This window comes from Megascapheus bottae, chromosome 3 (genome assembly GCF_031878675.1).
Source record: "Megascapheus bottae isolate mThoBot1 chromosome 3, mThoBot2.hap1, whole genome shotgun sequence".
NCBI classification, from domain to species: domain Eukaryota; kingdom Metazoa; phylum Chordata; class Mammalia; order Rodentia; family Geomyidae; genus Megascapheus; species Megascapheus bottae.
The window spans coordinates 29,513,242-29,585,330 of NC_143511.1; the positions used below are offsets into that span (position 1 = coordinate 29,513,242).

General features: G+C 40.1%; 1 protein-coding gene, 1 long non-coding RNA gene and 1 pseudogene across 3 annotated transcripts in view; 1 reads left to right on the forward strand and 2 right to left on the reverse strand.

Moving 5' to 3' along the window:
• Positions 1-9,660: 9,660 nt before the first annotated feature.
• On the forward strand, positions 9,661-20,327 carry LOC150065129 (uncharacterized). 2 transcript variants are annotated; one of them, XR_016534908.1, is made up of 4 exons: positions 9,661-9,867; positions 10,403-10,460; positions 12,803-12,929; positions 18,604-20,327. It is a non-coding gene; the product is annotated as an uncharacterized LOC150065129 (long non-coding RNA). The 2 variants fall into 2 exon arrangements; XR_016534907.1 differs by lacking the exon at positions 18,604-20,327 and adding an exon at positions 16,516-16,610.
• Positions 20,328-32,925: 12,598 nt separating this feature from the next.
• On the reverse strand, positions 32,926-33,881 carry LOC150065130 (serine/threonine-protein kinase 31-like; annotated as a pseudogene).
• A 29,683-nt stretch (positions 33,882-63,564) lies between these two features.
• Positions 63,565-72,089, reverse strand: part of LOC150065131 (vomeronasal type-2 receptor 116-like) — a 9,772-nt gene continuing 1,247 nt past the window's right edge. Inside the window, exons 2-6 of the mRNA XM_090329298.1 lie at positions 70,651-70,939; positions 69,493-70,290; positions 68,297-68,524; positions 67,263-67,386; positions 63,565-64,493 (exon numbers count right to left, since the gene is read on the reverse strand). Coding sequence (XP_090185424.1) covers positions 63,565-64,493; positions 67,263-67,386; positions 68,297-68,524; positions 69,493-70,290; positions 70,651-70,939 — 2,368 coding nt within the window. The remainder of the gene's footprint in view (positions 64,494-67,262; positions 67,387-68,296; positions 68,525-69,492; positions 70,291-70,650; positions 70,940-72,089) is intronic.

Here is a 72,089-nt window from a genome sequence, read left to right on the forward strand (position 1 = left end):
CTGAAAAGTCTAGAGGTGAGAGACACCATTCATTGAATTACAGCTGTCATGCTGTTCAGCCCTAGGAGAGCTTTGGCCACAGAGAATGCTGGTCCTTGATTGTTTCCCTAAGTTTGAGGCATCTCCCTCCCCCACACCCAACATGGAAAGTTGACCCCTGAGCTTCTTCCAGGGAAGGAAAATTCTGCTGGTACCCGAGTATTTCCCTATACGGTCTATTTCTGTTGGATTTGGATCTCCACTCCAAACATGTAGTTCGTTTATTTCTTTATTCTTGCCAGTCCTGAGCTTGAATTCAAGGACTGGGCACTGTCTTTGGGTTCTTCTCAAGGCTAATGCTCTACCACTTAAGCCACAGCACCACTTCCGGCCTTCTCTGTGTATATGGTACCAAGAAATCGAACCCAGGGCTTCATGCATGCTAGGCAAGCACTCTTACCACTAGGCCACTCTCTTGTTTTTAGAAGCTTTGTGTCAGCTCTGTACTGTGCTGCAGGTCTTTGAGACAGGAGTCCACCTGCAGCTGATGGCTTTCTAATAAAGACTTTTCAAAATGTGCCTTCTCTGTTTTCTTGTTACTTGATTTCGGAGTAACACTCAAGCAGCTGAGATCAGGAGGAATTCAGTCTAAGGCTAACCCAAGCAGAAAACACAAGATTCTATCTGAAACCAACCGAAGAAAAAATAAACACAAAACAGAACAACAACCATAATCACAACCACCAAAAAGCAGAAAGAAAAGAAAAAAAAAAAGGCTGAAAGTATGGCTGACTCAGGAGAGCATTAGGCTAACAATTGGGAAACCCTGAATTCTAATCTCAGTCCTGCATTCAGGTGCTGTTGGCTCATGCCTGCAATCTTTATTCAAAAGCCTGGGATCTGAGAGTCAAAGTTCAAAATAAGCTCAGTCAGAAAAGTACCTAGTTCCCTGTTCTCCACACACACATACATGGAAAAATAAAATGAACATCCTTCTTATACCCTGTCCTTGATTTAAGAAAACATAACTTTTTAAAATTTCAGCAAAAACAAATTGTTAGGGCCAGGAGCGTGGTCTAGTGGTAGAGTGCATGGCTAGCATGCATGAAGCCCTGGATTCAATTCCTTGGTACCATATACATAGAAAAAGCTGGAAGTGGTAAGTGATTTTGTGGCTCAAGTGGCAGAAAAAGCCCAAGGACAGTGGCCTGGGCCCTGAGTTCACACTCTAGGACTGGCAAAAATAAACAAACCCAAGCAATAATAACAACCAAAAAAACAATTGAATTCTATGTTCCATTGCACATGCTTCCACAAGAATGTACCTAAATAATATAATATATATTTCAGAATAATTCCACTGATAGTTGAGAATACATGTAATATTGTTTCATTTCCTTATTATCAGTTTATATTTATGTTTCCCAATTTTTCCCAACATCTCTCACATCCAATCAAGATTTAAAAGAGGAGCCACACATTTGTGTTTAACAACAAACCTTAGGTTTTAACCCAACAATTTGGTCTGGGGGCTTTGAGAAAATCGAGGCAAGGGAGACAGACAATCAAGAACAATTTCCAGTCATCTACCTGGTAAAGGGGAAAATACTGCAAAATCAACGGAAGGCAAGGAGTTTTTTGGGGGAAATTAGCCTGGAATCTGCCAGGAAACATTTCTGGAATGGGCCTTCTGGGTCACCTCTGTGCATGAGTAGGCTTTTCTTTCCTTTCTTCGCCTCCTCCCCACCCCATTTCTGCCTACTGGGATCCTATGGGAAGGTGATTAGAGCTCCTATATGTACCTGGGGTAGGTGTGTGTGTGTGTGTGTGTGTGTGTGTGTGTGTGTGTGTGTGTGTGTGTGTGTGTGTGTGTGTGTTTGCTAGATAGGAATGAATATGTGACCCCAGAAAGTGAGAGCTTGGGCACTCCAGGCACAACTAGCCTAGGCACATTCACTGCAATTAGATTGGGCTGAAAAAGGTGCTTCCAGAACCCAGATTGGTGTTTGACAGATGTGTGGACCCTGATCCCAGCCTAACCTGAGGAAAGCTTTATAGGTAACATAAGGAAAATGTTTTTGTTTTTGGTTTTTTTTTGCCAGTCCTGGGGCTTGAACTCAGGGCCCATGCACACTGTCCCTGAGCTGCTTTTGCTTAAGGCTAGCACGTTACCACTTGGGGGCTACAGCAATCACTTCTGGCTTTTTCTTTTTCTGTGCTACTGAGGAATCAAACTCAGGACCTCATGAATGCTAGGCAAGTACTCTACAACTAAGCCGCATTCCCAGCTCCAGAAACCACTAATTTCTCAGGACCCATGGACAGAGTCTGTGTTGAAACCCTCTGAGCTCTGGGGCTGGAGAGACCTGGGCAAATGCCAATTCTGTCCTGAGTAAGTGTCAAATTTCTCATCTGAATGTAGAAGGGTTTAATGACATCATGGTGGTGTTTTGAAATTAGAGGCCAGCACTCTTAAAGCAAACAGCCCAGGGTAGGTTAGTAAGCCCTGGTTGAATGATAACTGCGCTTATGCTTAGAACACTTTGTTTCCAGCAGATGACTTACACAAACCTCACCTCGCTTTAGGAGACCTGCATAACCATCTGTGTTAAACATAACAAACCAAGGCTCACAATAATGGAGCCATGTGCTCAGGTCACAACCCGGGAAGGAAGGGAGCTATGATTCAAGAGCAGATGTGATTTGCTTCCGGTCTCAGACTTTGTCTAATTAATACCACACCTGCCTTCTCCACACTGAACAATGAACAACCTGTCTCCAGATACATAAGAGCTATATGGGCAGTGAATCTAAATGGCTTTTTACCATGGGTCAAATATTTTCTTGGAAACCTGTGGTGTCTCTTCAGATCCCTTGGGTTAAACAGATGCTCCTAAACTCTCATGTATTGTTTAGCAGTTTGGGTTTCCAGTCTGATACAGTATTCACTGTCAAGTTTCTGGTCCAAAAAATGAATTTCAGAAGGCCCAGATCAGAAAATGGATTCAGTTTAAAGCACTCAGCTCCAGTAAGAAAGAAGGAGATGCCTCTGGAGACAGAAATCTTACATGAAAAGAGACCTCTTCTGACTCTAGACCTTTGGAGCAGAGGCGAGAAAGCGTGGGTGAAGCCAGACCTGGTGATTGATTCATGATGTTTAAGTTATCCTGGCACTCAGTATGGCCATATGAGACCAGAACCTGACTTACAAAACAAGATTGAGGCCAACTTGGGCTATGAATGTCAAAAGAGGAAGAAGAGAGGCTGACTTGCTAGACAGCATGCCTTACAAGCAGGAAGCCCTGAGTTCAAGTCCCAGTACCACAAACAACAATAACCACAAAACTAGGGAGGCACAGGTAGGCACAGCCAGAAGCAATTCTTGATCTTTCCAGAATGAGCATGATTTGACAATGCTGTTACCTCTAGACAGCAACAAAGACTCTAATGGTAAATATTAGTCCAGTTTTCAAAAGATGTAGAGCTTGTGAGGACCAGGAATCGGGTAGGGAATGGTCAAGCAGGTGGTGGAAATTCTGTGTTCATTATCTGGATGCAGTCCACAGTTTCCTAAGTCTCTACTCTCTCTCTCTCTCTCTCTCTCTCTCTCTCTCTCTCTCTCTCTCTCTCTCTCTCTCTCTCTCTCTCTCTCTCTGTCTCTCTCTCTGTCTCTCTCTCTGTCTCTCTCTCTCTCTCTCTCTCTCTCTCTCTCTCTCTCTCTCTCTCTCTCTCTCTCTCTCTCTCTCTCTCCCCCTTCCTCCCTCCCTCCCTCCCTCTATTCCTTCCTTCTAATACGAGGCTTGAACTCAAGGTCTTGCCTAGTGTCTTTTTTGCTTTTTCACTCAAGGTTTATCCACTACCACATGAATTACATCTCTAATTCCATTGTTTTTTTTTTTCTTTTGCTGGTTCATTAGATAAGGTAAGAGTCACACAGACTTTTCTGCCCACACTGGCTTCAAACTGTGATTCTCACATGTCAGCTAAGATTGCAGAGATGTGCCACTGGCATCCCATGATAGTTACAAATGCTGCTGTGTTTTCACATGTGGTACTAGTCATGTCTCATTCTCCTGACCATGGGTGACCTTCCAGTCACCATTTCTTCCAAGGATATATATCCATTCAGCTTATGGCTTCATTCGATCATAATCACTTCCATAAATGCCCTCTTTCCCCCCAGTAGATTGGGGCTGGAAGTCATAGTAATTATTTCTGACTCATTGGATACTTTTAAGAATTTGCACTTAAGCATGAAAGAAAATTGCCTGGAGCTACATAGTTTGTGAGAGATCTAGGAATCAAAGAGTGTCCGTCAATTTGATCCTTGTAGGGTGTGTGTGTGTGTGTGTGTGTGTGTGTGTGTGTGTGTGTGTGTGTGTATTAGTGGTTAAACTCACTGCCTTGGAGCTGTCCCTTAGCTTTTCACTCAAGACTAATGCTGTACCACTTGAGTCACAGCTCCTCTTCTGGCTTTTTGATTGTTCACTGGAAGTAAGAGTCTTGCAGACTGGCTATTGAACCATGATCCTCAGATCTCAGCCACCTGAATAGTTAGATTACAAATGTGAGCTACTGGTACCTGACTATCTATCTATCTATCTATCTATCTATCTATCTATCTATCATCTATCTATCTCTCTATCTATGATGATAAATGTTCCATTTATCTTTTCTCTGGTTGATGTGTATACAGATGATTCCCATCAATAATAATTCATCTCATGTTTTTTGATGGGGACTATGTCTTTTTTTCTCTTGCGTTACTATCACAGAATAAGGAGAATCACCAGATCTTACAAAAAAAGAATATCATGAGAAACATCCAAATTGGCTATCCAAGTTGCTGTGTCATTTTGCATTCACTCTGCAGTTCAGTGCCTTTATTATTTATTGCACTTAACAGACATGAAGCCAGAGTGGGTCACCAGTATCTGGCTTAGTTTATGTTCTTTTAGTTTTGGAGAACAGAAGTCTTGCATTCAGATAGAACCTGAACTCACAAGATCCAAGAAGTACTCTGTACTTTCATAAGCATGGTTTCTCTCTGTGTGAGGCTGATCTAGCTTTGTTGATGTTCAGTGAAAGGAGAAATTGCAAAGATTTTATCCTAAGTGAAGAAAAATCCAGGCACAAACAATGATACACAATATTATTTTTGTATGATTTTTCTGTTCTACAAAACTACAAAACACTGGTGGAAGAAATTGAAGATGACAGCAGAATGGAAAACATTCTATGGTCATGGATTACAGGACTTCACATTGCTAAAAATTCCACACTATCGAAAGCAATTTGGAGGTCAACTCCATGTCTATCTAAACTCAAATATTTTTTGAACTTTTTTTTGCCAGTCCTGGGCTTGAGTTCAGGGCCTGAACACTGTCCTTGCATTTTCTCAAGGCTAGAACTCTATCACTTGAGCCTCAGCACCACTTCTGGCTTTTTTTCTACGTATGTGGTACTGAGGAATAGAACTCGGGTCTTCGTGCATGTTAGGCAAGCACTCTACCACTAGGCCAAACTCCCAGACCATTTTTTAAACTTTTTAAGGTGAGGAATTAGTTCTTAAATTCATGTAGAATCATACAGGATCCAAAATAGTCAAAACAATTGAGAGAAACAGAGCAAGCAGAAGATGTCATACTTTTTTTTTTTATCTCAAAACTCATTGTGAAGCTATAGTAACCAAAATAATTTAGTACCAGAATAAAGACAGACATATAGATCAGGGGAACAGAACTGAAAGCTATGGAAGAAATCCCTATCTATCTATTCAACCAATCTTCAAGACAGAAAACAACAAGCAAAAAAGACTGCTGCAAGGAAAACTGAATGCACAGGCGTGGAGTTGGATCTTTATCTTAGACCATAAAAAACTAATTAGATTAGAATTTAAACATCAAAGCATCTGAACCTGTAGAACTCCTGTAAGACAATATTGGATCTGGGTGCTAGGATTATGCTTATAACCCTAGCTACTCAAGAGGCTGAGATCTGAGGATTGAAGTTCAAAGCCAGCCTAGGCAGAGAAATTGAGTCTTATCTCCAATTAACCAGCAGAAAAAGCTAGAAGTAGAAGAGCTAGAAGCTACCTCAATGGTAGAGTGTCTGCTTTGATTGAAAAAGCCAACCAAGAGCCCAAGAGCAATGGACCCTGAGTGTTGGGGACCGACTGTGGGATCAATGACCTTGGACCTGACCTTGGACCTACGCAACTGTATACACAAGGAAGTAACTCTTATCATGATGACTTTAAGCAATGTCAATCAGTTCTTATCATGATGACTTTAAGCAATGTCAATCAGTTCTTATCATGATGACTTTAAGCAATGTTAATCCTTTCTCATTTATCCTATATGTGATTTGTTTACTATTTTGTATGAATGTAGCCTCTGGCAACTCCCTAGTTTTAAGAAGAGTATTTAAGGTCGGAACTTAAAATAAACGAGAGAGTCTCTTAGGCGGCAGTCTGGAGCTCACAGTCTTCTTGGACTGCTGACTTGGGCTGTAGTCCTCCCGAACTCCATCTGTTTGTCTCTCTTCTATTTTTTCCTAGTCCTTGCCCCTATTTCAGGAATCCCAATCCGCGAACCCTGGTTTGCTGCCGGCTGGCCCCGGCACCTGAGTTCAAGCCCCAGCACAGACAGACAGACACACACACACACACACACACACACACACACACACACACATACACACACACACCCTTGGAGAAAAGCTTCATGGCAATGAATTGATGAATATATCACTTCAAGCACAGATTAAAAAAAAATAAAAACAGTTCTCAATCATTTGGGTGATTCTCTTGCTTTACCTGAATAGGAATCATGGGAAGCAGGTAAGAGGCACAGCTCTTCCAAAACTGGTAATCCCAGGCCTTGGAATATGGAAGGCCTAGAGACAGGACAGGAAGTGCTGCTCTGGTCTTTAATTACCAGCAACTCTGGCTTTTAGCAACTATTGTAATCCTTGGCTTCCAGAAGCAGTGAGTAGCAGCTGTAAGGAGCACCTGCTAATGTTACAGCCTGAATGGGCTTTGGGTGTTGGAACTGGAATATTTTGGAACTAGCCATCAGCAGTGGCTAGTGGTATAGCTTTCAGCTCTGGACAGGCGACTTCCTTGACACCTAAGGCTTGTCAGCTCCTTGGAACTTTCCCCAAAGAAACTAGATTTCATGGTTTCTCACTTTCAGCTTTTCCCAGCCTTGTTCATCTCAACTCATGTCATGCACTAGCCATTCTCTGGAAGTCTTCAGCTATCCTCCTGCTGTTCACGCTGCTGTTGCTATTTTCTCTTGGTGTTTCCAGATTATCCCACGACTCTATTGTTCAACAGCTCTCAGTGAGATTTCCTCTGACATCATTATAACATGGTCACGGTATATTTGTTTTGTTTTGTTTTGTTTTTTCAGTCTATCATTGAAAGAGCCTTTTAGTGGGCTTGATGTGGAGACATTAGGGGGCAGTACACACTGGGTGTTTTTCCACTAGCCAAACAACCTACTTTTAGTCAGAAGGGAACATTCCCCGGGGGTTTGCCCTCTCATTCTTAGGACTGTAGATCCTACTGCAGGTGGCATTTTCTGTCTACTTCTGTAATAACTCACTGTCCTCACTATAGTCTTCCTATGACCTGCTACCATCCCTATTCACAGGATGCTTAGCCAGTCCTGCCTTTTCTTTTTTGAAACAACTATTGCCTTTTTTTTCCCCTCTAGTGTGCTATTATTTCTTATTTGTACCAAATAAACCTAATCCTAAATTTCCATGAGTATGGACTTCCATTTTTAATTTCATGCATAAGTATACATATGTATATGTATAATCACACATGTACACAGGGTATTATATACATGTCATTTATCTCAGCCCTTCCTATACAAGTCCATTTTATTTCACAAAAGCCATGGTGATTTTCCTTAACCTCTCCAAATTTAGTTTCCCCAACCATTTCCAAAAGTCCTGTGAGGGAACATGCAAGGCGCTCTTGTTTCATCAAGAGCAAATCAAAAAGGTTCCTCTGCACCATTCGGTGACAGAGGTCAGGTTTAATCCCCGACGCCTTCAAACTCCTAGAATCTGTAGACAATGACACTGAACAACCACATCTTCCAGCTTTCCAAGGCAGGGAAAATCTGAACCCCCAATTAACGTGGACGCAGAGGCTCTTGGGAAATGTAGTCTCGAGCGCGTTTCATTGCCACTGCATCCCGGGGCACGGATGTCACGCTGCTTTCTGCGCATGTGCACCCAGTAGCCACGCCTCCTCACTGGGCTACTAAGCCTGGGCCTTGGCTGGGAGGCCAATTCGGGGTGAGCTCGGGAAGAAGGGGTGCGCACTTGGAGTGAGAGCTCCGCGAGCAGTCCGAAGTGGGGTTTGGGGGGTTGGGGGGCTGCAGTTTCTTGTGAGTTTGCTCCTCTGCGCTCTTGAATGAGACAGACGGGCCCTTGGAGGGGGGAAGGCCTTTGAGGAAGCCCCCCCCCCCACCCCTGGGAATCCGGGGTGCGGGTCTAGGCCCGAGCAAGGCCTGGAGCTGGACCCAGACCTGTTTGTCTGGCTGATGACAGCACTGTTGGGTGCTGGGTCTGCAGTGAAGCCTCCAGCCCTGGGGAGCTGTCCTCCAAATGTGAGTGATCACGGACCTCTCCTGCTGTGGTTTCCAAGCTCAGATGTCATCACCCCTAAAGCAAACAGCCTAAGGTGAGGTTACTAAGCCCCAGGAACTGACAGCTGCTCTTGTGCTTAGGAAACCCTAACTTGGGGAAAAAAATACTGAGGCTTAGGTTGCTGGAGCTCTGTGCCAAGCACAAGCGAAAGGTGAAGAATCATTCCAAGGCAGGTGTCACAAGGCCTCTGGCTTTTGTTTATTTTTTACTACTCCTGGGGCTTGAACTCAGGGCCTGGGCTTCTTTTGCTCAAGGCTAACACTCTGCCACTGGAGGCACAGCACCACTTCCTGCTTTTCCTGTTTATGTGGTACTGAGGAATCGAACCCAGGACTTCATGCATGTTAGGTAAGCACCACTAAGCCATAGTCTCAATCCCTGTTTCAGGGCTTTCTGATAACACACCTGCTTCAAGCCAGCATTGTTACCTGCCACCCTGAGCATAGTTGACTTGTCCCCAAATACACAAGGATAGAATGGGAAGTGCATGCCAATGTGATCTTTCCATGTGTCCTATGTACTCTTAAGATTTTCAGTGTCACTTTGGTGTCAAGCTGACGCTCTTTGATATAATTTTGTTCCCAAAATTGTCTTGGGTAGGGTTCTTTGAAACACATTTTCACCCTTTGTGAAGTAGAAAGCAGGGGCCATGTGTATAGGAGCTTTGCCTGGAAAAAGAATACTTCTTTGCCCTTCTCTCCAGGGCTTCAGAGCAGAGACACTAACCCTGGAAGAAGCAGGTCCTAACCTTTGTGTCTCAAATGACTCAGGCTTAGTGACAGTTCTATTTCTGGAAGCCACTGCAGTCTGTCTGACAATAAGAGGTTTGAGTTAGCTTTAAAAGCATGAGCTGGGGAGGCCCAGGGGAGGTTGTATGGAAAAGGCCAATTAATTGCTTTAATTGTGAGGGGAAGTCTTCAGGTAAGGGGTATGAAATGCAGAAGTTGGAAATTCTGTTGATCTCCTTTTCCTAGACGACCCCAAATCCCTTTCTGTTTTCTTTGCAGATAATAGTCTGCTCACCTCGTGGGATACTCGTGATGTTATCTTGACTTTAGAAAATCCCAGAAGGAAGTTACTTTGTTGGGTTTTCAAAGCTACTATTTTGTTTTAAACCCTGGCAAACGTTAAAAACACCAAATATTAAAGGTTCAGTGACATTTCAGGGGATATTCAGTTGGTGACAGGAGGAAAAGAGTACAATTCACTGTCTCACAGGTGAGTCATTAAGAAGGCTACTTTGAGAAATACATACAGTTAGAACAAACAAAAATGTTAAAGCATCTCATCTCTTTGACTAGACTTGATTGGACTATTTTTCTGTACTAAGGAGTAAACAGCATTATGAAGAAAAATACATAAACGTGATAGAGAATATTTTACTGCCAAGTTAATATTAATGAAAACCTAGTGTTTGTACTGTTTCTTTTTTGGTGTGTGTTGACTGTACTGGTTGAACTCAGGGCCTGGGCCATGCCCTTGAGTTTTTTCTCTTTAAGGCTGGTGTTCTACCTCTTGGGCCATACCTCCACTTCCAGCTTTTTGGTGGTTAATTGGATATACGTGACTCATAGGCTTTCTTGCCCAGGCTGGTTTTGAACGCTGATTTTCAGTTCTCAGCTTTCTGAGTAGCTAGGGTTATAGATGCGAGCCACAAGCACCTGGCTGCAAGTGGAATTTGCTGGACTTGAGGAAGTGAATCTAGGGGCTTTAAGATGGGTCGATCTCATGACTGAGTCTTTTCTCTCCCTAGCTGAGCCCTCACTGTTTTCTGCATTCCCCAAGAGTCACAGAAAATGAATGCATCTCAGGTGAGCTCTTCCTTCATTCCTCACTTTGTAGTGTAGTGGATTTATAAGGTTTAGAAAGGTCCATGCGTAAACTGAAAAGGGAAACTAGAAAGAGAATTTAGGTTTGCTCTTCCCTCTTGATAAATAACCTCCCTTTGCTAAGGTGAGTAGGTCCCATTCACTTACCAGTTTGGCAAACTTGAATGTTCGTCCCGAGTGTGTGTTGAATTACATTGACTACTTCTACACCTGAGCCACCACTCCATTTCTTGCTTTTTTGATAGTTAATTAGAGCTAAGAGTCTTTTTTGCCTAGGCTGGCTTCGAACTGTGATCATCAGATCTCAGCTTCCTGAGTAAATATGATTATAGGTGTGAACCACTGATGCCTGGCTGGGATATATACATTTTTAATTAAAACCTGCTTCAAATCCAAGTATTATCTTTTTTATTTAGGTATTGATTTATTTTGCTTATTTTAGTTTAAAAAATTACTAGGGAGGGCCGGGAGTTTGGCCTAGTGGTTAAAGTGCTTGCCTAGCATGCATGAAGATCCGGGTTCGATTCCTTGGTACCACATACATAGAAAAAAGCTGGAAGTGGTGCTGAGGCTCAAGTGGTAGAGCTCTAGCCTTGAGAAAAAGTCCAAGGACAGTGCTCAGGCCCTGAGCTCAAGCCCAGGACTGGCAAAAAAAAAAAAAAAATTACTAGGGAAAACTAAGCATGAGCTCACAGATAGGAGATGTTGAAAGGCAATATTATAGGGCCCATTTACTGAATACTGAAGTCTTTGTAAGGCTTCAATAATTAAGCCAATATGGTCTTAATACATACAAAACATAAGAGGACATTATGAGTAGACAGAAATCTCTTCCTCTCTCTCCTTTCTCTCCTCTTTCTCCCTCTCTCCCTCCCTCCCTCCTTCTCTCTCCCTTTCCTTCTTCTCCTTTTCTACCTCTACACTATGGTATTGGTGTGTGAACTCAGAGTCTCCTGTTCTTGCTTAACATTTTTTTCCCTCTAGGCTGGCTGGTGCCCTACCACTTTTAGCTACACCTTGGCTTTGCTTCCCAGCAGGCTTTCAATCATGATCTTTAGATCTCAGCCTCCTGAGTAACTAGGATTATAGGTGTGAACCACTGCATCCTGGTTCATAAATATCTTATTTTGAAGATATGTAACATGTCAGCTGAATTTGGAAGGCTGAATACAAATGTCTAGGGTAAAGAGTTCTGCCAATGGCAGGGTGATGGGTGAAAAGACTAGGTATGTTCTATGTTCTTTCAGATGCCAGTCTTGAACTCCTGGGGCTTGAACTCAGGGACTAGGTGTTGTCCCTGAGCTTCTATTGCTCAATGCTACTGCTCTACCATTTGAGCCATTGCTCTACTTTCTTTTTATTTTATTTTTTGTTAATTGGAGACAAGAGTCTTATGGATTTTCTTTCCCAGGCTGGCATTGAATAGGTCTCAGCTTCCTGAGTAGCTAGGATTACAGGTGGGAGCCGGTGACACCGGCTCTATACATTCTTCAACAGTCAATTCAGGTTCTTGTTTTAGTTATATTTTCCAGCCTTATTTCCTGGTTCTGTTTCAGTTCCTGATTAGCTTCATTGGTATATTTTCTAGTTTCTCCATCATCATACTGTAGCTACTCTATCTCAGGATCATCTTTCTGGATCAGCTATCTTCTAAAGCATAAGTGTGGTTTTGTGTAATACCACTCTGCTTACCTGTATCCCTTCATTTGTTCCTCATTAATCCAGCTGGGATCCCCTAGGCTGGGTTATGGGTGTTATACAGAGTACTCTGCATAATGTGTTGGAAATGCATACAGGAATCCTATTTATAACTATTTTACCTAAAAATATAAGGCATGGAACTTCCTCAGTATGTGAAAAGGCAGTGTGTGAGCTGGGCATTGGTGGCTCACACCTATACTGCTATCTACTCAAGAGGCTGAGCTCTGGGGATCATAGTTCAAAGCCAGCCTGGGCAGGACAGCCTAAGAGACTCTTATCTCCATGTAACTAACAACAAGCTGAAAGTGGAGCCATGGTTCATTGGTAGAGTGCTATCCCTGAGCAAAAAAACTCAGGGACAGTGCCCAGGCCCCGAGTCAACTCTCTAGGACTGGCACCCAAAAAGGGAGGGAAAATAAGGCAATGTGTATAATTAAAAATGTTTTAAAATAAATACCAGTGGAACAGTATGAAAAATCAAACTTGTGCTTATTATGTATCCCTACATGTTGAGACAATTTTAGGGCCATGAGAGGTATCTGTGTTATTGCATTCACTTTGATCCCTTAGAGCAAAGTTCCTGATTCTTACCCATCATATTGACTAGAGCTGTGTCCTCACAGGCATGGGTGTCCTTCAGGGATGTGTGTGTGGACCTCACCCCAGAGGAGTGGCTGCTCCTGGGCCCAGCGCAGAGGACCCTGTACAGAGATGTGACATTGGAGATCTACAGCCATCTCGTCTCTGTGGGTGAGCATGCAATCTTCTGTATCTTCTGTGACTCCCACAATGCATTTCAGTTTCTTGTATTTTTTTTAAACACATTGAACGCCTTTGCTGAGGTATATTAAACAGAAAAATTGGATTGAATGATGGGAAATGTATGCAGTGAGTCACCATCATTATAATCAAGGCTTGGAATATTTCTGTCACCTCCTAGTAAAGATACCTTGTAGCTCTTTTGAGGGAGTCTTTTTTCTCAATCACTGGACTTGTATTCTTTGGCAATAATTTTTCTTTTTAATTTCATTTTTATATAAACAGAACATTATGTATACTCTTTTTACCCTCCCCTCCTTTTTTCCATTATTTTGTGCCAGTACTAGGACTTGAACTCAGGGCCTGGGTGTTGCTGGGATTTTTTTCTTTTTTTCTCTCAGGGCTAGCACTCTACTGCTTGGACAGCAGCTCTACTTCCAGTGTTTTGGTAGTTCATTGATTTTCTTGCTTGGACTGTCTTTGAATTGCAATCCTCAGATCTCAGCTCCTCAGATCTCAGAGGTGTAAAACACTGGTGCCTGGCTCAACTTCATGCTTTTGAGGCTCTGACATATTTTATGTGTATTAGCAGTTTATTCTTAATCTTTTGTGTACATCTATTACAATTCTTTATCAGTTGATAGACTTAGGAGCTTCTTTTAGTTTGGAGCTATTATGAAAAAAGCTATTATGAACTTTCATATCCAAATTGTGTGTGTGGAGAGAAAGAGGGGGGAGGAGAGAGAGAGAGAGAGAGAGAGAGAGAGAGAGAGAGAGAGAGAGAGAGAGAGAGAGAGAGAGAGAGAGAGAGAGAGAGAGAGAGAGAGAGAGAGAACGAGAGAACACACACGCACGAGAGAGACCCTGCTTGACCCCAGGGCTTCTGGCTTAGTTTTTCATGCAAGGCTGGCTGGCACTCTACCACTTGAGCCACACCTCCAATTCTCACTCTTTGCTTCTAAGTATCTCAGATTTACCTGCCAGGTCTGGCTTTATACACTGACTCTCACAGTCTTTAGTCTTCTGTGTGGCTACGATTACAGGCATGGGTCACTAGTGGTTGGCTCACACACAGATCCTATGTGAACATGTTTTGTTTATCTTTTCCTTGTTTCTTTCCTTCTTTTTCTTTATTAGTAATAAAAAGGAAAATGAATTTATAGTTTTGGGCAAGACTAGGAAAAGTTTTCAGTCTTCCTCAGCCATACCCTCAATAGTGTTAAAATTTACGAGAAAGATTAAAAAATAGTCAGGAAATATTTACTTGTAGATTTCGCTGTCTACCTAAGTCACTAGGACTGGGAGATAAACCTTTCCTGGCATCAGGAGGTAGGTCTTGGGATGGGCTGTTTTGAAGCCCTGCATGATTCTCTTCAGTGTTCGGAATTCTTGGGCCCCTGTTAATGTTCCCTACCATTCATACCCTTTTTCTTGCCCATTTCTTGATCTTGACCTGAATTGAATTAAGTGCACCTAAAACACAGAAGTAAAGCAGGGAGCCACAAAGCCGTGTCTGAAAGAAATGGGAGTGAGAGTACTAGGCGCCAAAGTCAGAAGATAGCTAATAGCTCCACCTAATGGACAGATGTGTAACATCCATAAGAACTGTTAAGGTTTTGGTGGTACCTTCTGAGCTTGACAGTTGATCCTCTTGTCTCTGAATGAATGTCACTTGTCCTCTTCAGGGGTGGGGGAGGGACAGATTTGGTGATTAGTCTGATCCCACATAGAAGACTATGTCGAGAAAAATCTCTTTGTAGGCAAATAGGAGTAACAAAAGAGGTTTAGAAAGATTGACATGTAAGCTAAGTTACCAGACCATTACTAGAGAAGTTGTGCTTCCTAGACATTGTGTGTGTGTGTGTGTGTGTGTGTGTGTGTGTGTGTGTGTCTGTCTGTCTGTCTGTGTCTGTGTGCCTATGCCGGTGTCTGCCTGTCTGTATTTAAAGCTTTTTTTTTTTTTTTTGCCAGTCCTGGGGCTTGAACTCAGGGTCCGAGCACTGTCCTTGGGCCTTTTCCTTAAGGCTAGTGCTCTGCCACTTGAGCTGCAGCACCACTTCTGGCTTTTCTATGTGTGCGGTACCGAGGAATCGAATGCGGGTATGCATGCATGCTAAGCAAGCACTCTTATCACTAGGCCAATCTCCTGGCCCTATTTAAAACTTAAAAAGTTTTTAAAAAAAACTTTTTTAGCTTCATGTAGTGTCATTTTTCAACTTATACATTTGTCCCCCTTTCTTTTGTGAACATGTGCAAAAATCCTTTGTCAGTCCAATGTCATGACCCTTTCTTGTTTTATAGTTTCCGATTTTACATATAATTCTGCATGTGTCAATGCATAATTTATTGAAAAGATTGCCCTTTTCTCATTGTAATTCTTTGTTGAATATCAGTGGCTGTAGATGATGTGGAATCATCTCTTTCATTGGTCTCTGAGTCTGTTTTTATTACTATACTATACTGATTTGATCATTACAGATCTGTACTATATTGTGATGTTACCAGATTTGTTGTTTTCACTAGACATTGCTGTGGTTATCCGGGATCTTTGTGGTTCCACAAGAATTTTAAGAATTTAGAACCCTATGCATGCTAGACATTGTATTCTACCACTGAGCTAACCTTAAAGCTAAGGTGTCTTTTCTTTATCTTTGCCACAAGTCAGAACTCAGGAGACCTTTCTGTAATTTCCAGGATTGTATCCATATAGCTGTTTCCTCTTGGATACTTTAATCTACAAATCTAGTTGTCATGACTCCTTAAACAGCCACTTCTGTTGCCGCACCTGACTGAATCTGTAAGCTGCTGTTTTGAAAGTTCTTTATGCATTGGGTTAGAAATTCAACAGTAACCTGTGATAATCATAAGCAATCCTCATTTGTTTCTCTGTCCACAAGAATCACTGCTTATTGTCTGAAGTCAGTAATATTTCATGTGTATGGTTATTTTATATGGTTATTTTAAAGATACCTGACACAGAGGGCTAAAATAAGTTTCTTTAACTCTGTTATGGCCAGTTAAGTTTGAGTCTTGTTTGAATTTCAAACATTTGACCATCTTAAATACAATGTTATATCAGCTAACAATTCAGAGATTTAAGGAGGCAGTTTATGAATGTTAATGAATGTGGGGCTTGGTGATTGTTGATATTTCCTTCATAGATAGTACATTGCAGCCAGGTACTGGTGGCTCATACCTAGAATCCCAGCTACTCAGGAGGCTGAGATCTGAGGATCACAGTTAGAAGCTGGCCCAGGCAGGAAAGTCCATAATACCCTTCTTTACAGTTAATTAGCAAAAAATTAGAAATGGTGCTGTGGCTCAAGTGGAAGAATAGTAACCTTCAGTAGAAAAAGCTAATGGATAGTGTCCAGGCCCTGAGTTCAAGCCCCAGTACCGGTATGTGCATAGGTACAAGTGCGTGCACACTCTTGTACGCGCATGCGCGCGCGCGTGCACACACACAATTATATTGAGTACTTGCAGTTGGTTACGTCTGAAGCTGAGCCTTCTTGCACACTTAGGAACAATGGAACTTTGCAGCTCACTGGAGCTCTGAATTATTTCATGTTTACAGGGTACTGCTCTTCAAAACCAGAACTGATCTTCAGGTTGGAACAGGAGACAATCTGTGGTCATTAAATAAGGAGCACGAACTTCTAAGCCCAAATTCTCCAGGTGGGTTGTTGAATATTGCCAGAAGGTTAACTGACTCATGAAGAGGACATACAGCTCAGCACACAGTCCTGTTCATGACTAAATTTAACAGGAAAGATACAAAGAAAAATCAGAGGAAAAGCACGGGACAAGTCCCTAGGAAATCAGACCCAAGATTTATGAGCTTTTAGAATATGATGTACATGATTCTCTCTGTGATGAATAAACTGAAAGGGCCACAGATAAGAGCAAGGAGATTTTTATTCATGGAAAAGACGATTGTGAAGTGAAATGTCATTTACTTGGAAAGTTGGTTGGAGACTAGATGGTCAAGATTATTTATTGTGCACTGCTCACATGGGCACCTTTGTTTTGGTGTCATGCTTGAAAGTACAAACTTTTAAATGGGAAACAGGTGTTCCGCCTGTTTCTATGTACAAGTAGTTTGAGCAAGCTATTTACTCAAACGACTAGCTTGAGTAAACTCTTCTGAGATATTTCTGTGAATCTTGGAAGTCCTTTAGAAATCTTAATTTTCTGGTTTCCCTCCAAGAGTGAACCTGGCAAGGAGGCCTTTGTGTACAAGTACTTAGGTTTTTTGGAACAACTCTTATCTACACCAAAGCTACACAGACTCTCAGTATAATATGAAGTAAGACAGATTTGCATGTCAAATAATGTAGGTGAGCCAGGTGCACATATAAAATCCTAGCTACTCAGGAGACTGGGATCTGGGGATTGTGGTTCCTAGCTCACCTGGGGAAGGAAAGTCCATGAGACTCTTGTCTCCAATAAACTACTCAGAAAAGGCTGGGAAGTGGCATTGTGGCTCAAATGGTAGAATGCTAGACTTGAGCTAAAGAAGCAGAGGCAGCGCCCAGGTTCTGAGTTCAGGCCTTCAGGTCCAGCACAAAAATGTAATGTGAGTGAGTTGCATTCACACTGTAGAAGATACCAGTTATCTGAAAGAGGTATACTTAAAAATTATCATCATCATCTTTATTATTATTATTTTCTACCAGTCTTGGGGATTGAACTGAGCACCTAAGCACTGTCCTTGGGCTTTCTCAAGGATAGAGCTCTATCACCCTGAGCCACAGCACCACTTCCGGCTTTTTCTATGTATGTGATACCCAAGAGTTGAACCTAGGTCTTCGTGCATGCTAAGCAAGCACTCTACTACAAGGCCAAACTTCTAGCCACTTTTGGCATTTTGGTGGTTAATTGGAGGTAAGCATCTTTCTTGCCTAGGCTGGCTTCAAACTGAAATCCTCAGACCATCAGCCTCCTGAGTAGCTTGGTTTACAGGTGTGAGTGACTGGTACCTGGTTGTATTCTGGGTTTGTCTAAGAAAAATCTAGATCCTCTAGTTGGTTGTTACTATTGTTACCTACTTAGTGCTGATAATCTTCATTATACTTATCATTGTCTGATTTTACTGTTCCCAAGATCCAGCAGCACACTTAATAAGCGTTCTTCTCAAATGTTCCTTTTATCTTTTTATCTTCTTTTCTGTACTCAGTTTTGAAAGTTGTATTATAAACTGCCAGATGTGTATGCACACCCTTATAGACATGTTATTTCTAGTTTACTTTTCTCTAGAATAGAACAGTTTATAAAAATCAAGGAGGAGGGCCAGGAGTTTGGCCTAGTGGTGGAGTGTTTGCTTAGCGTATACTAAGACCCAGGTTTGATCCTCAGTGCCACATACATAGAAAAAAAGCCAGAAGTGGTGCTGTGGCTCAACTAGTGGAGTTCTAGTCTTGAGAAAGTCCAAGGACAGTGTTCAGGCCTTGAGCTCAAGGCCCAGGGCTAGCAAAAAAAAAAAAAAATCAAGGAGGATATGAGAAGCACCATACTGCATTTTTTAAAACAAAGGATTATGTGTACCTGAAATTAATTTATGGTTGGGAAACAAGCCAGAAAATAAGAAATCAGTTATGTAATAGAACATATATATGTTTCATTAATAATTATATTAAGTATTATTTAATTTTCCCATTTTTAGAATCTTGCCATCCTGATAAACTCTCAGAGAAGAGACAAGAAAACCACAGAAAATACTTATCACAAATTTTATTTACCAACAAGGCATTGAAGACAGAGCCAGAAATCTGTGCAAGACCATGTGATCCGGACATAAACATTTTTCCTGCAAGAGCGAGGCCTTACAAATGTGACACCATAGGTCCTACATACCTGGATCTCAGCCCACTATTTTCACATTGTCAGTATTCCTGGGAAAAGACTAATGAGATGAGCTCAGATGAGAAATGGCTCCTCCATAGTGTGAATACTGGAACAAAATCTTTTGTGTATAGTAGATATAGGGAAGCCCTCAATCATATGGAGAGAGTTAATCAGCATCAGAAAATTCAGTCTGGGACAATCTTTTAACTATAATGAAAATGGAAAAGCTCTTCTTGAAAAGGTTCCCCTTGTTATGTCTCAGAGTACCCACCCAAAACTGAAATATTGTGGATTCAATATATCTGTGGAAACCCCCCAAAATAAATCAACCATTGTTGTATCTCAGGACATTCCTCCAGGGAGCAATAGCTGTTATGAGTTTAATGAAAGCAGGAATAGTTTCAGAAGGACCACTCAGAAAACACCAGGAGCATCTTTCATCCAGAAATCACACCAAAAACAGCAGAGAAATCATACCGAGGAGAGGCACTTGATATATGGACAATGCGGAAAAAACTTCAAGCATAATCCAGCTCTTCTGCTATATGAGAGAACTCATACCACCACTAAACCATCTGATCTTCACACATGTACAGACACATCCAGCTGCCAAGCAACTTGTATTGTACATCTCAGCTCTCACTTTAAGTTGATGCCTCATGGGGGCAACGAATGTGGACAACCCTGCTCTGTAGTTTTACTCCTGATTCAGCCTCAGAAGAGTCATACAGGGGAGAAACCTTATGAAAATTATGAGTCTCAGAAAGTCTGGTGAGAATTCATGCCTAAGCACCCTACAGACACCTTACATGTATAAATGTGATAGCTGTGAGAAAACTTTCAAAACAAGGTCAGGGCTAAAATGGCATCAAAGAAGTCACACTGGGGACAAACCATTTAACTGTAATGAATGTAGGAGATCCTTCATCTTTAAGTCAAACGTCATCATGCACCAGAGAACTCACACAGGGGAGAAACCCTTTAGATGTGATGAGTGTGGAAAATCTTTTGGCCACAGATCAGGCCTAAGGAGTCATCTGGGAACTCACACAGGGGAAAGACCCTATCAGTGTGATGTGTGTAAGAAGGCTTTCAAACTGAAATCAGACCTAAGCAATCACCATAGAACACATACAGGGGAGAAGCCCTTTGTAGGTGATGACTGTGGCAAAGCTCTTAGTAGTAAATCAGCCCTAAGAAAGCATCAGAAAATTCACAAACGGGAGAAGCCATATAAATGTGGGAAAAGGGCAGGTCAGAAATCAGCCCTTATTGAACATCAGAAAGTCTACACAAAGGATTAAATATATAAATATAAAGAATACAGAACTCAGCCAGAAATCAAACCTTACAATACATAAAAGACGAGAAAGCTTCTGGTATTCTGGTGGGTAACTGGAGATAAGAATCTCACAGACTTTAGTGCCCTGGCTGGCTTTAAACTGCCACCCTCAGATCTCAGCCTCCTGAGTAGCCAGGATTATGGGCGTGAGCCACTGCCTGGCTTAAATTGTAATATTTTTTTTAATTTTTATTTATTTATTTATTTATTTATTATTGTAATTAATAAAAGGGTTACATGATATTTGCCATATAGAAGATGCATTAATTCACATACATTGATACACTTTCACATGTTAAATTATAATCTTAACTACTATATTCTATTCATTTGTGGCCATACACAGAGTAACTTAAACATTTTAAATTAGATCTGGTACATCATACTTTATTCTATCAGTGTGTCAGTTTTATGAGATTCACTATGTACTCATATTAAACATATCACCTGTGCTCAGTGACTGTGTTGATGCATTCTTCCCAGTTCTTGCATCTTTTCTTTATTTCACTGTGCTATTCCTGCCAGTGTTCTAGCAGAAGTGTGCTTGCAGAAAGGGCAAAAGGATCATTCAGTACAAAACATACCCATTTAAGCTGGGCATGGTGGCTCACTCCTGTAATGCTAGCTACTCAGGAGGCTGAGATCTGAGGATTTTGGTTCAAAGCCAGCAGGGCACTACAAAGCCCTGTGAGACTCTTATCTCCAATTAATCAGCAGAAAATGGGAAGTGCTGTTGTGGCTCAAGGGGTAGGACTAGGTTGGTAGCCTTGAGCTGAAGAGCTCAGGGACAGGGCTAGGGAAGTAGCCTTGAGCTGAAGAGCTCAAGAGACAAACACTCAGGCCCAGAGTTCAAGTTCCCAGGACTTAAAAAAAAAGTTCAAGAAATACATACCATGTGTGTAATATTCTCCTTAGAATTCCAAGTCAGCACTTGGTTAGTCTTTAACATACAGCTGTATTTAGAAATTCCTTTTTATTTATTTATTTATTTTAGCAAACTCCAACATGTTCAATGGAACTCCACTTCTATTTTCTAGTATATGAATTCAATCCCTGGTGGCTAATGATGTAACCATGACATTTAAAATTTTATGCCTAGTAATTAGCCTTATAAAAGAACTCACTCATTGGCTTCTCATATATATATTATAAATGTTGTATTTCTATATGTATAAGTTGAAATAAATTGATGTGATACTCTCAAGCATATTCATTCTGAAGAGCTAAAAAAGCGCTCCCATTCTGAAGCAGCAACTGTCTTGTTGTTTATGTAAACTGAGTGACCCAAAAGTGCACCTAAATTAAAGAAACAGAATTGTGGTGCCATTAAGCCAGGAACTGACCTGTCTGTGTTAAAATTAACCAGAACTCGTGTAAATTCAAGGGATGGCATTTGTTTTCCAAAGCAGAACTCGCGCGTAAATTCAAGGATGGCATTTGTTTTCTAAAACCATAAAACTACCCTTAGACAGCTAATTAGGACTCTACTGGTACAGGAATCCCCCTTAGCTCCAACTGCCCTGAACTGTCATAACCCCTACCTTATCTCATTCCAATAGCTGATTGCTGTGTGAATGTAAATCTGTAGTCTTTGCCTTTAAAAGCCCTGTAGAAAAGCTGTTCGGGGCTTCCTCCTGGGCTCCCGCTGTATGGGAGTGTAGGACAGAGGCCCGGAGCTAGCCCGCCTGAATAAAGCCTTGCTTTTGCATTTCGGAACGTCTGATTCTCGGTGGTCTCTTGGTGGTCATCCTGAAACTTGGGCATAACAATTCTAGTCATCTTTCCTGTTATACTTCCATTTTAGTGAGAAAATTAGTTTCTGTTAGCCATAAACACTTTATTTTTGCTAATTTCTAGAAAGCTTATCACATGTTTCAAAGGGAAAGGTTATGTTAAAAAGGTGGGCCAGTCAACTGGCCATACCACCCTGAAGGCCTGATCTAGTCTGATCTCGGAAGCTAAGCAGGGTCGGGCCTGGTTAGTACTTGGATGGGAGAAAAAGGTGGGCCTTGATTGATTTTACCAGCCTGCAAAATATTGGATTGGATTATGGGGTGGGGTGGGTTCCTGTTGTGAAGGAGGAGATGAGATTAGTGGTTTCATCAACTGCATAAAAAGGAAGCTCAGCCACAGAACTATGCATTCATGGCAGAGACTTGGCTACCTTGTTGAGAACCATCCATAAAGAACTGGTCCTACACCATCCACAAACTAATTAGGTGAGTGCTGGTTATGTTCACTTGGAGAAACAAACTTCAGTCTTGTTAATATTTATTTATTTATTTGCTCATCCCGGGGGGGAGGGGGCTTGAGCTCAGGTCCTGGGCACTGTCCTTGAGCCTCACTGTATTCAAGGCTAAACACACTCTCCCACTTGAGCTACAGAATCACTTCTGTTTTTTTCTGTTTATGTGGTACTGAGGAATTGAGCTCAGGGATTCATGCATGCTAGGCAAGCAGTCTACCACTAAGCCACATTCCTAGTCCATTATTAATTTTTGCCGGGGCCTACCGGCAACAAATTGGGGTTCCCGAAATAGGGGGCAGGGACTGGAAAAAATAGAAGAGAGACAAACACATGGGGTCCGGGAGGTAAAGATTGCAGCCCCGTTTATTTTCAACTCAAGGCTTATATCCCTTCTTGAAACCAGGGAACTTCCAGGTGTTACAGTCATATGGTAAATCTCAGGTCCTTTAAACAGAATAAGGCCAGAAAATAATAAGACAATAAAGCAATTGTCTGATGCAAATCAAGGTACAGTTTGATTCCACTCTAGCTCCCAACAAATTTTAACTTGAAGATGATTTAAAAATATTTGCTCAACATATTCTTTGTATTTTTGTTTGTTTGTTTTCCAGTCCTGGGGCTGAACTCTGGCAACTGTGTGCTCTTCTTCAGGCTCTTTGTGTTCAAGGCTAGAGCTCTACCACTTGACCTACAGTGCCACTTCCAGCTTTTCTGAGTAGTTTTTTTTTATTTTTTGCCAGTCCTGGGCTTGAGCTCAGGGCCTGAGCACTGTCCTTGGACTTTCTCAAGGCTACAGCTCTACCACTTGAGCTTCAGCACCACTTCCAGCCATTTTCTATGTATGTGGTACCGAGGAATCGAACCTGGGTCTTTGTGCATGCTAGGCAAGCACTCTACCACTAGGCCAAACTCCCTGGCTCTGAGTAGTTTATTGGAGGAAAGAGGTTCACAGACTTACTGTCTGGACTGGCTTTGAACCACAAGCCTCAGATTTCAGACTCCTCAGTAGCTAGGATTAAGGCGTGACCCACCAGTGCCCAGCTTTGTTCACCATATTCTATGTCAGAACTTCCTAGGTTAGCAAAGGCTGTTGTGAGAATATAGAATTTTCCTATATTATAAGTAGGATTGTATGTTAATTTCCCTACTTGTAGTACTTAAGTAGTGGTTTTCAGCCATTTGACAAGTGGAGGAAGACATTTGATCAGTTGAGTTTGGTTAGACTGATGATTTGATCAGTATAAGGAAATAAAAAGATGTATCATAAATAATATGAGTGGGATGAAGGAATAACACTGCGAATAAGGGCAAAACAGGTAGAAGAAGAGTGGGAGACTCAGAGAAGTTGGTTGTGTGAATACACATTACATTTGGTCTGAGGAAAATGAGATCTGAGAGCGACCTCCATGGGTCTGAAGGAGGATAATGATACTCAATGCAGAGAGGAAAGGAATGCTGTTTGCCACAGGGATTGCTCAGGACAATGGGGGAGCCCCCAGTGTCCTCTTTGAGTTGTTCCTTGAGGATGATGAGTAGCAGTGACTATGAGATATCCAAAATCAGAAGCTGGTTCAAGCCTGGTACTTGCTGGTGGCTCAAACTTGTAATCCTCGCTATGCAGGAGGTTGATACTGAGAATCATGGTTTAAATACATTTTGGGTAGGCAGATCTGTGAGAGTCTTATTCTCAATGAACCAGTAAAGAGCCAAAAGCGGAGTCATGTCACATGTAAGCCATAGCTTTGAATGAACAAGTTAACTCAGGTGTGAGGCCCTGAGTCCAAACGCCAGTATCAGTTAACAAAAAGAGAAAAGAGAAAAAAGTCATTCAAAAGGAATAGGGTCAACTTTATTTTTGTTTCAAGTGAAAGATGACAGAGACCTATAGGTATTTGCAGGAAAAAAATGGTGCTAGGGAAATACTGGAAGAGTTTTTGTGATCTTTATGAATCCTAAAAGAGTTTATAATGAAATGGAAATTTCCCTTTGGACTTTCAGTTTAGCTGGGAAGAAGGGGACAGCAAAGCAGAACAAGAGGTTCATGTAAGTATTTCCTTCCCAATGGTAGACAGTATTTTATAATGAATCTATAGACTCAGAAATATGGTTGAGGCTGATTAATGAATAATCAATGCTAACATGCCCAAGGAAGCAATAAAATATGTGACTTAATTGGAGAACAGGACTTACGGAGACCAGAGACCAGAGAAGGCCTTCGTAGATAAGTGTCTGTAAGTAGATTAGTGAATGTAGTTGGGTAGGAAGAGAAGAGTGATCCATGGTAGATTTCTGACATATAGCTTCCTTCCCTCATCCTCCCTCACACATTCAAACACTTCCAGATAACTTACAGCAGAAATGGCATGTAAATAGTTGTTATACTGTATATTATTTGAGGACTAGGGAAGAAGAGAAAAACAGCCCATATATGCCATGTTTTTCAAATACTCTCTGAAGGTGGTGTGTTGAGATGAGGATTCCAAAGTTACTGAAATAGAGGTTCAAATACATATGACATAAAAGGCATGAAGGTGCTTTGAGGAAGAAAAAAGGGATTTCATTAGCAAGTTACACGAGGCTTGCTACAAGTTTGGAAGTCATCATGGATTTGGGTATCTGTACTCAGACAAAAGATTGAAATCTGTCAGACTCCACCATGGAGGAAAACTTTTTTAAGTATTCAGAGTTGGCATTGATCAATACGTGCACTAAAATACTAGGCAGACGTGAATGAGCATTGTTGAGCCTGTGTCAATTCTTTGGAGTTGAGCAACTGGGGACTAATAAAGGCAATAAATAAAATGCCATTCGAGTGTTGATGGAGGCAAAGAGCATTCAACAAAGAGTAAATTCCTTGGGTTGGAGAATGTAAACCTGGAAAATCTCTTTCTTTTTCTTTCTTCCTTTCTTCCTTCCTTCCTTTCTTTCTTTCTTTCTTTCTTTCTTTCTTTCTTTCTTTCTTTCTTTCTTTCTTTTTCTTTCTTTCTTTCTTTCTTTCTTGCTTGCTTGCTTGTTTGCTTGCTTGCTTTTTTCTGTCTGTCTGTCTTTCTTTCTTTCTTTTTTTTTTAATCGGTCATGAGGCTGGAACTCTGGGCCTAGGCCCTGTCCCTGAGCTCTTCAGCTCAAGACTACCTCTCTACCCCTGGAGCCACACCCCAACTTCCAGTTTTCTACTGGTTAATTGGAGATAAGAGTCTCAAGGTTTTTAGTGTCAGTGCTGGCTGGCTTTGAACTGTGATCCTCAGACCTCAGTCTCCTGAGTAGCTAGGATTACAGGCATGAGCCATCCCCACCCTGGCTTAGAAATCTTTTCTATCATTTAATTAGAGGAGGGAAGAAAGTTATAAAAACTGGAGTGAGGATCTGATTTATATCTGAAATCAACATTCATTATTAGCCTAGTTAAGATCACATGTGTAGAAATAGAAATGGGATTATAATTAGAGTAGAATTAAAATCACATTCAAGCTGGGACTAGTGGCTCATGTCTATAATCTTAGCTACTTAGGAGCCTGAGATCACAGGACTGTGGTTCAAAGTCAGCTCAGGCAGGGAAATTTGTGAGACTCTTCCGATGAGTCACCAAAAAAAGCCACATGTGGAGCCATGACCAAATCAAACCACCAACTCAGAGACAGTGCTCAGACCTTGAGTCCAAGTCCCAGGAACTCACACATATACAACAGAACACACACACACACACACACGATTCCATTGGCTATACTTTGAGTCATGTAATTTTACCATGGTACTAGAACAATAGTTATTCACTGTTAATGTACTAGAATCAGAAGTATTGTGAAGATTATGTAGACAAACGTGTAATTATCCAAGTAGTGGGTCAGATTTTATTAAACATTTACTTGTGTACTATATATATGTTTATTAGGATCCCTGAAGACAATCAGAAGTACACAGATTCTCCCACAGTCTCAAGAGATGGGGAATTTCATAGGAATCCAAAGGTGGACCCAAAGGTGGATTAGACTAGCACGACTGATTCGTTATCTACACCATGTGCCTGAAGAAGTTTTAAAGCTGGAAACGGAGGCTGACGAAGAAGGGTGTGTGATCTGCTTGGAAGACCTTGTCAATGGAGACATCATTCGACAACTGCCATGCCAGCACTTCTTCCATTCAGAATGCATAGAAAAGTGGCTGATGAAATCCCTCTCCTGCCCCTGTTGCAGGAGAAAGGTCTCACGAATCAGATAGCAGACAAATACTAATGATGGTACAGAATTATGAACAAGAGTTTTTGAAACATTCCTCAGTGAAAACAGGTATTGGGATACAGCAAGTGACATCTGACAAACTTATTGAGGAATGTAAGATGCTGTCCTGTTATTTTTGGCAATACTTGTGACTGAAGTCAAGGCCTCATGCTTTCCAAGCAAACCTTGTATCATTACTCTTGGTCCATGACCCCAGGATTTTTCCTGAAGTTCAGTTTTTTAGATAATGCCTCAAGCTTGGTCTGGGATAGCCTTTGACACAGCTGTACCTACACTGCTTCCAGAGTTGCTGGGACCGAAGCCATACACCACCACAACGTGGATCATTCTTAGGTAGATTTTCCACACACTGTTCATAAGTATCTTGTTTTTGTTCTGGCACACAGGGACTGGATAAAGTATACTACCAACTCTGTTGTTAAATCGTTTAGTATTAAAACAAATAAGAAGACCTGGTTATGTTGTCTATTGTTTATTTCCCCCCATTTCCTTCATCTCTTATGTCAATGAATGTTATCATGCTCTGGTTCCCCATTCTTCTAGTGAAAGGGAATGTATAGGGTAAAAGTGCAGAATGGGCTCTGATCACTGGGAATAAAATGCTGGTTTAACTAATCCTGTCATGAAACATTAAGGTGACTGGCGGATATACAAACTCATTCAGGCAAATCTTAAGTCAGAAATGAGGATGTGACATTGCTGGAGAGACCCCTGTGAAGGACCCAAAATGTATCAGAACCAGTACTTCATAGGACCAGCAGAGAGAAGGATGGGATATGAGGATTCTGGAATCTGGGGTAAAGAAGAAACCATGTTAGCACACTAAGTAGAGAAAAAGTAGCAAATTCAGTGTTCACTGGTGTCAGAAGTCTGAGATTCCTGTAGAATAGAGGCATTAAGGGAGCTAAGAATGGTCAATGTCTTTGTCTCATTAGCTTATAAAATTCAGTGTTTTTCACAACTCCATTTCCAAATTGAAGACAAGAATCACAATCTTCTCACTTGTTCTAGGACAAGAGGTTGCTCTACTACTGTGAGACAGCAGCACCCTGCATCCTCTTTTTTTTCTTGGTAGGTTATGGGATTTGAACTCTGGACCTGGGTGTTGTCTCTGAGCTCTTCAGCTCAAGGCTACTACCCTACCCCTCGAGCCACAGAGCCACAGTTCCCTACTTCTAGTTTTCTAGTAGCTAATTGGAGATAAGAGTCTCAAGGTCTTGCCTTGAACCGAGATCCTCAGATCTCAGCCTCCTTAGTAGCTAGGATTATAGGCATGAGCCACCACACCCAGCTTTGCAGCCTCTCTTACTCCTATTCTTTCTCCACTCCTCAAAGATTTCACTGGCCACTCACCCCGGCAGTCCTTATCTGAATACTTCCATGGGCCACATCTTCTAATGTATCTAAGACATTTGTCATAAAAGGGGCTTCTCAGTTTTGGGGCACCGCAAAAACTGCCTCCATGTAGACTTTCAGGATGGTCACCAGAGACCACTCAATTTAGGGGTGCAACACTTCAGTTCCTTTTGAGGATGAGTGTAATATGTCACAAAAACAAATTAGCAAAATTCTCCAGTTCAGATGGGAACTGTGTCAGAATGACGACGGTCATTCTGTGGGGCTTCCCTAACATCACAAAGAGGGCAAAAGACTACAAAGTCTTTTCCTTCTTAATGCAATTCACACCTGGACTGTGTCACATAGGTGGCTAGCCTAGCCCCCCAATCAAAGTTCCAAACTACTGCTGGTATTTTTATGTCCCCTAGCACCACTTTTTTTTTTTTGCCAGTCATGGGACTTGAACTCTGGGCCTGGGCATTGTTCCTGAGCTCTTCAGCTCAAGGCTAGCACTCTACTACTTTGAACCACAGCACCACTTCCATTTTTCTTGTGGTTAATTGGAGATAAAAGTCTCATGGGCTGATCGAGGTGGCTCATACCGATAATCCTACCTACTCAGGAGGCTGAGATCTAAGGATCATGGCTCAAAGCCAGCCTGTGCACTAAAGTCCGTGAAACTCATATCTAATTAACCACCAGAAAACGACAAAAGCCCCATGACCAAAAATAAAATAAGTTTCCAGGCTGGCTTGAACTGTAATCCTCTTATCTTAGCCTCCTGAGTAGATAGGAATCCAGGTAGGAGCCATAAGCAACTGGCTAGAATATCAGTTTTCTGTTATCACCTTTCTGAACCCCTTTCAATTTATCAAAGTCCAGATTTGGATTTCAAGAGCAATTTCTATCAGCAGCTAGAATTCCTGGAACTCTCTAGGTAGACATCCTCATTATGGATCCAATGAACTTTTCTTACACTCCCTATGCCTCAAAATTATTTCTAGATTGACTTTCTTCCCTGGCATCAATGCTTACATAATTTTGATTGCCTCAATTTACCCTGGCTCTTCATTTTGTTTCTCCTCCCTTATCCCACTTAGAAACTGGATGAGGCTTGTAGTTTCTTACCAGCTTTGGCCCTGAGGCTTGAAGGGATTACAGCTACTCTACATCAGGACAAGTCCTTTCACAGGACCTTAAATTCTCTTCCACTCATACTGTTGTTTTTGTTATTAAAATCAGAAACTATTTTCTCTGCTGCTTTTTATTGTAGACCAATCACTTATTTTGGAACACTATATAATATCCTCAGAACCCATCTAGGGGGTTCTGGGAAAACCAGGCTGGAATAAGTAATTTGATTATTGCAGAACTATGTGATTTGGCTGTTACTCTTCAGGTTTGCAGATATATAACGCTAAGAGAAATCCAGAAGGGGACCAGATCCATTTTAACATAAAGCTTACGTATTTCCTGAGCTGTACTGACTCAACTGTGCTGATTTGAAACAGCAGAAACATATACCTGTCATCGTTGTTCTTAAGGTTGGGATTCCCAAATGATGGTTTAATAGTGCTTGCTTTTCCTGGAAGCCCTGAGGAAATCTTTGCCTCAAACTTTGAGTCCCTGTGGCTGCTGACAACCTATAACTAAGGTTGCCTTGTTGCGATCTCTGCCCAATAAGCTCTGCCACCTAGAGCTGGACACCAGTGGCTCATGCTTATAATCTGAGCTACTCAGGAGAATGAGATCTGAGGATCGTGGTTTCAAGCCAGCCCCAGCAGGAAAGTCCGTGAGACTCTTCTCTCCAAAATTCCTAAGAAGAGCTGTGGCTCAAGTGGTAGAACACTCGCCTTGAGCAAAAACTAAAAAAAACCCCAAACCTAAAACAAACCCCAAACAAGAAAAGTGCTCGAGGGATAGCATCTAAGTCCAGAGTTCAAGCACCAGGACTGACAAAAAAAAAAAATTCTACCTGGAGATGGACACCTGTGGCCTGTCATCCTAGTTACTTAGTAATCTGAAACTTGAGACTGAGGTTTGAAGACAGCCCAGGAAGTAATGACCATAAGACTCTTCTTTCCAATTAATCACTGACAAAACAAAACTGGAAAGTAAAGCCATTTTTTTTTGTTGTTGTTAGTCGTGGGACTTGAACTCTGGGCCTGGGCACTGTCCCTAAGCTCTTCAGCTCAAGGCTACCACCCTACCCCTTGAGTCACAGCACAACTTCTGGTTTTCTGGTGGTTAACTGAAGATAAGAGTCTCGTGGACTTTAGTGCCCAGGCTGGCTTTGAACCAGGAACCTCAGTTCTCAGCCTCCTGAGTAGCTAGGATTACAGTGTGAGCCCGTCTTCAAAATTCTTAATGTAATCATATCAGCAAAAAAACCTTTCCTAAAATACAGGCTTGAGATTAGGAATTGCTATTTGGAGTAGATAGCATATAGTTTCCTCCATTGTTTTAATCCCAGAGCCTTTCATTCTGACACTCCTGCTTCAAGTTCCCAATCATAGTTTACTAATCTCTGCTAGTGAGAAATAGGAAAGAGAATTCCAGGCACTGATCTCTGATCTTTGAAATTTCCTTTGGTCCCCTATGCTGACATTTTTGTTGTTGTTGTGGTTGTTTTGGCGGTTGCAGCCACAGGCAACTGATTTGGGTATTTATTTCTCAGGACTTTTTACTTGCAAGGAAGAGTCACGGTGTCAGCTCTGGTCAGTGATTCCATCAAACCGTGGACCAAAAATGTAGAAAGATTTTTTTTTTGCTGTTTTTTTTGTTGTTGTTGTTTTGCTTTCCCTCCCTAATCACTGTCCATTCCTTTTCATTTTCTAATTTCAAAGGAGACACATCTTCATGGCCTCTTCCCCTCCAATTGGTGCTGATTCTCAGAACAGTGTTCACCTGGAAAGAAAATGTAAATGCCGAGTCCTGGAGGTCAAATCTTCAGGTCTTGGTATACCTTTAAAGAAAAAGTGAAGAAGTGGTCTAGAGAACGAATCTACCCTCCATAGCAGTTTCTTTCCACTTGTCTTGGTGTAACTCGTGTCCCTTAAAAATCTTTGGATACTAGTTACCAGTGGCTCATGCCTGTAATCCTAGCTACTCAGGAGGCTGAAAACTGAGGTTTGATCACAGTTCAAAGCCAGCCTGGGCTGGCAAATGAATGAGACTCATTTCCAATTAACTATTTAAAAAATAAAAGAGCTGGAAGTAGAGCTATAGCTCAAGTGGTAGAGTGCTATGCTTGAGCAGAACAGCTCAGATACAATGCTAGGTCCTGTTCCAAGCCCCAGGACTGCTCATGTCCACATGTGCGTGCACGAGTACGTGCCTGTGTTTATGTCCCTTTGAATCCTTTGACAGAGCTCCAAAGATAAAGATTTGAGATGGGAAAGTAGTATTCTTTATATTTGGCACTTGAGGATGACTATTTGAATATTATGTTATACAAAAGTAAATGTTTTACTATTAGCTTCATATAATATATGATTTTGCTTTACCTAAGATGAGTCTTATTTCCAACCTCCAAAGTTTCATTCATAATACTTCCAATTTTTGGTATCCTATGATTTTTGTCATTGTTTCCCTTTAACCTGTAAGTTGTGTTTTGTAAACCACATGCCCTAACTGACATTGACAGAGGTAATGGTCTCTCTAGTGTGTCTGAAGTTACCATAAAACCATGTACACATACAATATTTCTGGAATTAAATTTTCTACACTCTTTTCAGTATAAATGTATTTCAAAATATAACTTAAACAGACTCAGCCTCTGTATCTATGGCCCACAAATATGTGTCAGTACACTTAGCTTATTGCTTCAAGTTGGCTCTTGCCTTAGATCTCAGCTTTCTAGGTAACTGTGATTACAGACATGAGCCCCTCCCTTTTCTCACCCACCCCACAATGTTATTGTTTTTAGCAATTTAATTCCTAACTGCAATTAGGAAGACTTTTGTCTCTGTAGATTTTTCCACTTTCTAAGATGGCTGGAAAACAGAGCTGAGGAGAGTTTAACCTTCATCATAAACTTACCAGTCACATTGCAAATCTCATTCTTTGGGCAATGGATGTAGTCAAAACAGCAGGTGGCCTTTCCCTCCTGTGGGGATTTCCTGAATCCAGTCCTACAACTCTTACTGGAAACAGATTGAGGAGTCTGAGCAAAACCAAATGCGTGTGTATGACTGCTCAAGTTTTACCTGATACTGCAATAATTTCAATGCTTTAGAAAATTGTATTATTTCTTTTTCTATCACTCCTGGAGCTTGAGCTTGAGATCTGGACACTATCCCTGAGCTGCTGCTGCTGCTGCTGCTGCTTCTTCCTTCTTCTTCCCCCTTCCTCTTCCTCCCTCCCTCCTCTTCCTCCCTCCTCTTCTTCTTGATTGCTTACAGTTTTTTTAAATATTTTTATTGTAATTAATAGAAGGGTTACATTATATTCATCAGAAGGTGCATTACTTCACAAACATTGATGCCCTTTCTCATGTCTTGATCCCCATTTCCCTCCCCCCACCCTCACCCCTCATTTTGTTTCCCCCCTTCCCTATCCTATTTCAATAACCAAATAAACATATATACAATATATCAGATAACAAGGTAAGATATTATAACAATATGAGATAACCAAGGGACAGCAAAAGAGATGAGAAATAACATAGTACATTAAGGACAACAATCACACATTATATGGCTCTTGTTTCTATATCCTGGAGGTCCTTTCATTTAGCTACATCCTAAATGGCCTTATGTACCTAGGTTTTGCTCTATTGTTAAATTTCTGCTAGGAGAGCCCAAGGTTTCTATTGATTATGACAAATGAGGGAAACCATTGAGCCTATGTTCCTTTTGTTGTGCCCAGAGTAGGGGTCCCCCAAAGAAGACCACCGAGATCGAGGTGTCCAAAATGCAACAGCCAAGCAGGGCTTACTGCATCTGGATGCTTTATTTCTTTTGTCCCAGTAGTGTCTCATTCTGGTACCCACAAGAGTCCTCCAAGTTCTGGGTTTGGAATCGACTTCCCCTTGGGCACCAAGAAGCATTCAGCATTCAAAACTTATTCAGAAGTCATTGAACTTCTAAAGTTTATAAAACTACAGAGAAGGGATTTGACAATATCATCCAAATGAAACTAATCCACTTTGGGGATTCCATCTTCATTTGTTTCAAATTCCTGATTTTAAACAGAAAGCCATAATAAAATGCAACCATAAGCATGTAAGTCTGAACTTGGGGAAGGAGGTTTCCCTATTTTCAATTCAGGTGACATCAAACTCAAGCCACCAATTATCATGTTCATCGAGGCTCATTGACACACAGATTTGGTGAAGTCAAAATCCCCAACAATTACATTGTTCTGATGAAGTGATCCATGAATTATGCCAGCCTTGTGTATACAAGCCCTGGACCACACCTTTAAGGAACCATCACATAAACCATTGGATCAGACAACACAATGGCAGTAACCCAGACTCCTCTTTAGTTTCTCTGTAAGCTCTGTGATAAGCAGCTGCTCTCTGAATCACCTTAACTCCTTTATCAACATCCACAGAATAGCCCTTTAAAAGAACTAGCTTCCCATTGACATCAGAGCAAACCACAGGGCGCTTGCTACTAAGTACCTTCATGGGCTCACCATCAAGAAGATCTCGTTCCAGGCTTGTAGTAAGAAGACCACCAGAGTCCATGTATTTTCCACCAATTTCCATCTCAGTTGAGCTTTCAAGACTTTCAGCGTCTTCTTAATGGACAGGAAGTGATCCACCCTGGGTTTCTTAGTGTGACAATGAGCCTTTCCTCTAAACAGATGCCTAAAATTCTGGTGTGTCTTAATGACTTCAGCCTTGCCACTGGCAACAAGGGATGTCAATTAGTTCAGGCCATAAAGTACCTTGAGCAAGGAATATCTTCTCCGGTTTTTCTCATAAAGCCATACAGCAATGACTTGATCTTGGTTCTACACCACCACTAAGTAAAACCAAAACTTTTGATGTGCCCACTTGCTCTTTGATTTCTTGAATGCATGGAAGTTCTCTGTTCTGCACAGTGAAGGTCCCGCTGCACCCAGCAATAGCATCAATTTTGTCTTGAGAAGTCAGTGATTTTTTTTCAAAGGAAGATCAAAAACCTTTAGAATGCTCTGGAACCAAGCTACAAGATGCTGCAGAGAAGCTTCTGTTTCCTAACACTAGTGAACTCTTTTCCTTTACTTCCAGAATCTGTTGCACTTCACAATTTCTTCTGAGACCTTCTTTCAATATTTCCATTTTAGCTGCCAGATTTTTCAAATCCATAGTTTTCATTCTCTTGCTGTAGCTCCTGAGCAGTCTTGTTCAACTTTCAATTCTAAAGCCTTGTAACTTTCAAGTAGAACTTCTTTAAGTTTTTCATTCTCTTCAATCAGTTTCTGGTCCTGCTTAATTGTTTCCAGACTAACATTAGATCCTAAATTAAAGTTACCAACAGCCAAACTTTCCTTTGGAAATGTCACTTGACTTCCTGAATTACTCTCATCCTGCAAGTCAAGAGGCATCCTCCCATTTAAACGCCCCTTTGGCCTGCTGAAGTTTGACTGGTTGGATTGGTGCCCCCACAAGGGAATAGTATTCTTGAGATTCCTGAGAGTAAGATGACTAGGGTCTGATTTCTTTTTCTCACAGACTTGAGAGCTGGAAGGAAGTTTGCATTTTTCTGCAAATACTTTCTTAGCCACTTCTTCCCCAATATCCACACCACCATACTCAGCCTGAGCAATGACTCTTATTGCACGATAGGTTGCTTTTACTAGCACTCTGCTGCCAGATTAGACACCACAGTCTCACAGGGACTCTGCTTTGCCAGGGCTGGCTCAAAACTGCAGTCAGATCAATGAGTCCTTTTTTTTTTATTGTAATTAGTAAAAGGGTTATATGATATTTGCCAGATAGAAGGTGCATTAATTCACATACATTGATACCCTTTCACATGTCTTGGTACCCATTTCCCTCCCCCCCCCCACACCCCAATGAGTCCTTTATAAGGCCACGTTACTCCAATTAGAAGCAACAAGGTGGTCATCATGGAAATAGTCTCTAAGCATGATTTTACCTGGAATTTGGTAAGGGCCAAAATTACATCTAAATGAGGATTTGCTGTCCCTCTACAAGAGCAAGCTGAAATAGCAATTAAGCAATTATTTTGGTAGTCCTAATTTTCCTTTTTAAGGGCTCAAGGCATTTCCTTTTGCCTCCAGGCCTTTTTTTACTGCCTAGAACTCCAACAATAAACTCAAGTAAGTTTTTCTTAATGTAAGAACTACAAACATCAGTGCATCAGAAGTCCAGACTTCTTTTTCTAAAATACACCCAAAGTGAAATAGTATGAAACCAAATCATAAGGAGATAAACCTTTAAACATTTCTTAAAAACCCTTTCCCCAATGTAATACATTTTAGAGGGCAATTTAAGAAATACTAATTACATCACATACATTTTACCATCAGATTTCCAGCGTCAGTCTGCAAGGAAAAAGGACGAAGATGGTCTACTCAGATCTGAAAGCGTGCAAAATTAATATCAGCTGTACATTTTCCGGAAGTTTGTGTCAAGAGAGCTTTGCCAATTTTACTCTTGCAGGTGAGAACCAGGTTCAAAACAAAACTTTTTACAAGGTAATTTAGTTGAAATTATTTGGTGGGAGTCTTCCAGCGCCAAATCTAGCCCACCTTGAGCATGACTCTAGTCATTTTCCCAATCTTGACTAGGTCATCTCACATGACAGTTTACAGGACCAAATTAAACCTGGGAAACCAAGACTGATGCCAATGTCCTGTCATCAATTGTCACCAGATTGTTACTTTAGCCAGGTTGTTAGGAAAAAGGAAGCTAGACTAGGCTTGCAGCTGCCTCATTTACCTCAATTGCAGCTCAGTGGGAGAAGCCATACCAGGCTCCAGACCTACCCCAGGGGGGCTGAAGCTTTTTCAAATGTTTGAAATACACGTAACAAAACAGAAGCAGAGACCTTTAAGTAAGGTCAATTTTTTTTTTCTTTTTGCCAGTCCTGGGCTTGAGCTCAGTGCCTGAGCCCTGTCCTTGGACTTTCTCAAGGCTAGAGCTCTACCACTTGAGCCTCAGCACCACTTCCAGCTTTTTTCTATGCACATGGTACCGAGGAATTGAACCAGGGTCTTTGTGCATGCTAGGCAAGCACTCTACCACTAGGCCAAACTCCTGGCCCTAAGTAACCCCAAATTTTGATGGCATGCCTGGCAGCAGTCAGAGTGAGGAAGACACCTGGGGCCCTGAAAACCCTCGGGGGCGCCTCTCTTGTGGAGACTTTCATTCTCTGGCAGCCGACTGGCCAAAGCCATCCTACCTGCAAATACTGCTATCGGGGGGACAAGAGTTTTAGACTGAAGACAAACACACAACAGGTAACAACCAACAAATTCAAACCAGACAAACACCTCTTTGGTGCCCCCAGACGCTTGGAGTCCAAAGACCCTTTGCCCAGAGTGGGCATCGGGATGTGTCTCGTTCCCTCCAGGATCACTATCTGGACACGTCTATCCCAGTGAGAGCCTGCCAAATACAAATGCGACCGATCAACCGCTACAAAGTGGAGCAACAACACAGACACAGACACAGACACAGACACAGACACAGACACAGACACAGTGAGTGCTCTTACCGGTTACTAAGCAACAAAACTTTCGGGCCTCAGAGGACCCCGGTAGGGTTCCTGGGGGATCCTGGACGAGCCCCCAAATGTTGTGCCCAGAGTAGGGGTCCCCCAAAGAAGACCACCTAGATCGAGGTGTCCAAAGTGCAACATCAATGGTTTATTGCGGAATACAATCCAGGCAGGGAACTCTTCCGCAGGCAGCAAGGCTGGGAGGAGTTGATAGTCAGGGTTTACACAGCCTTTTTTAAAGACAAAAATTACACCTATCAGGTGGTTGAGTGAGATAGGGAGCTTCCCAGGCTGGTGGAAACTGACAAAAAGTTCTCAGGCCAGCTGGGTCCCATTTAACTGTCAGAGCGTCCTGTTTGTACTAAAGGGGGTGGGTCTGGGAGGTCTCTACACTTTCAATCTGGCTTATTTCACTTAATATGATTTTTTTCTAAGTCTTTCATTTCCTTACAAATGAGGTGATATTCTTTCTGATAGCAGCACAGAATTCCATTGTGTATAAATACCACAACTTGTTGATCAACTCATCAACTGAGGGACATCTAGGTTGGTTCCATATCTTTTGCTATGGTAAATAGTGCTGCAATGAACATCATTGTGCTAGTGTGGATTTAGTATATCCTTGTTTCTGAATGATTGGGTAAATGCCAAGTAGTGGAATTGCTGGGTCATAGGGGAGCTCTATGTTTAGTCTTTTGAGGAACCGCCATACTGCTTTCCATAGTGGTTGAACCAGTTTGCATTCCCACCAACAGTGTAGTAGTGATCCCTCCTGGCCACATCCCCTCCAGCATCTGTTGTTATTAGATTTCTTGATCATGGCCATTCTAACTGGAGAGAGGTGGAATCTTAGAGTTGTTTTTGATTTGCATTTCTTCTATGGCCAGAGATGTCGAGCATTTCTTCATGTGTCTATAGGCCATCCTTATTTCTTCTTCAGAGAAGACTCTCTTCAAGTCTTTGGCCCATATTTTAATGGGATGGTTGTTTCTTTGGAGATAAGTTTTGGAGTGATTCAATTTTTTGAGCTGTTGATATATTTTAGATATGAGGCCTTTGTCTGTTGTATGGTTAGTGAAGATCTTCTCCTACTCTGTAGGCTTTCTAGTTAGTTTGCTATGTCCTATGCCATACAGAATCTCTGCAGTTTAATGCAGAGACTTACCCAGACTTTCTTTGATTTGTTGCATTTCTGGGTCCTTATTAAGAAAGTTTTTACTGGTGCCAAGGAGACCTAGTGTATCTCCTCTCCCTTCCTGTAAAGTTTTAAAGGCATCTTTTTTTACCTTGAGGTCTTTGATCCATTTGGAGTTAATCCTGCTGCAGTGTGACAAAGAAGGACCCAAGTTTAGCTTTCTGCAGGTGCTTAACCAGTTCTGCCAGCACCATTTGTTGAACTGAAGACCCAGATATCAACCCACAGACCTACTGCCACCTAATCTTTGATAAGAGAGCCAAAAAAATAGAATGGAAGAAAGACAACCTCTTCAACAAGTGGATTTCATGTCTTTATTTTTTTTGCCATTCCTGGGGCTTGAACTCAGGGCTCAGTACTGTCCTTGGGCTTTCTCAAGGCTAGCACTATGTCACTTGAGCCACAGCACCACTTCTGGCTAGTTCTGTGTAAGGAATCAAACCTAGGTATTCATGCAAGCTAGGCAAGCATTCTACCACTAGGCCAAACTCCCAGCCCCAGCTTTCATGTCTTGTAGAAGAGAAGTAAGCATCCATGGGTGGCTTGTTCTGAAGCCAGGGGTGCCTCCTGAACCAGAAGACATCCGGGAGCACTCTAACACGTATTGTAACACTGAGATTTTCCTAAGTATAGTGAACAGTTTGGACCAATTTTTTTTGGGGGGGGGGGTCATGGGGCTTGAACTTGGCCTGGGCAAGGCTACCACCCTACCCCTGGAGCCACAGTCTCACTTCCAGTTTTCTAGAGGTTAATTGGAGATAAGAGTTTCAGGTCATTTTGTGCCTATGCTGGCTTTGAATCTTGATCCTCAGATCTCAGTCTCCTGAGTAGCTAGGATTATAAGCTGGACTGATTTTCAGTGACAGGAAAACTCTGGGATATGAATGCCTTTATCAATGTGAGAATGAGGAGGAATTCAATGACACCACAAAAATAATCACATTTGTGGAGGATTTTTATGATTTTATGATAAACTAATGAAAGGTTTGTTGTATCATAAATTATTTGGAACCATTAGTTCAAATGCAATGCAGATTCCATTCTTTCTCACCTCTCATTTGGAAAGAATCCTTAAAACAGTCTCATCTTTTTTTTCATATATTTTTTATGGTAGTTAATAGAATGGTTACATTATATTCATCAGATAGAAGGTGTATTACTTCACAAATATTGATACTCTTTCTCATGTCTTGGTCCCCATTTCCCTCCCCCAACCCCAGCCCTTCATCTTGTTTTCTTCCCTTCCCTATCTGACTTCAAATAACCAAATATGCATATATACAATATATCAGATAACCAGGAGAAATACTGTAACAATATGAGATAACCAAGGGACAGCAAAAGAGATGAGAGATAACATAGTACATTAAGGACAACAACACTCATTATATGGCTTTTGTTTCTATATCCTGGAGGTCCTTTCATTTAGTGTCATTCTATATGGCCTTATGAATCTACATTTTGTTCTATTGTAAATCTCTGCTAGGAAAGCCCTAGGTTTCATTGATTATGACAAATGAGGGAAACCATTGAGCCTATGTTCCTTTGAGTCTGGCTTACTTCACTTAATATGATTTTTTTCTAAGTCTTTCCATTTCCTTACAAGTGGGGTGATGTCGTTCTTTCTGATTGCAGCATAGAATTCCATTGTGTATAAATACCACATCTTGTTGATCCACTCATCAACTGAGGGGCATCTGGGTTGGTTCCATATCTTTGCTATGGTGCTTCAATGAACATTGTTGTGCTAGTGGATTTAATGTGTCCTTGTTTCTGGACGATTGGGTAAATGCCAAGTAGGGGAATTGCTGGGTCATAGAGGAGCTCTATGTTTAGGCTTTTGAGGAATCGCTGTACTGCTTTCCATAGTGGTTGAACCAGTTTGCACTCCCACTAACAGTGTAGTAGTGATCCCTCCTGGCCACATCCCCACCAGCATCTGTTGTTATTAGATTTCTTGATCATGGCCATTCTAACTGGAATGAGGTGGAATCTTAGAGTTGATTTAATAGTCTCGTCTTTTGAGACCAACAGACCCACACAGTTTCACCTGAAATGAAGAATAAAAAAAAATACCAAGCACAAGAGATGTGTCTTTGGTTGCTACCTGATAGAAGGAAACTGGCAACAGTCAGTCAGGATAGGGTAAAAGAATAAAGTCCAATGGTAAGTTAAAGAAAAAGAAAATAGAAGCAATGTGAGGGAGGAGATTGACACAATCCATACTCTCAATAGCTATGTGCATACAACCATATAAGATGATGCTAAGAGAAATGAATGCCAAGATATGGAAACAGATCACTTGTTACATCCATTTGACTACAATAACATGATTTAATTTTTTTATTAAAAATTTATTAACATTGATTTTTACATCATATTTCAAATGACATGTTTAACAAATGAGTGTTCAAGAAGGGAATCTCTATAATCACTGGCACTTAGTTTTTAGAACATAATCAAAATTAGGCTAAGGGTTTGCTTATCATAGATACTAATTTATGAAATAAAACATTATGTCTATAGAGTCATAGGTTTTTATGTCTATGTAGTTGTGTTTATATTTCCAATACCATGTCCATAGCATTGGGTATGCAAATATTGATTCCTCTCTCTTGTACTGTTTGGATCTAATAGCTATATATTAAGGATACCATGCGCCTTTTGTTCCTTTGGTCTTAACTTGTCTCACTCAACCTGATTCGCTCTAGATTCATCCACTTCCCTGTAAATGCCATTATTTTATCTTGTCTGTTGGTTATGTAGAATTCCACTGTGTATATATACCACATTTTCTGTATCCATTCATCTGCAGGAGAGGATCTGGATTTAATTTTTTAATATACGAATCATAGTCAAGTATATAGCCTGATTCTATGAGACTTTGTCATCTCCTTTAGTTGTTCATTGTTATGTCCTGCCATATCTCACAGTTTGCTTTTGCCACCTTTCATTTTCTGCTGTTAAGTCTATGAATAACTTCCCTCTCACTTTTCTGAGCTCTGTGTGTCTACAGCAGAGGCTGCTCACCCCACAACTTGGCTTCCTCACCTAGAGAAGCAGCTGAGGGGGTGAAGGAAGCCATGAAAGCCCAGAAAGGCTTTAGGCCACTTGAGAAGGCTGAAGTAGAGTCCACAGCCAGCCAGATGTAGCTACTTCTTTACACATGAACACCAAACTTTCAGCTACTGCCCACTGCCAGCAGACCCTCTATCCTGTTTGCTGGTGTTTTGAGAAAGGGTATTCCTGGTTAGACAAAATTTGTCCAAATACCCAGTTTGTCCAGAGACCCAGTCTCTCAGGTTTTGTTGTTGTTGTTCATCTTTAATCTTGAGATGTTTGTATGTACTTCTTGTCTCTGTCTGGCTTTGCAGTTATAGCTGATTGGCCTTGATTGCTTGAAGTTGTGTTAACTTTTCTGTTTTCTTGAAGAGCTTATGGATGTTTGCTAACATATGTACACCAAATGATTATTTCTTTTACATACAGAATGATCTATACTGCTTAATATCACTGTGGTGAGTTTCTATAGGAAGTTCCTTTTCAGGATTGGTTTATTTCCTTCAGCTGATTCAATTTTAGAAATATGAATTAATAACATTCCAGTCTGGTAGAAATTTTAATATACATAGGATTTATAGGGTGACACTGTTTTTCCTTAGTAGTGAAAACAGCCATGTGTTGTCTTTTATACCTTGATTCAACAAGGTTTACCTTTGTCGGTATTTTCAAGAAGCCACCTTTTGGTTTTGGTTTTGTTTTTTTTTTCATATATTTTTTATTGTAATTAATAGAAGGGTTACATTATATTCACCAGATAGAAGGTGCATTAATTCACATACATTGATACCCTTTCTCATGTCTTGGTCCCCATTTCCCTTCCTTCCACCCCCACCCCTCATCTTGTTTTCCCCCCTTCCCTATCCAATTTCAAATAACCAAATACAAAGATATCCAATATATCAGATAACAAAGTAAGATACTGTAATATTATGAGATAATCAAGAGATAGCAAAAGAGATGAGAGATAACATAGTACATTAAGGACAACAATCACTCATTATTTATTTGGATTAATTTATTACCGTGCTAGACTTGAAGCTATGAACATGCTGCCTCTGTTGTTTTGCATGATGGGATCATGTACCCTCCCTCTTAAAATTTTGTGTATTTCGACTCTGAACAGTACCTTTGTTTTGTGTTCATCAATATTAAATGTGATCTAGAGAAGTCTATGTATTTTTCAGTTGAAAAATATTCTGTAATGTCAGTATTTCAACTAGGATGCTCACTAAAACTTTTCAGCTTCTTCCAATCCAGACTTCCTAAGAGGAAGGTGAAACATTCTTTGCCTTGGGCTCTGCACCTGAGGTCTTGTCTCCTGATTAGAAACATTGAAGTTCAAAACACATGATTAAAAAGTCACTTATTCACCCTCAGGTGCTATGAGTTCATCCCAAACCAAAGCTAGTAAGTCCCAATTGAGGAATTACTTGTATAAGTTTGGTCTCAGGCTTGTGACAAGAAACTTTTTGCTCTAATGCTATTGGGATGATGTAAATGGATTTCATCAGAGAAAGTTTGGTCAGATTTAAGGTCAAATGATCAACCAGGACCCCAGGCAGTAGTTACTAAAGTTACTGGAGCATTATAGCCTCCAGAGTTGAAGATAGGGAGGAAAATGTGTCACGTAGCCAGGGGCCATGACAACCACAAAGTATTGTTGACATAACACATGCAACTTTCCAGAACAATTTCATGTACAGAACTCTTCACAATTACATACTTTTCCTTCTCTGGGGCAACAATTAATTAGGCTGAATTCAGGAAGTACTCATCAACAACTGACTCATACTCACTGCAGAAATCAGGCTGTGCTTTGACCATCATCTGCAACTGAATATCCTAGAGATAATAAATGTATTTAACAGTTTATTGCCATGACAGATTGCTGCATCTATACCAGTGGACCACTGCAGATCTCTGCTGTGTATGAGTTTTCTGATATTGTGTTTCTATATAGAAAATCCTTTCCATTTCCCAAAGCCATAAACAACAATATAGAGCAACTGTATTTCCCATGAATCAAATTATGCTTGATATAGAATATATAAGCCCTCTGCAGCTGTGAAGTACATAGTTATTTCTGAGCAGTAAAATTATTCTGTGAAATGCTATTGTATTGTGCTAGTTTATATGTGCCAATAACCATAGCATATGTAGCAGAAAATATAAATCTACCCTAAAATTGACTTAATAATGGCATGTGTTGTGCAGTGTACCACACCAATTCAAGATGTCATTAATAGAGAAAATGGAAGGTTTAAGTGTACAGAATCTTTCAGAGCTTTTTGAGAGGGCCTATGTCTTGAGTATGTGGGTGTGTATACACATATATGTATGTGTACACGTGTATATGATTATATATGTATATGTGTGTATACATATATATGCATGTAAGAATGAAGAGGTAATCAGTTTAACTAAAGTATTGTTTATTTTTTATCTTCAAATTGTTTTATAAGAGTTTATATATGTATATATATACATATATATATATATATATTTGTGTGTGTGTGGGGGTCATAGGGCTTGAACTAGGCCTGGGCACTGTCCCTAAGCTCTTCAGCTTAAGGCTACCACCCTACCCCTGGAGCCATAGTTCCACTTCCCCTTTTCTAGTGATTAATTGGAGCTAAGAGTCTCAAGGTCTTAAGTACCTAGGCTGGCTTTGAACCTTGATCCTCAGATCTTAGCCTCCTGCGTAGCTAGGATTATAGCTGTGAGCCACCATGCCTGGCTTAAGAGCTATTAATTTAACAAGTGCCTCTATGAGTATTGTGCATCTATCTCCCTTCTCACTAACCCTTAGCCCACCAGTCTCATCAAGTTTCTGACTTTCATTTCCATGAATGTACATTGAGTGTTACGATTATTTATTCCCCACTTTCCCCCATTCATCTTCCCCCTGCCCACTATCCCTTTCCATTGAAAATGTGTTTCATCTTCCTCTAACTTTGCTCAACTGTTTGCTGATTGTTTTATGTCACTGCAAGCCTGTATTATCTCCTCTGAGGTACATTATTGTAGGTAATCCATTCAATCTAATCCACTCAACTTTGTTTGACTGAAGAATTAAAACCATTAACATTTAGACATTGTTAAACATGTATAGTAATTCCTGTCACTTATTGGTTTGTGTCTAATTTGTTTTTTGCCAGTCTTGGGCCTTGAACTCAGGGCCTGAGGACTGTCCTTGGGCTTTCCTCAAGGCTGGTTCTCTACCACTTGAACCACTGTACTATTTCTGGCTTTTTCCATATATGTGGTACTGAGGAATTGAACCGGGTCTTTGTGTATGATAGGCATGCACTCTACCACTAAGCCAAACTCCTGGCCCGAGATTCACATTATTATAATGGAAAAAAGAGATCTTGCATTTCTATTTGTGGTAATTCATTTAAATGTTTTCTACTTCCACGTCATTTCAAAGTCACAAAAAACCTGAGAATAGTATGAAAGAGTCATGATTTTACATCTCAGCATCCCTCCTGTTCTCACCTGTGGAAATCTGCAGAGGTCTAATAATGTTGCACCCTGCGAGGAGATTGTGCCTGATGGTCCAGTCAGTGCTACTACAGTCTGATTGTCTCTCTTACAATTATAGTTAATGAACAAGTCCTTTCCGGAGAGGCCAATCACAAGATTCCTAAATAGTACCATGTCTCTTTGTTGAGTTGAATAGGTAGAAAATCCCAGGGTGGTGTTGGGCAAAAGATGTGGATTTTTGTTGATCTCTTCAACATCAAAAGCCAAGGCCAAAACAAGCTGGTAGTTGTTGAAGTTATATCTGCATAGAAGATACAGGATAGATCTTTAAACATATGCATTGATTTATGGGAATAAATGTTTGTTTAGCAAAAACATTAATATATTGAAACCATACCCTTCAAAATGTCAAATTAGTATGTGAGTTTTATGTAGATAATTCACACCAAGTGAGATGAAGAGTTTCTCATAAATGAGATTCATATTCTTTTTTTTTTAATTTTTTTTTTTGCCAGTCTTGGGCTTGGGCTCAGGGCCTAAGCACTGTCCTTGGACTTGGACTTTCTCAAGTCTAAGAGCTCTACCACTTGAGCCTCAGCACCACTTCCAGCTTTTTTCAATGTACGTGGTACCAAGGAATCGAACCCAGGTCTTCGTGCATGCTAGGCAAGCCCTCTAGCACTAGGCCAAACTCCTGGCCCCCCCCTCTTTTTTTTGTTTTGCCAATCCTGTGGTTTGAACTTAGGGCCTGAGCACTGTCCTTGGGCTTTCCTCAAGGCCAGTGCTCTACCACTTGAACCACAGCACCACTTCCATCTTTTTCTATGTAAATGGCACAGAGGAATCAACCCCAGGTCTTCGTGTATGCTAGACAAGCACTCTGTCATTAGGTCAAACTCCTGGCCTGAGATTCATATTATTATAAGGGAACAAAGAGATCTTGAATTTCCACTTGGTGAAGTATGGACAAAACAATAGGTGGATGTTTTTGAAACATGAAACATTCTCTTATCAATGCCAAACTCTCTCATGTGGGAAGCTTTCTCTTCTAAACCTTATCAGTAGCAATGTAAATCCTATTATCAGTCTAATGTTGATTATTGTTTGGTTTTGTTGCAAGATAACCTTACTTGGAGAAGATTCACGTTTGATAATGATCCTCTTCTCAGACAAAGTAAATTAAAGTAAAACAACAATAACAAGAGAACAAGAGCAAAAGTTACAAGCAGCAGTATGAAATTCTCTTACTAAAACAATGGAAAATTAGATCCATTGACAAATAGAAAAGGAACAAATATCCCTTATTTTCTGCATCCAAATTTAACTATCCCTATATGACAGAGAAAAAGTGTTAAATTCAGGCAACGTGTAGTATACAAGTCTACCACGGAACTACCCATTGTTGGAAAATGCCCCATCATCTCTTCCGTCAGGCAAATACCATTGGATTGGATTTCTATTTTTTTTTCTTTCTCAAGGCTAGTTCTCTACCACTTGAGCCTCAGCACCACTTCTGGCTTTTTTCTATGTATGTGGTACTGAGGAACTGAACCCGGGTCTTTGTGCATGCTAGGCAAGCACTCTACCACTAGGCCAAACTCCTGGCCTTGGATTGGATGTCTAAATTGCTTGTAAGAATGAGAAATATGAAATTTCCCCATAATGTTGAGAAATATAAAATCCCCCCATAATGTAATGGTAACCAATAGCAACCACTCGAAAGTACTTTCACAACACAAACATAATCCAAAGTCTTAAAAGAATGGCCTTTAGAATAGTGCAAGTAGCTGCAGTTTATACAATGGGCTGAAGAACAGCCAACAGGATGTGCAGTTTGAGTTGGTTCGAGTCAGTGAAACTGTATACCTTATGAACCTGAATAAGAGGGGGAAATTCCAGGAATAAAACAATAAAATATGGCCAGAAACAAGACATGCAGTCAACTGCCTGTTTAACCAAGTGGAAATTCAATAAACCCCTAGCTGAGCCCCTAGCTGAGTCTTACCTAATGTGATCATAATCAATCATTACCCTGTAACTATGCTTCTGCTTCTGTAACCTGCTTCAGCCACCCATAAATATCCCCCTCTCCCCAGCCTAGGCGCGCAAGTCTCCTAGGAGACCTTGTTGCCCCGAGTACTCGTGTTCCTGAATAAACCTCTTGCTGATTGCATCCGACTGCGTGGTCTCGCTGTTCCTTGGGAAGGGGGCTCGTCTGGAAGACATCCCGCTGAATCGGGAGTCTAACATTTGGAGGCCCCAGCGAGATAGGAGACCCCCACCCAGGGACCACCGACCCACCTTCGGGAGGTAAGCTGGCCAGCAAATTTCTGTTGTCTTTTGTGTGTCTTGTCTTATGTTAAGAGTATTTCTGGAATCTGTGACTCGGCCGTGTCAATCTGTATCTGGCGGACCCGTGGAGGAGCTGACGAGCTCGTACTCCCGACCGCAGCCTCCGGGAGACGTCCCGGAAGGTGTCTGGGGTCAGATTTCTGACCCATCTGGTTTCGGGGCTTCGCCCCGGTCTGAGGACTCTCTAGTCCGTCTGGTTTCGGGGCTTCGCCCCGGTCTGTTTTCGAGGCTTCGCCTCGGTCTGAGGACTCTCTAGTCCGTCTGGTAGGGGAGACTCCGAGCTCCCCCTCGAACGCCCTTCCCCTTTCGGTTTTGCACCGAAGCCGCGCTGCGAAGTGTGTTGTCCTTTGTGTCTGTTTAATTGTTGTGTTTACGGTGACAGGACTGGGACTGATTATTAACATGGGACAGTCTGTGACTGCTGCCATGCTTGCCATCAAAATTTGGGGTACTTAAAGGTCTCTGCTTCTGTCTTGTTTTGTGAGATGTTTTTTTATTGTCTGGTTTTGTTTTCAAAATTGGTACCAGTCTTAAATATGGATCCTTGCAATTTTTGTGTGTGTATTATGGGCAGTTGTAACAAGCCCTAGAGAAATAAATCACTGCTAAGTTGCCTTGTAAAAAGTTTTGTTCTGAACCTGGTTCTCACCTGCAAGAGTAAAATTGGCAAAGCTCTCTTGACACAAACTTCCGGAAAATGAACGGCCGATATTAATTTTGCGCGCTTTAAGATCTTTGAGTATAAATGTGTGTGAATGAGTGAGTGAACATGTTCAAGGTTAAATTATCAGCATGCTGTATAAAACAATGGATAAACTTATACTTGAAACAAAAAAGCAATTGGGTAAATCTAAGTCTAAACTTCAAGAAAATTATTAGGTTAAAATGTTTTACAATGTCTCAAAGGGTTATTGCATTGTTTTAAAGAGAAACTGGTAAAAAGTATTTTTCTAAAGTAGAAAAAGTATTTTCTAAATGAAATTTGCATTAATAATTTGATATTGAAATGCACAGAGCTGTTTACATTGTGAACATTGTATCCTGTTTAACCCAGAGGTATTAGGGAATTTAGAATCTATTTCCTTAAGTTAAAATTTGGAGATAAATATTAGGAATTAAAATGTAAATTTATTAATATCAGAAACTTTACCTATCTTTCAAAACTGTCTAGGTAATCAAATGCTAAGAGAAAGGATGGGAAAACTTAGGATAGTCCTGTGTGACCATCTTTGGGGATGAGAGGTGAACTGGCAAAGGTGCAGCTCTGGGTAAATAAGCTGGAATGAAGGCTGTTCACTTAACTTGGTCAGGTGAACTGAGATCCACATCTTCGCTCTTTTTCTTTGCAGACTGACACTGAAAATCTGATGGTAAAATCTGGGTAATATAATTAGTATTTTAAAAGGAATGAATATTTAAAAGTTTATCTCTGTATAATTTAGGTTCATGCTACTGCATTGCAATTGGATGTATTCTAGAAAAAAAAAGAAACTAAGTCCAGATTTAGACTTTTGGTGCACTGATGATGTTTACAGTTCTTGCATTGAGGAAACTGTTGCTGGAGTTTTGAAACCTGGAAACAAAGGGAGTTCCTTGGGCCCTTAAAGATTTTTCAAATGCACATAAAGGCTAAAGTGTTAATTGTTTAAGCAAATATCAGTAAAAATTTTTAAAGAACATTGGAAATGGGTTTCTGAACAACGTTTGAAATTGAAATTATCCTAAATGTTTGTTTAAACAAGAAAAATCAGGACTACCAAAATGGTTGCTTAATTGCTATTTCAGCTTATTCTTGCAAGTTACTCTATAGCAATCTGCAGCAGGTCCATGGAGAAGGACAACAGATCCTCATTCAGATGTAAATTTGGCCCTCACCAAGTTCCAGGTAAGGTCATGCTTGGAGACTATTTCTGAGTTGACCACCTTGTTGCTTCTAATTGGAAAGTGGCCTTTGTAGGACTCACTGATCTGAAAGCCGCAGTTTTGAGCCAGCCCGGGCAAGGCAAAGTCCCTGTGAGACTGTGGTGTCTAATCTGTCAGAGTGCTATTGAGAGTTGCTTTGGAGCTCCAAGTGGCAGAGTGCTAGCTCTGAGCTGAAAAGCTGGGGGACAGCACTCAAGCACCAGGCCCAGGACTCAGTGGCAGAGTGCAAGCCTTGAGCTGCAGAGCTGAGGAGAGGCACTCAGGCCCTGTGTTTGGGACTTAAAAGTGGCAGGGTGCTAGCCTTGAGCTGGAGAGCTGAGAGACAGCACCCAGACCCTGAGTTCAAGTCCAGCAACCAACAAAGTGAAATGCCAATGGGACATTTATTCCTGTGTGGAGAGACACTACTGGGACAATGAAGCATCCAAATGCAGTAAGCCACAGCTTGGATGGCAGAGGTGGTGTCAGATCCTAGAGTCATTTGTGCTTGGCCATTCAAAATTAATCAGAGCCGGGAGGTCATAGAATAGTTTGTAAGCATGCCTTACTAATGCCCATGCCTTTCATACCTGGGCAGGAACTTGTCAATCATCTGTGATAGAGGATGGTTTAAAATCCTAACTGAGTGAAGTTTAATTTGACACCAGCCACAAATTCAGGGTAGATGTGACGCTTGCGTCCCTATTATATGTTTAGATCTGGCAACTGAAGCATAGAGTGCAGGAATTAAGTTCCCTAGAAAATCAGGAAAATGTCTTTGCAAATGGGTGCTAAGTAAGCTACACTGTTGTAGCCAAAAAAAAAAGTTTGTGCAGTTGTTAAATGCTTTACATGACCTCCAATTTAGAGTAGAATATATGTAATCTTGACAGCCTCTTGGTAAAATAGGCTAAGTTTTCAGGGTCCCTGGCTAGGTATAGAGACAACGCCCCTGAGTCAGCCTAAAGAAGTTATAGAAGATGGATCGTCGCCCATCAGTCCTCTTTAAATAAAGGGACCAAAAAGTTGTTTCTTAAAAATTAAGACAGCATAAGTTAGAGGCATGGAAAAAAATAGTAGTAACAGTTTCGAGTCTTCTGTGCCTGTCTAGAGAGTGCTAAGCCTTGTTCAATCTGGTTACTAAAAGTTGCCACCCTGGTATTACTTTGGATTCTCAATCCTATACTGTCTTAAAAACCAACGGGTGCCAGCCTGCAAAAATGAGTGTGCTCGGGTAAAGCAACTAGAGAAGCATTGGGAGAATTCACCAGAGTCAGGCCTTAGGTTAAGCTTCTTTAGAAATTTTGCAGGCGACCCAGCAGGAGGTGTGACATTCCATTGGAGCTGCTGTGCTGCCGGATTCAACCACCACCTTACAATTGTTTACTGAGAGGACTGGAACTAAACTCTTGGTGATGGGACCTGACCTGATTTGACAGACCACCCCCTTCAGGATGCTGAGCTCACCTGGTTCACGGATGGCAGTAGCCTTCTGGAAAATGGAGAGCGGAAGGCAGAGGCAGCTGTTACCACTGAGACTGAGGTAATTTGGGCTGAAGGACTACCCCCTGGAACATCGGCCCAGAAAGCGGAACTTATTGCCCTAACCAAGGCCCTCCAAATGGCAGAAGGTAAGAGACTTAATGTCTACACTGATAGTCGATATGCCTTTGCTACTGCTCACATACATGGAGAAATCTATAAAAGAAGAGGCCTATTGACCTCAGAGGGAAAAGAAAAATAAGGCAGAAATTGTAGCCCTGTTGGCTGCAATATTTTTACCAAAAAGACTGAGCATTACATTGCCTGGGCCACCAAAAAGGGGAGTCAATGGAAGCACGAGGCAATCGTCTGGCAGACCGAGCGGCTCGGGAAGCTGCACTTCAGTGGACACCAAGAGTGCCGGCCCTCCCAATAATAGAGAAGCCTCACCATAGTCTTCCCCCACTCCCATACACTCCAGAGGATATTAAGTGTCATAAGAAAATGGGGGCGGCCTATGACTCCAAACAAGGACAATGGACTTTTGATGGAAAAACAGTTTGGCCCAAAAAAAGTGGACTTTTAAAACGAAGACTCTCATAGAGCGGCAGGAAAACTTTGGCCACTTCTTGGGAAAGGAGGAGGCTTTGCAACAAGTGGCTGCCCAATGCCCAGCGTGTGCTAGGGTGAATACAGGACAGACTAAAATTGGACTTGGAACCAGAGTGAGAGGACACCTCCCAGGTGTTCAATCTTGGTTGTAAAAATCTCTAACATCCTTGTCTGAAGAACTTTTCTTAAAGGATGGTGGTTTGTGTGCTGCTTTAAAAGAGGAATGCTGCTTTTACGCAGACCAGACAGGAATTGTATGGGAAACTATGAGTAAACTTAGGGAAAGACTAGCAGAAAGAGAAAAGGAATTCCATTCCCAACAAGGTTGGTTTGAAAGCTGGTTCAATCAGTCCCCCTGGTTTGCAACTCTGTTATCCACTATAGCAGGACCACTAATTCTCACCTTGGGTCCCTGTATCCTAAATAGACTAGTCCAATTTGTAAAAGATCGATTAACTGTAGTACAAGCCTTAGTGCTCACTCAACAGTATCAGCAACTTAAGGAAAGAGAGACCACTCTCATTGAATGAAGGATTTCATTCGACCCATAAGAAAATGGGGGATGAGAAATATGAAATTTCCCCATAATGTTGAGAAATATAAAATCCCCCCATAATGTAATGGTAACCAATAGCAACCACTCGAAAGTACTTTCACAACACAAACATAATCCAAAGTCTTAAAAGAATGGCCTTTAGAATAGTGCAAGTAGCTGCAGTTTATACAATGGGCTGAAGAACAGCCAACAGGATGTGCAGTTTGAGTTGGTTCGAGTCAGTGAAACTGTATACCTTATGAACCTGAATAAGAGGGGGAAATTCCAGGAATAAAACAATAAAATATGGCCAGAAACAAGACATGCAGTCAACTGCCTGTTTAACCAAGTGGAAATTCAATAAACCCCTAGCTGAGCCCCTAGCTGAGTCTTACCTAATGTGATCATAATCAATCATTACCCTGTAACTATGCTTCTGCTTCTGTAACCTGCTTCAGCCACCCATAAATATCCCCCTCTCCCCAGCCTAGGCGCGCAAGTCTCCTAGGAGACCTTGTTGCCCCGAGTACTCGTGTTCCTGAATAAACCTCTTGCTGATTGCATCCGACTGCGTGGTCTCGCTGTTCCTTGGGAAGGGGGCTCCGTCTGGAAGACATCCCGCTGAATCGGGAGTCTAACAAGAAGAGGGTGAAACCCTTGGTCATGGTAAATAGAATGTCAGGTGTTGGAAGTCACTAGCCTGGGAAGGATGGCATGAAAAATAACTCAGGAAATTTTAATCATAACCATTTTTTCCAAGAAAAATTACGAAAAATCACTCAGCAAGAGTGAGGATGTTACAATCAACAGGAACAAATCAGCAATGGAAAATATATCTTTTCCAAAATCATATTAAAGAAAATTCAGAAAATGAAAACCATTTCAAGGACGATTTCAATTTTCTAGGGTCTCATCATATATCATCTGATTTGTGATACTCACTAAAGCAGGCACCACAGGGTGCTATGTTTCTTTCATTGACTGGATATTTGATAAATGATGAAATTTATCCAGCAATGCTATTTTTAAGTATTAATGATGAAAAATAGATTTTCAGAAACACCCAAAGATCCAATTGATAACCCCTTATTCCTCAATGTAGAGGAGATTTTAAAAGGTGATAAAGAAATCACAATACTAGGACCCAGGAAAGACTATATTTTAATAGTTAATCACAAGGGTGATAAAAATTAAATTTGTTCAATTTACAAATTAAAAAGCTCAGTTTCAAAAAGCAGAAGTGAAAGAACAACAATTTTTTAAACCAAATAGAAAAACCACCAGCAAAGTGAAGTCCTTGACCATCTCTCTGCATACAAGAGACTGGAAAAATAAATAGTAGTGAAACTTATTTACATATTTATGGAATTCATACCAAATTATCAGGATCATGAATCACAGGAATAGAAAAACAATGAAACAATACAACTAAAAAAAATCCTTGAATAACCAAAGCTGTGTGGGAAGCATGGCAATACCCTAATTCAAATTTACCAGAGTCCTATACAATTAAAAAATAGAGTAGTAGAAAACAGACACAGGTGCATCCTTCTCTGGTCTATATTCCTAACTACTGGAGAGGCTGAAATCTGAGAAATATGGCTTAGATCCAGTCTTGGCAGAAAATAATTGCATGTATCTAATATTAAAATTGAAAAGTGTCACTTCATAAGCAGAAAGAACAGCAGAATCTAAAAGATGGTCCAATAAGAAATCCATGTAGTTGTAGCCGTGTCAATACTGAACACAACTTCTACTACTGAAAATAATAATGACCTCTTTAACATGTGGTTGTTCTGAAAATACAGTTTAGCCACAGTTAAAACGTCCAAATCTCACTGAAGTCTTTCACCAAATCAAAGAGCTATTCAAAATTGTTAGCGATCTTAATAAAAAACTTAAAAATTTGAAAATAGTAGAGAAAAACACAGCAGAAATATTTCAAGAAATATGCGCAGGTAATCACCTCCTGGCTTGGATTCCAAATAACATAAGAATGCCAAGAACTGACACTTTGGAGAAAGGGATATGGTCTTGTGGAATATTATCAATTCATTTGCAAGTCTCTGATTAGCATACATAACAATAAAAAACTTTTCTCAATGATATTGACAACAACAACATGCATGCATTCTAAAAAAGAGTTTTATGGGGCCGGGAGTTTGGCCTAGTGGTAGAGTGCTTGCCTAGCGTGCACGAATACCTGGGTTCAATTCCTCTGTACCACATATATAGCATAAAAGCCAGAAATGGTGCTGTGGCTCAAGTGGTAGAGCCCTAGCCTTGAGAAAAAAATCCAGGGACAGTGCTCAAGCGCTGAGCCTAAGCCCAGGACTGGCAAAAAAAAAAAAAAAAAAAAAAAGAGTTTTATATCCTCCTCCCAAACTGATATAGTCATTTCTGGAAACATGACAATTTTAGGAAAATAATTCACAATGATGAGGTAAAAGGTAATTATTGTGCAAAATACTTGGATTGGGTAAAACAGCAGCACAATTGGTGGATAAATTAACTAACACATAATAGAAAATGAACAAATAACCTTGGAAAGGTTTCTCCATCAAATAATTACTTTTAGAAGGATCAGAGAAATAATGAATTATTCAAGTTGTAAATTAGACTATAACCTATTTAGACTAATCTATTTAGACTAATCTATTAGACTATAATCTATTTTATAATATATGGTCTTATTTTATATTTATTTTGGGGAGAACCAGGAGACAAAGTTAAGATCAGTAGGTCTATTTCAGATATTGCAGAGAGCCTAAAAATAGCAGTCATTAAATAAATGTCATATATGAAAACATAAGGCCAGTTAAAATAAAAAATTTTAGAATGTCTGAAAATAAAATATATTTAGAAAAGAGAGCATTGAATAATTTCTCTTAAAATGCAGTTCTACTACTGTGTGACTAAAATAGCATACAGGTTAGAGACATACATTTATTCTTGATGTATCGCTGAAGTCACATGCTCAATGGACCATTGAAACAGGAAAGGTTTGAAGAAGTTTTCTGGAAGAGGAAACGGCCTAAGTGTATATGGTAGCACATTCCCAAGTCCCTAGGTTGTTTTGTTTTAAATGCTGATTTTTACTAGTGAACTGAAATTTTGATGAGACCTTGATGTCTGATGAATGGATCAGCAAAGATGAGACAAACTCAGGGAATAAAAAGTATATTCTGCCGCGTAGAGCTAGGCTCCGGACAAAACCTCTTCTTGAGACACTGTTCTCCCGGAATAGAGCAATTTGGAAAAGACAGCACAAGCTTAATGCTAGCAGCTTCCCCTTGCTTCTCCTAAGCCCTCAGAATACAGGATCACCTTGGCTTCTGGGATGTATGAGTGAAAGCTACACCATTTTCTGGGAAAGAATGCTGATATAATAACCAGATTCCACAGAAAGAGCACTCCAGTTCTGCATTTTTCAGTTGGCTTATACCAACTGACCATATCAGTTAAATTTGCTGTGATAAATTTAATAAATTAAAATGTTTGATATCATACAGTCTTCATTCTGTGCTGATGTACGGTGACAATAAGTAACAGTATGTGGCTTGAACTCTGTTAAATCATTTCAGTCACTAGCTGAGAGGCATAATTTTCTTCCCGTAATTTCCTATTCACTGATTCATATCCTGAGCTCTTAATACAAGTTTCTTTAGGCCATGTTGCAACAAAGATTTAGCACAATGTTTTCTTTCCAGTGCTAAACGTCATCACATTAATGCAAATAATTATGGGAAAGTTTTCATGGAGTTTCATGATAATTTTTAGCCACTACCAGACAAAATTTTTGTGGCAGGAGAGGCTTGCAATAGCAAAATGGCTGTGTGCATATGACTATATAGGATGATGCTAAGAAATGAACTTCAGGATATAGAAACAAGAGGTTTGTCTTTGTGGTTGTTATTTTTAATGCACTATGTGAAATTATTCCTTTTTTTTTCTTTTCCTCCTTATGGCTTATCCCCTGTTGTTACTGTATCTGACTTTGGTACCTGGTGTATTTTCTATATGTTTATTTGAATTAGGGAAGGGAAGGGGAACAACAGATGATGAGACAAAGGATAAATGGTGAATCAGTGTCATAGTGATACTCAAAAGACAATTAATTGGAAATGAACTTTGAAACTTGGGGGGTGGGAGGAGGGAAAGTGGGAAAAAAAACATAGTGGAGGAAACAATGTTCAAGAAGCAAAGTACTCACTTCATTATGTACGTATTGTAACCCCTCCATGTATCACCCTGAAAATAAAATTAAAATTAAAAAAATAAATATAAACCACTAATTTTTTTTTTGCTGTGGGATGTCTGATTGTTAGACCAGGCTTCAGTGCCATTCACACAAAGCTTGCAGATTCGAATGCAGCTAAGAAGCACCCATCAGCAGGAAACACAGCCAGCAATGACATTACATGAACAAGTCTACGAAAGATGAAAAGAAATGCTTACTATCAACACATGGGAAAATGGGTAAACACAGATAATGTTGGTTGAAAGAACACTAAGCCAAGATTTAGGTATCACACATGGCATCCTGTCCAATGGAGAAGAGATCATTCTATTTCCAAATGTGAGCAGAATCCACAGGCAAAGCTTGACTTACCACACTTGAAAAGGGATGAAAGCAATGTCCCAAATAATATATTACATTCTAGTGGGACTGAAATTAGCCTGCTTAGATGGTCCTGCATTCTGCCTTATGGATTTATAAATGTAATTCTCTGTGTGAGTGCAGGTAAACTAGAACCAAAGAAGTGAGTGAAAAATCTCTCATAATGCCTCCCTTCTTCTGGTCTGAAAAAACACTCTCTGATACATGGGACACCACTGACATGAAGTTCTGACCCTGAATGTATTAAAAATAATAACTGCATCTCTCCAACTAGAATTGGTTCTGATACAGACAGGCACCAAACCCCTGATGGATAGATATTAGAAATGAAATTTATTGAAGACAGTATCTGCCTCTTAATTATGGGTAAATATACATATATACACACACACAAACACACACATACATATATATATATATGTATATATTTCTGTCACTTGCTAGTTCAAAACTCACACCAGTGGATTTTTCAAGTAAACTCGCTTGATTCTTGCAATGACAATGACAGACATTGTAGAGCAGTTACAATGGAAAGGAAAGCTAACTCAATGAAAAATAGAGGTAATAGTGTTCAAAAGAAAATGTAACACAGTACCTGACTTATGTAACACAACCTGTCTGTACATCACTTTTACAATAACAATATTTTTTGCCAGTCCTGGGGCTTGAACTCAGGGCCTGAGTATTGTCCTTGGGCTTTCTCAAGGCTAAAGCTCTGCCACTTGAGCCACAGCACCATTTCCAGCCTGTCCTATGTATGTGATACTAAGGAATCAAACTCAGGTCTTTGTGCATGCTAGGCAAGCACTCTCCTACTAGGCCAAACTCCTGGCCTCTACAATAACAATTTTTTTATTAAAGAATTTATTAACATTGATTTTTACATTATATTTCAAATGACGTGTTTAACAAACAAGTGTTCAAGAAGGGATTCTCTATATACGATCACTGGCACTTAGATTTTAGAACATAATCAAAATTAGTCTGAGGGTTTGTATGTCATAGATACATATTACACTATGTAATAAAACATTATGTCTATAGTCATAAGTTTTTATGTCTATGTAGTTGTGTTTATATTTCCAGTACTCTGTCCATAGCATTGGGTAGGCAACTCTACAATAACAATTTTAAAACAGAAAAGTACCATTATATTCTCCCCATGGAAAATAGAAAAGTACTCATCTGAGGCATACAGACTAATATATGGCTTTTTTCTAGAAAAAAAAGTGCATAATGGCAAAAGGTAGAGAATACCTACAGCATTAATTAACACAAGTTCTGTTTAAACTCAAAATCAAACAGCCAAAAATTAATTCACAAGTCACTTACCTTGTCTTAAAAGAGTAATCCCAGGATTTGTGGAAGATACCTTGCATTTCCATGTACATGAGAGGGAAAAATCCAGAAATCATCACATCTCCACTGATATGTGCAGTGTACTTCTTCTTGAGCAAGCATTCCTCCTCACTGAGGGGACTGACAAGAAAGGAAAATTGTAGGACAAAGGATGTAAAAACCAAAGAAAACATCACAGAATGATCTCTAAGCCCTATTTGTGAACAAACATGAAGCTCGTGGTATCAAGCAAAGAAGTAAATGCTTGAGGAGTAAGTGAGTACATGAGTGTGATTTTTATTGTGTGGGATTTGCACTCTGGCCCTGTTTCTCTCAGCACAGCCTGCTCCATTTCCCTGGACAAATGCTGGTTTCTCTCATCCCTGGGGCTCTGCATCTGAAGTCCTATCTCCAAGTCTAAATGTGAGATGATAACTATTTTGATGGTTTCCTTCTCCACTCCCAGGGGCTATGATTTCATTGAAGACGAAGAGTATCAAGCTCCAGAGATGAACTCAACTTTGTTAGATCTGGCCCTAAACTTGTGACAAGAAACTTGAATATTCTCTCATGAGATCATGTAAAAGTTCTGCATCAAAGTTGTCATGTGAGGGGCAAGGAAAAATGGCCAGGAAGTGTTACTGACAGAAAGTCTTACCAAAGTCATGGAGCTCACTCCTCCACCATTAGTGATGTGGACAACCTCTCACACCCATGACTAAAGGCACTGAGAGAACATTTCTGGTATGAGCCATGCAGGTTTCTGTACCCCTTTTCAAGCTGCGTAATATTCATTTTCTTTGCCCCAAAACAAAGACAATAGTATAAAGGACTCTAGCTCCTAACACTCTAAATAGTTTGCTTATACAATCCATGAGAACATGTTAGAAGGCATGGCACATACAGACTTTTCATAGCAGGGAAACACTTTGGTGTAATTCTGTTTTTAGGGATCTTGCTGTTGTATGTTTGCCCATTATCTTACCACATGGAAGGGTATTAAGAATCATATAAAGAAAGGACTTCCCTGCATAATGAGACACTGATGTTTAGCTATTTCTTTTTTGCCAGTCTTGTGGTTTGAACTCAGGGCCTGAGCACTGTGTTGGGATTTCTCAAGGCTAGAGCTCTACCACTTCAGCCTTAGTACCATCTCTGGCTTTTTTTCTATATTTGTGGTAATGAGGAATGAAGCCTGGGGCTCCTGGCATGCTAGGCAAGCACTCTACTATTAGCCACACTCCTGGCCCTGATGTTAGCTATTTATATGCCATAAAGATGCACTCCATGGTTAATATTACAAAAAACTGATTAACAATTTTTTTGCCTTCCTGGGTCTTTGATCTTAAGCCTGGGCACTCTCCCTGAGCTTCTCTGCTCAAGGGTAGCACCCTACCACTTGAGCCACAGCAGCTCTTCTTGTTTTTTCTGTTTATGTGGTACTGAGGAATCAAACCTAGCGCTTCATGCATGCTACCCAAGCACTCTAAGACTAAGCTACATTCCCAGCAGTTGAGTGTGTGTTTAACAAAGGAATTGTTCAGTTTTTGCTGGTTTTCTCTATAATTAACTTCAGTATTAGAAGAGAAACTACTTGAATTGAGATAAACATTAATTCTGTTTGGTAATGTCAGCCCTTTCAAAATGATTGAGAATGTAGAAGGCACTGAGGTTGGGGGGAAGGTGAGAAGTGACAGAAGAAGGAGGGTGGTTGTGACATAAAGTAGACACAGCCTCAACCTGGATACCATGGTACAAAGCACAGGGCCTTGCAACTGTCCCGTTCAGATGGAGAAATCCCCTTTGGGACTTTATTCACCTTGTTTGTTTTACAGGCCTGCTCTGCCATTTTCCATGATGCTGGTTCTTTCATTGCTGAGTATAATTTCTGTATATGTATGTTATTGTTTGATTACCAGAATCCGTCAAAAACTCCATGAGAAGGTCAAGGATTTGACATAAGTACAAGGCTTCTCTTAATATGTGTCAACTCTGTTTGCTGTGTGTTTTGTCAGCATAAATTTACAATTACTTCAGGTAAATAATGAGTATAATTTCTGGTTGTGTGGAAAGATGTGATTGAAATTTGTATTAAACTGTAACTTGTGTTTTGAACTGCCGGCACCTTTTCATTCCCATCAGCAATACGTGTCAGTTTTTGATTGGTGTAAGAGTTCAAGCAAAGCATGTTCAGATATGAATGACTCTTGATATGTGTAGTAATGTCTTGCTCTTTTAAGTGAATGTCTTGTGAAACTAAATAGACTTTTTGATTTTTATTTCAGAGATTTTCCTATTACTCAATTAATGTTCTTTCATTATTTTTAATTTTCAAATCCTTGTTTGATAAACAGAAGAGATGAAGTCTAGAAAAACTGGCATAGCAAGTATCCACAAAATGATTCACATAACATCAGCAGAAAAATATGTTGACATATTTTATTGTCCTTAATCATTATACAAAGGACTTGCAATTTAAAAAAGCATGTGATAAACACAATGCATCTTGATTAATATTACCCTTTTCCTCATAGTTTAATATTGTTTATAGCAGCAGAAAGAATACTATCAGTAAATCACAGCACATATTGGTAAGAATCAAAATTGATTGACATATTGACTTTGACTACAGTGTAATAGAGCCCATCTTTTCAAAACAGAAATTGAACAAATTTTCAGTTATCAAGAAACATGTGTGATAATATTCTTATCATATGTAGAATATATAAGTATAAGTAAAATGTTTCTCATACACTGTTAAGGTGACTGTTATTTGGTACAAGTGGAAATGCCTGGGGAACATTGAAACATAAAAAGAGATTTAGCATTCTACTAGTGTGTACATACATCCATAGGAAATTCAATCACCACACTGAAAAGATACCCACTCACCCGTTTCTTAGAGCATATCCCAAGAGGAAATACATGTATTGTCTAAGTTGCTGCACAAATAGAGTGGAATGGATAAAGCAAATCACTGTAGTAGATACAATATGACTCATTCCAATATTCATAAATGTCAATAATCAAAGCTATTGGAATGGTTAAAATGTTGGACATGTAATACAAAAGATTAACTTAAATAATGATCCATCAAGTCAAGGAGAAATAAAAGGAGTTATATTGACTAGGAATTCTGTTAAAAACATGAATGTAAAACATGAACCTTATGCTTTGAACATTCAGAAACTCATTTGAGCCTTTGAGAAGACAAGGAACAATAATCTACCTGTAAGTTCTGTCGAAAGGAAACTCCACGCAGTTGGGGAGAAGAGGGTTTATTGTGTGAGGAAAGAGCAGATTCCTGCTGCCCAAGATGGGGTCAGGCGATCAAGAGAGCTTAGGGTGGGAAGTGAGTGATTATATAGGGAGAGGGGTGTAGACACAGCGGAAGTGGATGTGACTTCAGAGGATGGGGAAATACCTTAGTGGGGACCTCCCACTGCCCCCAGGCATGCCCATTGCTAGGGTTACAGGTGCTGGGAAGGGATTTCCGGAGTGCAAGGGGAGAGAGCCAAGGGAAGAAGTCATTTCTTCCAGGTGGACCTAACACTACCCACATTTCATAGCTTTCTATAACAAGAGGAATAAAACACTAAGAGAAAGAAAGGGCCCCATCATGAGAACATATATCTCAAACATGAAAGGGAATCTTGGTTAGTAATATCTGAAATGAGCAAAAAGGTTCGATACACAAAATTATAATCTATCTATCTATCTATCTATCTATCTATCTATCTATCTATCTATCTATCTATTTTTTCCAGTTCTGGGACTTGAACTCAGAGCTTGAATATTGTCCTTGGGCTTTCTCGAGGCTAGAGCTCTGCCACTTGAGCCACAGCACTACTTCTGGCTTTTTCTATGTGTGTGGAACCGGGAATCAAACCTGGGTCGTTTTGCATGCTAGCAGGCACTCTACTACTAGGCCAAACTCCCAGCCCAGGAACAAAATTATATTTTCTAATCAAATATAAATTGATCATAATAGCAATGAAATGTGGCGATTATAATTTTTACCAAAATTCAGAGATAAATCTGGCCTGAAAAGAAATGTGTACAATTTATTCAAAATAATTATGCATGATTAATGAACTATTTGGAGAAAACTGTCAGAGCAGCAGGAGAATTTTAAAACTTTTCTGGTAAGATTTTACTATTTAGAAAATCCATTAACAAGCCAAAGTAATGGTCCTATCGAATATTTTTGTCTCATCCTAACTTCAGCATTGATTTGCAGCATGCGATGCTTGCTTTATCAAATTCTCAAAGTACAAAAGATGGATTAACCCAAATTACATTGCTTAACATTTATTATTGTCAGTGTTAGCATTCATTTTAAGTAATTAGTCACATTTAATTCTTTTTCTAGTTTATTCTATGTGGTAATAGCCTCTCTTCCTTTGTAGAAAGTACTGTGTTGAATGGCACAGAACACAGTAGCATGTTTTAGCCCACTTAAAATTAGAAAACAAAATGAAAATTTAGTTAAGAAATAAAAGATCCCATATGTCATTCTTTTTGCCAGTCCTGGGCTTGAGCTCAGGGCCTGAGCACTGTCCTTGGACTTTCTCAAGGGTAGATAGAGTTCTATCACTTGAGCCTCAGCAACGCTTCCAGGTTTTTTTTTTTTAACATTTTTTTATTATAATTAATAGAAGGGTTACATTATATTTGCCAGATAGAAGGTGCATTAATTCACATACATTGATAACCTTTCTCATGTCTTGGTCCCCATTTCCCTCCCCCACCCCCACCCATCCAGCTTTTTTTTTTTTTTTTTTTTTTCTGTATGTGGTACTGAGGAATCGAACACTGGTCTTTGTGCATGCTAGGCAAGCACTATACCACTAGGCCAAACTCCTGCCATGTCATTCTTATATATCACCAATGTTATCTATTGTTATGGAATAAATTAGACTGTCATTGTATTCTATTATTTGAAGAAGTTGGTAAGCATGAATACTGTCTATCCTTGAACTATTAACACATTTCTGAATTAATGATAAATTTAAAATAAATTGAAACTTTTATTTTACCCCTAGGGCTTGAACTGAGGACCTGGGCACTGTCCTTGAGCTTTCTCCAGGCAATTATCCTACCTTTGGACCACAGCCCCACTTCTATCTTTTCTGGAACTGTGGTACTGAGGAATAGAACCCAGTGCTTTCTCCATGCTAGGCAAGCACTCTACCACTAGGACACACTCCCAGCACTGACATAGAGTATTATCTCATGCCTTCAAATATTTTCCACATAAAATTGAGTACTAATTTTGAGAAAGAAAGTGGAGAGTGCCCAAGCCCTAAGTTTAAGTCCCAGAACTGGAAAAATAATTGAATAAACTTTAAGAAAAAGTTGAGTAATGTTCTTGTGGCATACATACCTCTAACTTAAATTGATTTTTGAGAGAGAAAGTTCAAAAATAGATGGAGAAAAAGTAGAAGAGCTGGGGCCGGGAGTTTGGCCTAGTGGTAGAATGCTTACCGAGCATGTATGAAGATCCAGGTTCGAATCGTCAGCACCAAGTACATAAAAATTAGCCAGAAATGGTTCTGTGGCTCAACTGGTAGACCTCTAGCCTTGAGAAAAGTCCAAGGACAGTGTGCAGGCCCTGAGTTCAAGCCCCAAGACTGGCAAAAAAAATTTAGAAAAGCTAATACGGAAACAAAAAAATATAAGTAGGTAAGAAAGATAAAAATTAAAAGTACAAACTAGTTTTTCAGAATGAAAAATATATCTATTTCAGAAGAAACAAATACATAAAGATTATACAATTAATTGTTGCTGATAGAAATTTCTGAGCAATAAATTGAAAAAATAAAGGAGAAACAAAGTAAATAATACAATCAAAAGTCAATAAGAAATGTTGAAAGGGGCCACACTGATCAAAATTCAAGAGGTATATTGTAATGGAAATGCTTTGTACAACTATTTAAACATAATAAGCCTGTTTAAAAGTATAGCTGGGGTCTGGGAGTTTGGCCTAGAGGTAGAGTGCTTGCCTAGCAAGCATGAGGATCCAGGTCTGAATCCTCAGCACCAAATACATAAAAATAGCCAGAAATAGTGCTGTGACTCAAGTGGTAGAGCTCTATCCTTGAGAAAGCCCAAGGAAAGTACCCAGGTACTGAGATCAAGGCCCAGAATTCGCAAAAAAGTGTAGACAGGAAAAAGTCATTCATTGTAAGTACAGAACAAATTCAAATAATATTTAATCTTATGCAAAAAAGTGAGTAATAATTTATTGCAGTTTGAAATCGTTTCCCAAAGGTGAAGTATGTTCTGAAGAGAAGAGTTCTAGAGAGGTGCATAAGAGGCCCTAGGATTATAGAAAGACTTCCATAGACTATTGAGATGACTTCTTTCTCCCAGAACGTGTCTGGCCCCGGATAGCAGGCAGAGAATTTCTGTGTGGCCTGAAGAGGATGATGTAGCACTTGGGGACAAAGATGCAGCCGAGCAGGCCTGCACTGGAGGCCAAGCTGGAGAAGACCTCCACGGCCACCATGGTCTTCCCCTGGGTGCTGTGGTAGACAGGCAGGAAGGTGAGCCAGACACTGCAGAACAGCAGCATGCTGAAGGTCAGGAACTTGGCCTCATTGAAGGTGTCAGGCAGGTTCCTGGCCAGGAAAGCCACTGTGAAGCTTGCCAGGGCCAGGGAGCCCAGGAATCCCAGGACACAGTAGAAGGCAGAGGCTGAGCCTTTGTTGCACAGGATGAGGATGTGGCCATGCTCAGAGTGTGCATCTGTGTCAAGGAAGGGAGGAGAAGTTCCCAGCCAGACTCCACAGACAATGAGCTGGATCAGCGTACACAGGGGAATGAGGAAGTTGGGCCTTCTTGACACCAGCCACGGCCGCATGCGAGTCCACGAAGAAGTGGCAGCAGAGAAGGCCAAAACCACAGTCAGCGTTTTGGCCAAAACACTGGAAACGGCCACCGTGAACACCACTGCAAATGTGGTCTGCTGCAGGATGCACGTGGCTGTGTTGGGATGCCCAATGGCCAGCAGAGAGCAAAGGAAAGAGCAGTTGAGGGAGATGAGCAAGATGTAGCTGAGAGCTCGGTTGTTGGCCTTCACAATGGGAGTGTGATGGTGCTTCACAAAAATCCCAGTAATAGCAGCTGTCAGTGTGGAGAGGCTGACAGCTGAGCATGCCAGAGCCATCCCCAGGGGGTCTTGATAATCCAGGAAGCTCTCTGATTTTAGCAGGCATTGAGTTTTCTCCATGTTGGCATACTGATGATCTGGGCATCTCACACACTGCTCCATATCTGACAAGGAGTATGAAATACTGTCAGTCATGTACTGTTTTTCCTAAATCTCAGCCCTTCCCTTAACTTCATCCATTGTTCTTTACGGCTGCTTTAAAGCCAATGGCACAAATTCTGTGCAGCAAACACTTCAACAGGAGTCCTGTTCCTTTGATCTCCATGAGTTTTCTATTTTTCAGTGTATTCACACAAGCATATTCAATTATGAATAGGGGGAAATTTAAATCTACTTCACCTAATTAGCATTTCACAAGCAATAGTCTTTGCTTTTCCTTAAAAAACCACACACTTCATGAGCAATGCACATATTGTATGTTGCAAATAAATATGTAAATTTCAAAGAAACAGAAATAATCAATGATCTTTGTTATCCTGCTAGATTTCTGTGCCTCAATCATACATTTTCCCACGAAATGTTGTGGAGGTTGATGAATATTGCAGTGACTCACTACTCCAATTTTAGGAGAAATGACATTTTGCATTTTTATTTCATTTATTTAATTATTTTTTACCAGTCATGAGCTTAGGCTCAGGGCCTGAGCAATGTCTTGGACTTTCTCAGTGCTGGAGCTCTATCACATGAGCAACAGCACCACTTGTGGCTTTTTTTCTGTGTATGTGGTATCGAGGAATCGAACCCAGGTCTTTTTCCATGCTCGGCTAATAATCTACCACTAGGCCAAACTCCCATTTCAGAAATAATTACATTTTAAAAACTTGTCTTCTCATATAACATAAGTTGTATATATATATATAATTTTTACTTTCTACATTAACCAAAGTCAATTGCAAGAATCATTTTTCTTCCTAACAGTACATATTTTACCATGTACTAAATGAACACTTAGTAGTTGATGAATTGGGTTCAGAAGTGTCACATTCCTGAACATCATATTCTTGTTTGTGGAAAAACTGAACTATATATTCAAATACTTCTAGAATTTTCTAATAACTACAAGGATTAATTGAAAACATTAGCATCTCTATTAATTTCTAGTACCCTTTAATTTGCTTTGTCTTCAAAGCTGCTTGTCAACGATTGTAGCCTGAAATTTAGGTAAAGCAGGCCTCTTGAATATTAGTTCTGTCATTCATGACTCAGTGTCGATCCACACAACGTGATGCTTGCTTTTAGCAGGTATAATTCCAGAATTGATTTCTTTCCTTTCTTCTGTTTCGTTTTCTTTCCATTTATACTTACCGGTTGTTAAGGCATATGTAAACATTCCCAAAGAAAATACTGAATGATGGACCGTAAATAATATGAATACACATAAAATAAGTCTTTACACTGAAGGAGAGAGTTAAATCCATCTAAAAAATTCTTCATATTGAAATTCAAATGAAAAGTTATTCAATTAAAAGTGAGTTGCAGCGAATGTGGCTTTGGGGTAGAGTACTTCTCTAACATGCATGAGTCTCTGGGTTTTATTCCTTGGTACCACATGAACATAAAATTAATTTAAAAATCTACTAACATTAATTTTTAAATACTCAAAGTTAGAATGTTGGCAATATCTGGTATGTTTTCTACTTTAACATTACATTGTGGAAATTTGTAATTCTGATGCTATAATCTTTAAAGTAGTGACCATGATACAAAGGCAGGTTTGTTCTAAAAGCAAAGAGAATTGGAAATATATTTGACATATACAATTGTATGTTATACATTCAGGTAAATGGACTGCATTACATATTATGCTCAAAATCAGAATATGATGCAAAATTTGATGGCATGCCAAGTAACAGATTAAAGTGAATCTTGATACATGGTAAAAGCCCCCACTAAATCATGATTATAGTAGTTCAACAATTATTACTGAGAAAGAACTGATAGTACCCAACAGAAAATTATTATGAACTAGAGAATTGTTGATGGTTTATTTGATGCCTTATGAAGACATCACATTTATTGTCTGATGGCATAGGTTTGTAAATGAAATTTTTGTACTTTAAATCAATAGGCATTTGTCTTTGAAACAATTTGCCATTTTAGTAAATTTTCATTTTAATTGATTCCAATCAACACTCAAACTTCTGGGCACCACACATGTGTGTATCATACAGTGCAGGTTCTCTATATACCTTCACTCCTATATTCATTAAAATCAAAATCATAGTCTCAAATATTTTGTATTCTACATTTTCTTTTTTTAAGCACATGAGAATAACAAAAGGCAGAGAACGGAACCTATGAGTAGAAGTTTCAAATTGTATTATACAGCAGTCATTCTATTTCTCATCCAACACAGATGTCAAGGGTATTAGGTCTGGTCCACAGCAATCCTGGATTGCAAGAATTGACAAGATGCACTGATCAAAGCCCATCAAATAAGTTAATATGACACAAAACTTATCCTCCACAATATATTGAGCAGTGTTACAGATAAAGTTTTAACAGGTACTTGTTGGAATGGATATGGTGTACTTGGATCATAAGCCACAAAAGCTCAACAAACCTTTCATCCCTCTTCCAGTGTTCTGCATTTTTGGCAGAATTGTTATTTTTTAAAAAATATTTTCTGTTGGGGTAATGTCTAGAGGGGTTACAGTTACATTCCTCAGGTAGTAGGAGCATTACTTCTCACCTATTGATACCCCTTCTCCTGTTTTTGTCACCATCTCCCTGTCCCACCCCCTCCCAAGAAAACTATTTTTCTTTATCACATATTCCCTAATGTAAGGAAAGCTAGACTGTTTCTTCTATCTAGAATTTATTGGGGAACACTATGGAGAGGCATAGAATGTCTCCAAGACTTCCACACTCACCAGTCCTGTTAGAAATCTCATTCTCAGGGCAAGGGATGCAATCAAAGCAACAGGCAGGACTTCCCTCCTGAGGGGATTTTCTAAATCCAGGACCACAACTCTCACTGCAGATGGACTGAGGAGCCTAAAAAGTAGATTAGTGCTGATGACACACAGATTATAATTGATAAAACTTACATTTCAGTAAAATGGAGGTATTTTGATGTTTTTGTCATTTCTGATCAATATTGATCACTCAGAATAAAATATTCTGCATATATGCATGTATAAATATTCACAAATATAAGTTGAAATATTATTGTAGACTTTATCTGAAATGAATAGGAAAGTTTTTAAAATTCATCCTCCCACTGTATGTCTTTGCTGCTTTATAATTTTTTAAAGTTGTTTTGTCAGTCATGATGCTAGGACTCTGGGCCTGAATGCTGCCCCTGAGCAGTTTGGGTTAAGAATAGTGCTCCCCCATGTGAGCCACTTTCCTTTTCTGGTGTTTAATTGAAGACAAGAGTCTCTTGGACTCTCCAATGTCTAGCCTGGCTTTGACCCACAATCCTCAGATCTCATCCTCTTGAGTAGCTAGGATTACAGTCATGAGCCACCCTGTGCCCAGCTCACACTTTATGTCTCAATGGAAAATGTTTGAACTGTTAAGTAACCATTCGTCTTAAAACCAGAAATTACCTAACATGACAGACAGAAAAGCATCTGGTCAACCAACCACATATTGAAACAAAACTATGAGTTAAAGTGAACGTTCAACATTCTATATTGAGTTTCAAAGGCCTTGTGCAACAGTAACATATATTGTATAATAACGATATTAATATTTGGAATACTTAATAATTAAATGTTGGAAGCTGGTTGGTAGATAAACATGGCCTTTATCCACTGATTAGTCAATTAACTTAATAATATATGTTCTAATTTTGAAGTGGGAAAGACATATAACTACACAAGCAATGAAGACAGGAGGAATACATTCCAGCAAGTCATCTGATTCATAATTCACAGCAAAATTTTTTGATTCCACCAACCTCTGTAAATGCTATGGGCCATTCTATCATGTCTTTGGATAGTGATAATTGATGTCCATTGGATTCATATGGAGAAAACGTTCCCACTTTCACCACTTGCCTAAGACCTTCTGGAAAATTCCAAAAGTTCACAATGTCATACTCTGCCACCAGTTTCTTTGGCTCATCCAAAATCACTTGGTCTCCAGCAGGATTGTTGAAATGGGTGTTCTTCAGAAAGGGGTGGAGCTGAAAGAGATGAACCAACTCATGCTGAAGTTAGTAGAGAGTTTGCTCAGAAAACTGAAAGAAAGAAGGAGTATCTCATTCACTTTCATATCTACAGAGACCGAATATAAAACAATGTTTATAACTACCCAAACACACCTCACTTTTCAAGTTAATGTTTCAAATAAAAACCAAGACGGGTGGGGACTGTGGGTGCGGGAGGGAAATGGGTACCAAGACATGTGAAAGGGTATCAATGTATGTGAATTAATGCACCTTCTATCTGGCAAATATCATGTAATCCTTTTACTAATTACAATAAAAATGCAAAAAAAACCTAAAAAAAAAGATCTAGTATATTCACCCAAATAATCAGAGTGAACATAAGAAGGAATATCAGTGTGTGAGAAGTAATGCACTATCTGATGAATGTAACTGTAACCCCTGCATACATTATCCAGACAATAATACAAAAACATAAAATGAAAATTTAAATAAATAAAGAATTCATTGGAATACATTGATTTCAGTTAAGAAAAGTATGAATTACTGGACACAAAACATTCCATAAACCCCTTTTTAGTTACTCCTTGCTTATAACAAATTCAAATAAAAAGTAAACAGGCATTGAAGATCTGAAGATCACACTGTGAGGCCAGCCTATGCAAGAAATTCCATGAGACACTAATGTCAGGGTACTTCCCACCCCCCCCCCCGAAAAAAAACAACCCAGAAGTGGAATTACTGCTCAAGTGGTAGACTGCTGGACTTGAGCCAGCTCAAGGACAGCTCCGGGGTTTCAAAACAGGGATGGCACAGACATACACACACACATAAAAACAAAAACAAAAATCATCCAAGACAGTTAAATTCAGTTCAGTTCTTCTATTTGTTTTCAAAAATTCTCTCCTCCCTAATTTTATTCAATTGAAGGCCTTTTACAATATCAGTTAGCTCATGGGATTTGCTTGTCAATGGAAATGCTTTACCTGTGAAGAAGAAAACACAAGTTTTCTTCCATTTCCCACGGCCTGTGCTTCTGCTTGGTCAATAAGCATCTCATGAAGAGCATGAGCCACAGCATACACTGCGTTATATATGTTGTAACTCTCCTCCAACATGTCCATTTCAAAAAGGAACCAAGGCAACCATTCCAAGGAGGCATTGGCTGGACAGTTCTTCCACGTTACACAGCTTGACTCAGAGAATGTGCAATTAAAGTATTTAATCCACAGCACAGCAAGGTAATAGTCTTCTGGGTATTTGGCTGGGCTCACTGTTTTGACAAAATTGTTGAAACCAGAAATCTTTCCATGGTGGTATGAGAAAATGAGAGGCGCATGGAATGGATGGAACAAGAAATATCTCTTGCGAAATATTAAGGTACTGGGGGCGTTTATGACCCAGACTTTTCCTAGAGATAAATATCTTCCCATAGAATTTATTGTAATTATCAAGAATTCATTGTTACCAAAAATGACAATAACCTTTACGACTGAATTTCTAATTTTCAGAAGAAGTTTCCTGTGTTGCCCTGAATCTTCAAGTGCTACCACGTGTTCAAAGGCTGTACAGATTCTGTGCTTGCTCATCTCTTCTCTCAACTGCGGCAGCATCCTCAAACCACTCTCCTCTTCTGAAATCACTAGACCCACCCAGTTCCAGCTGAAATGAACCATCAAGGCCACCATGGCGAAAGCTAGAGCTGTGTCCTTGGGGGCCACCTGATAGACAGCAGGATACCTGTGATGGTCACTCAGGACTGGATCAAAATGCCCAAAGTTCAGCTAGAAGGAAAACACAATCAGAAAGGGAAGAATTCGACTGGCAAGATCCCCAAACTCCATCAAGGATTCTAACTAGCACACACCAAGGATTTTTGAAAAGGATTGTTTATCAATTTTTTATTGCATCTTTAACTCCTGAAGGCAATGAAGACTGGAAAATTATCCTTCTGTGGTCTGCTAGTCTCTCCTTCTTCTTTATACTACACTAAGCTCATATGGACATCTTACCCAAGGCAGCTTTTCTACTTTGTGGTAATTCATGTGGATTTTTAGTCTAATCGACATTATTTCAAAATCATCGAAACTTGAAATATGAGGAAATATTTTGGAATCATTTCACAATATCGCTCCTGTACTCACCTGTGGAAATCTGTAGAGGTCTAATAACGTTGCACATTCAGAAGAGATTGTGCCTGATGGTCCAGTCAGTGCTACTATAGTCTTACCATCTCTCTTACAATTATAATTAACGAGAATGTTCTCCCCAGAAAGGCTAAGGACAAGGTTTTTCAAAAGCGATTTGTTTCTTTTTCCCACTGAATAGGTAGAAAATCCCAGAGTGGTGTTGGGTAAAAGTTGAGAATTTTTGTTGATCTCTTCAACCCCGAAAGCCAAGGCTAAAACAAGCTGATAGTTGTTGAAGTTGTAGCTGCATAGAAGATACAGGAAAAATGTTGAAACACATGCATTCATTAAAGGAATAAATGTTTGTTTAGCAAAAGCATTAATACATTGAAATCATAGCCCTTATAATTTTAGAGCAGTATATGAGTTTTATGTAGATAATTGACATTTAGTGAGGTCAAGTAAGTGTCTCTTATGAATGAGAATCATATTCTTTTATGGGAACAATGAGGTCTTGAATTTTTCTCTCCCAAATATGAACCAAACTGTTGGTGGGTTTTCTGGAAACATGCAGCTTTCCCTTATGAACACCAAACCCTTTCAGATCTGAAATTGTGCTCTTGGAAACTCTACAGGTGGGTTGCTTTTCTTTTGTTCTATTGCAGGATAATCTTATACAGAGAATTTCTTAGTGTCAGAGAGAATAAGAACGAGATAGATGACATATGATAATGACCTCTTCTCAGACCAGGAAAATTAAGAAACAAGAACAACAAATCATCAGAGAAAAATGTTTCAAGCAGCAGAATAAAATTCCCATTTACTAAAACAAAGAAAAATCAGCACAATGGGTCAGACTAGTTGTAGCTACTCAAGGGCTGAGATCTGAGGATCAAAGTTCAAAGTCAGCCCTGGTACAAATGGATCTGAGACTCTTATTTCCATTTAACCTCTAAAAAATGGTAAGAGGGGCTTGGCTCAGGGATAGGTCGGTAGCTTTGAGCTAAAGAGCTCAGGGATAGTGACCAGGCCAAATTCAAGCCCCATGATGCACAAAAAAATGAATAAATAAAAATAATCCAATACAAGAATAGATGAATTGACACTTAGGAAAGAAACTAATTTCCCTCCTTTTCTACTCCAAATTTATGGACCTCTCCATAACCAAGAAAAAAAATTAAAATCTGTCTAAACGCAGTTTATAAATCTATCATTGGGCTTCCCATTGTTGGAAAATGCCCTGTCATTTGTTCTGTCAGGCAAGTAACAATAGACTGAATTTTGAAATTACTGCTAGACCAAAGTGTTAGAAAGGGCCTCTCTAAACTCTTGGCCATGGTGAATAAAACATCAGGTATTGGGTGTTACTTTCTTAAGAAGGAAGGCATGCAAAGTAACTCACACACTGTTATCATAACTATCGGTCCAGGACCAGTTCATGGAGAAAAAGAATT